Source organism: Oncorhynchus kisutch, linkage group LG1, assembly GCF_002021735.2.
Source record: "Oncorhynchus kisutch isolate 150728-3 linkage group LG1, Okis_V2, whole genome shotgun sequence".
In the NCBI taxonomy this organism is placed as follows: Eukaryota; Metazoa; Chordata; class Actinopteri; order Salmoniformes; family Salmonidae; genus Oncorhynchus; species Oncorhynchus kisutch.
In genome coordinates this window covers 53596328-53668416 of record NC_034174.2, presented here as the reverse complement: position 1 = coordinate 53668416, position 72089 = coordinate 53596328, and positions in this window count along the sequence as shown.

Sequence of the window (72089 nt, the reverse complement as noted above, 5' to 3'; positions counted from 1 at the left end):
ATCTTGTTTTGTTACAGTATGCATTTAAAATGTATTACATTTAATGTTGTGTCAGTGGAATTATGTTTTAGAATGTTTTTATAAAAGCTGAAATGTCTTGTGTCAATAAGTATTCAACCCCTTTGTTATGGAGAGGCTAATTAAGTCCAGGAGTAAATGTTGCTGAAAAAGTCTGGACTCACACTTTGTGCAATCATAGTGCTTAATTTTTTTTTTTAGGACTACATCATCTCTGTAAAACACACAGATAATTATCTGGAAGGTCTCTCAGTCGAGCAGTGAATTTCAAACACCAGGGAGGTTTTCCAATAAAAAAAGACATTGAATATCCCCTTGAGCATGGTCAAGTTATTAATTACACTTTGGATGGTGTATCAATACACCCCGTCACTACAAAGATACAGGTGTCCTTCCTAACATGAGGCCAATGGTGACTTTAAAACAGTTAATGGCTGTGATGGGAGAAAACTGAGGATGGAACATTGCTGTTACTCCACAATACTAACCTAAATGACAGACCGAAAAGAAGGAAGCCTGTACAGATAATTAATCCTGTTCTCAACAAGTCACAAAAGTAAAACTACAAAAAATGTGACTCACTCGTTTCAGGAATCTATGCATATGTCACGCGTCACTACTTCACAGGAGAGTCATGTGAACTTTCATGTGCCCAAATAACAAACTTGTATGCCAAATTGTTAAATTAGAAGCCTAGTTGGTTTAGCAATGGGAAAAGACAGGGACTTTCCCACTAGTTATGATTGGCTGAGATAATGTGTGGGCTGGACATGCCGAGAGAGGATTTCGGATTGCTCAGCTTTTTAAAAAAGATATCACGTAGTAGAACCGCAAAAGTGTTTCTCTCCATTTCCTGGAAGACCGAGTTTTATTAACTTCTCATGGCTACAGGGGCAGTGTTGAGTAGCTTGGATGAAAGGTACCAAGAGTAAACGGCCTGCTTCTCAGTCCCAGTTGCTAATACATGCATATTATTATTAGTATTGGATAGAAAACACATGTGAGTATAACAGAACTCATATGACAGGCAAAAACCTAAGATGAAATCCAAATAGGAAGTGGGAAATCTGAGGTTGGTCGATTTTCAACCCAGCCCCTATTGAATACACAGTGGGATATGGATAAAGTCGCACTTCCTAGGGCTTCCACTAGATGTCAAACGTCTTTAGAAACTTGAATGAGGCTTCTACTGTGTTGTGGAGCCGGATGGGAGCTGTTTGAGTCAGTGGTCTGGGAGAGAGCCAGGTGCTGGTCACGCGCATTTCACATGATAGTGACCTGCGTTCCATGGCTTCTCTACAGGAATAGGAATTCTCCGGTTGGAACGTTATTGAAGATTTATGATAACAACATGGCAATTGTATTTATAATGAGTATTTCTCTAAAATGATGTGGCTCTGCAATATCACCGGAAGTTTTTGGAACTAGTGAAGGTAACGCGCCAATGTATACTGATATTTTTTTATATAAATATGAACTTTATCAAACAAAACATACATGTATTGTGTAACATGAAGTCATATGAGTGTCATCTGATGAAGATCATCAAAGGTTAGTGATTCATTTTATCTCTATTTGTGCTTTTTGTGACTCTGGATGGAAAAATGGCTCAATGGTGAGTTGGTGGTGACCAAACATAATTGTTTGTGGTGCTTTCGCTGTAAAGCCTATTTGAAATCGGACACCATGGTGGGATTAACAACAAGATTACCTTTAAAACAGTATAAATACATGTATGTTTAAGGAATTTTAATTATGAGATTTCTGTTGTTTTGAATTTGGCACCCTGCCCTTTCACTGGCTGTTGTCATATCAATCCCGTTAACGGGATTGCAGCCCTAATCAGTGGAATTAGAGTATGATAGCTAAGGAGATGGAGAAAATTCTGGTGTTTGATTGCAAATATGCAGAGGGAGTCAAAGAGAACACACAGAAGGCTATTGTATAAAACACCTGTCTCCAGATTACATCTTCAAACTAAGGAAATCTGTCGTTCTGCCCCTGAACAGGCAGTTAACCCACTGTTCCTAGGCCGTCATTGAAAATAAGAATTTGTTCTTAACTGACTTGCCTGTTTAAATAAACGTAACATAAAAATAAATAAAAAATAAGCGTCCATCCATGTATAAGGTTAAGATAGGCTAGCTACATTTTAATTTTAATTTCAAGTTAAAGCGCACTGTTAGCTCGCTAGCCAATGTTACATGTATGATCTGTGTAGTAAAAGTATTCATATATCAGTGCCGTTTGCATTTAACCTGGTTAGTTAGCTACCTACAGATTCATGCAGGTAGTAACGTTATGAGTTGGGATTATGGTTTAGCTGGCTACATGTCTAAACAAAAGGCTCCTATCTATGCAAGTAACCATTTCAATATAATGTTAACCCTGTCACACGTACCATCACATGGGTGTGATCATTCTACAGTGGTCCCTGTCATCTACCATCGTTCATATCCCACCATTAATTTCCGGAAGTCTTACTCACCTCATTTTGCTATAACAACTTTGGTCCAACAGACAATCAAGTGAAACCCAGAAAGCATTGTGTGTCAACAAACATGGCTCCCCACACATAGATGGAATTATCTTAGCTCATCATAATCAGTACAACCTTCAAAAAAGTATTTTACACACATGTGCCCATTACAATCTCTGCAAGAATCGGAATGCATGATTTGTCACCGGTAATTGAAAACGTGAATAAAACAGTAAATATATAAATTACCACACACAACATTTTCTGATAGAAGTGGCGTGTGCCGGCAGTAAAACACGTAACCTTTCACTCCCACTCTGAGCCATTCAGTGTTGTTGTTTAAGTATGTAGCTAGTGAGCTAAGCTGTAGCATTAGCAATGCCCCTACGCCTCACTGCACGGAATTTTCCCTGCAAAGTCCCTCAAACTGCTGCTCAAAGTAGTCACACACGGAGGCACTGCAAAGTCTGCCTGTCTGGCACCAGGAGTAGTAAGTAGAGGAAGTTGTCAAAATACATGTGTTTAGCTTGTGATACACCTCTGTGTTTCACCAAGCTTTGGGGGGTATCATATGCTCAAGCACTATTGAGCACATCTGCAGCAATTACTGACCAGGTGACCTGCCATGATACTATGCCTTTAGAGGTGAGGGGTGGAAATGCAGTTGTTGTTCAGTCACTGCATGAATATTAAATATGTGTTATGCATATTCCGTTTTTTTCCCCCTCTAGTTAAACAAGTTGTTTTCAACCAACCACCACCACCAATACTGGAATAAAATAGATGAGTATTACATATTGTCCTAAGTGTTTTCTTGCTGTGTTACATCCAGGTAGACTGTTAAGGAGCGTACGTTAGCATACAAAAGCTGGCCTCAATCTCCAGGTCCAGTTATGATACTGTTTGTGGTTTCTGAAAGTACAGAATAAAGAGAAATCATTCATTAGAATACAATATAAGGATATAGCAATAAAACAATATCACAAAGAATTAACATAATAAATACTGCTATAAAAAATAGTATATTGCATTGACAAAATCACATTTGAGTTGTAAACAGTAAGAAACTAACTTTTGAGCTCCACAAGGAGGCAAGGCAGGGCAGAACACAGCTATGCTAAATAGACCAAATAAATAAACTTGTCATATTTTTTATTTATTTAACTAGGCAAGTCATTTAACAACAAATTATTATTTACAATGACAGCCTACACCGGCCAAACTCAGCCAGTTGTGCGCCACCCTATGGGACTCTCAATCATAGCCGGTTGTGATTCAGCCTGGATTCGAACCACTGAGGTGCAGTGCCATAGACCGCTGCGCCACTTGGGAGTCATAAGGCCAGGGAGCTTCCAAATACAAGGCACGCTAATACTTCTCTGACACAATTAGTAGTTTTACAGAGCTAATAGAAGAATGTAGCTAGCTACATTAGCACGATTGAATATAACACCAGAAATGAATAATGTTACCTCACGTGTCCAAGGTTATAAGGAATATATTATGCTCTATACATACAGTAAGCTACAATAGAAACGACATACAGAAACTATTATAACGTAATAAGGCACTTACTTTGATAGAAACGCACACATTTCCAAAGTTATTATTAATAACGAAAACAACAATGACTGCGATGCAGGCAACGGATGGAAAATGTGAACACGTGTGTGTGGAGATTGGGAAGTGCTTGGGGAATTTTGTCCGGGTCAGAAATGTACAAAAAAATATTATTATCCGCAAAAGTAAAAAGGACTATTTTTATGGGAATGAATGAGGTGGAACAAACCTCAATTCAAACTGTTCTTAGAAAATATAAAACTTGTTAGAAAATCATTTGAAGTTGAAACAGCCTATACATAAAAACAGGCTGAGGGCAGCACGGATTAAATGTACTGTTGTGTAAGAATCACATTCTGGAACGGAGAGAACGTTCTAACATCACGTGCATAAAAAGAACTCACGCTGGGGCGACCGTTAGAGATATTTGGAACTCATGCATAAAAGGGTTAATGATGTAGCTGGTAAATTCTCTCTGGTTATCTACTCCGATTTCAGAGCCCTCTCGTCTGAGTGTGCCAGAGTGCAGAATAACTGACAAACACTCAACACTGGTTGAATATGGCCGGGGTCAGTAAACGTTGGCAAAAAAGCACAATTGAATTGTTGCAGAGCAGCACAGTTAGTCACCAACACTCTGGATAACATAAAAGAAGCCTAACCGGCTCTGCTAGGGGAGTAAAATTGTCAGAGTGAGCTGTTCTCTCATTTGTGTCTGGAAGTATCTAGCAAGTTAGCCAATTTTAGCCAGTTAGCTTGGGTGCTTGACCTCTGTTATTAGGTCAGAACGCTTGGATCAACACTACACCTCAGCCAGAGCGACCAGTGTGCGCTCTGAACTCTCCAAGAGTGAAACATTCTGTGCGCACCCTGGCACTACAGATTGAATTTATGTTGTGACGCGTAGTATGAACCAGCTTTTAGTCTTGAAATCTTTGGTTGTTTAGTACATGGCCTCACATGTAGATCCTTAATAAAGAGATGGGTGGGGCTATGGTTTAAGAGGGTGTGAAAGATACTGAATGGTTGTAGACAAAGAGCTCTCCAGTAGGTTTACCAAAACATTCAAGGGCCATTTTCTCAGGAGTGAGGTTACAAGTTTATCAACTTTCAAAGCAGAATTACTTCCCCATTGTTCCTCAACTGTTGTGTATGATATACCATTTTGTAGCTCTTAGTCTCTACTTTTATCCACTGTAAAAAAAAACACAATTTCAAATGTTACTACATAAGACCGAATTGAGCCGGTCGGTCACAAATATGTTATGTTTGGGGAAAATCAAACACATCACAGTGGTGTGGTGGCAACTTCATGTTAGTGATGCCTCAAGCGATGCTGCGCCACTCGGGAGGTAAACTTGAAGATTTTTTAAAAATAATATTGTGCAAATATTGCACAATCCAGGTGTGCAAAGCTCTTAGGCTCACAGCTGTAATCGCTGCCAAAGTTGATTCGAACATGTATTGACTCAGGGGTGTGAATGCTTATGTAAATTAGATCTTTCTGTATTTAATTTTCAATAAATTTGCTAACATTTCTAAAAACACGTTTTCACTTTTTCACGAGGTAAAAACATACATTTAATAAATGTTGAATTCAGGCTGTAAAAATAAATCGTGGAAAAAGTAAAGGGGGAGGAATATTTTTTTGAATGCACTGTACGTATAGATTGCATTTGGGTTACAGTGCTACAGTACTTGGTTTGTTACACTTATTTGCTATGTTTCTTGATTTATTTTCATGTTTAAATATAGTGTACTTAACTTACATTTTAACGGCATTGTGAGGAGCTAGTAACATAAGCTTTTTACTGCGCCCACTACAGCATCTGTTAAACTGTGAACTGATACTAATAAAAGTTGAGGTCATCAAGTTGTTTCCATTTTGGTGGTCTTCCTCATGACTCAGTTGATAGGCAATAAGACACATCCCTGGCTCACTCCAGTCACTTTGTATTTTAGTTCATATATGGCCCCTACGTCAGTCTCATCTCAAGGCTTCTCCCTTATGGGGAGTTTTTCTACTTGCTCTTTGGGGGTATGGACTTCGTGACAGCTATTGTAAAATGGGCTTGATTGTTTGATCAGCTCTGTCTCAATGGATTGTTCTACTGTTTCAGTGTCCTTGACCAAATTTATGAATTCAAACCATAAAATCACCATGCATAATACAAATGAGAAAATAAAAAGAAAAGCTAATTGTGGTCAGTGAAATTATTGACTACTTGGTCCCATCTGTTTTTGTGGAGGTTATTTTTATTTTACATTATCACACTACATTTCTGCGACTTGGTCTTGAGGTGATATATTCTATTGTATGTATGACTATAATATATACAGTATTGTCTCACAGGCCTTATGGGGAAATGCATGCCTTTTGATTATAAATGCAAGTGTAGTAGCCCACAGTGCTTGCTAAATTCATGAGAGTTCGCTCTGCCCGTAGCAGAGCCAGAACAACTGGCATTCTGCTCGGAATAAAATGTTAATGCGTGCCGCAGGCGATTCAAGACTGGGCGAGTGTCTCGTATTCATGTGATAGTTCTTTTTTTAAACTCCTGTCTCTGCCTCATAATATATAACTTGTTTTCATTTTCTCGCTTATTCTTCCTCCATTTAAGTCCATACAAGCATCTTAGTGACCCTTTCACTCACTATTCTGACCATGAACCATTCCCCCTAGGGCAGCTGTCTAGATCTGCAAAATCCATATAATGTACAGTCTGTATAGACTACACTAGTGAGCATCTTCTCCACGAACACTGCTGGCAATGAGTGTCATGAAACATTATTTTTTTCTGGGAAACATATCCTAATTACAGTTTGCATTTAGCAGATGTGGAAATGTAGAGTTTCCATAAACCTCGCACGCAATGTAGATATCAAAGAACGCTGCAGTTTGTGGGTAGAGTAGTGGGGGAAACCATTCACTTCAGGAAAAGGTGTGACATAAAAAAAAGTTTCCTTTCATTGTGTTGTTGAATTCATAAGAAGATCTGCTGCCAATGTAAGGTTGGCAATATGAGAGGTCTTTAGACTCAACATTATTGTATTATTTTCTTTGAAAGAACAACTAGTGGGTTTTGAGTGTTTCTCCCCTATTTGGGAAGTTGGTCTACCTGCTCCTCAGTCTGAGAGCAGGTTTGTGTCTCCTTCCTCTGAATATAAAAAACTGTATAACACAGTACTGTCTTTGGAAAACGGGTTCATATATCCTAAAGTCACTGTGTAAACTCAGCAACAACAAAAACACGCCAACCCAGTTTATTTTCAGCAAATTTAACATAAGATTCAAGAACTGAGACGTAAACTGAACAAGTTCCACAGACATGTGACTAACATAAATGGATTAATGTCTCCCTGACAAAGGGGGGGGGGTCAAAATCAAAAGTAACAGTCAGTATCTGGTGTGGCTACCAGCTGCATTAAGTACTGTAGTGCATCTCCTCTTCATGGACTGCACCAGATTTGCCAGTTCTTGCTGTGAGATGTTACCCCAATCTTCCACCAAGGCACCTGCAAGTTCCCGGACATTTCTGGGGGATTATGTGAAGTTGTTTGCACAGACACTTATCCAGAGCGACTTACAGTAGTGATTGCATACATTTTCATATTTGTTTGTACTGGTACCCTGTGGGAATCACGGCCATGCTCTACCAACTGAGCCACACGGAGGGAAGTTTTCATTTGGACTTTGTGAAGATTGTTATTACCATGGCGGAGAGCAGAACTCCTGCCCTGAGATCTTCCACGAGCGAGTGATACATTTTCTCATTGGCGGTGTAAATGGTACAGTATGTTGTCAATTGTCAAATCAAATACTGCAAAGGCATCCAATAAGGATCAAATTAGCATTTTGCTTCACAGGCTAGCATTTTTCAGCATGAATCTTGTTCCGGAGGCAGCTCTGCAGAGTGGTCACTAGCTGGCACAGCCACACAGTCCTAAAATCAGATTTAGAAACCTAACCTTAACTGTCATAGCTAACCCTAAACTTAAATTAAGACCAAAAATCTTTACTATGATGTAGTTTGGAGCTGGCACATCAAGCAGAAATTACTCAGTTCTGCCTCCAGGGCATGATTTTCTTCACCTACATGACAAATATGGTGAGCAGTTATGTAACACAAATGCATATTGGTGGGGAACTGTGTACAGTAGAAAATATAAATGTTGATCCATGGAGCTATGCTCAAATACTAGACATTGATGGCTCATGCTCAATGTTGTTGTGAGGGATTTGTGAGGAAAACAGAAGGAGAATGTTGTATGATTAAGCTCATAATAGTAATCATGTTAGAATACAATCCATACCCGAAATCTGGGTATTTAATTCCCATAGGAAGATAAGTGGTGTACATCCGTGCGTTTGAGAATGTTTTGGGGGGATTCACCCCAATCTCTCCGGCAAATTGCCTCCCTTTCAACATCACTGCAACTGAATTTGATGGTTAACTGCCAATCGTACACCCCTTCCTCCACGTCGCTGGAAATATGATTGATTGAATTCAGATAATCTGTGCTTTTCACTAGTTCCACAAATCATGAATGTAATTATGTTCTCTAGTTCAAGGTCATACAGTATGTGTCAATGATAAATGTACAAAAAACAATTGTGACAACAACAAAACACCATCTTCGCACAAATTGCCACAAATAAGAACACACTTTTAAAAAGGTTAAAAAAATACCGTAAAAGTGAATTGGAATTACTCTATGTACTGACCAGGGCCTGGTTTCCTGATAGCTATGGAATTTAGGCGTATGAAAGTTAACATGCTGAGAACTAAAATTATAGGTTACTTGAAGGTAATTAAATAACATTCTGGGAATATCTAAATGTTGTTGAGTTTTTGTTAATAACTTCCTTAAAACATTCCCTGACTTTTAATAATACTGCTAGCTTAGACTAACCATTTTGAACTCTAAGCACAGTTAGGACACATTAATTTAATTTGCTTACTTAGGCAGTAATCATACAAACACATTATTTGTTCATTGTGGCATGGTTTCAGAGATTTGAACCCATGATCTGTTATCCAACCATGGAATTTGTCCACTGCGCCACCAGGATTGAACTAGCATACCATGATTTTTTACTCATAATGCTGATAATTTATTGTCTATTCAAACAGACCCCGTTTCAAAGGAAACAAGCACTTGTTGGCCAATTAGTGGGCACAGCCGAAATAGTTTTGTTGATGCTGAGAACGGAATGTATCATTTAAAATAACATTTTCTGAACATTTAAAAAAGATTTATTGTGGTTTGCTTAATGTTCTGAGAACATTCATTTAAATAGAACCATGAGGAAACCTGCAGAAAAAGTGATGCTGGAGTACTGAAATTCCCACAGAAGAACATAGTTCCAAGAACATTCCCAATGTTAAACCAGTTGGAAAATGTTCCTAAAACATTACCAAAAATGTAAATGAAATGTAACCATGTTTGAACCTTTAGTAAAAGTTCTCACGTTTCTTAAATGTGCTGAGAGTATTCCAAAGCAACTATCCTGCACCATTCACAGAACGTTGAGGGAAGGTTGTATGCAAAATAACCATAGGACATCCACGCTCTCACCAAGCCCCATGACACATATGGTTATCCGAACATTATGTGCAAGCTGGGTAGATAATGTGCTGTATACTATGTACCCAGATATAACCCAGGCACAGTTGCAGAGTTGTAGTACAGTAATAGAGAAGGTGACAAATAGTTGAGTCTGCATTCCTCTGACAGGGATAATCAGCTTACTCTACCTCTGCAGGCCTACCACTGAGAGCAGGCACACTGCTGCAAAATAGCTAGTGAATATGTGTCTGTGGGTGCATGTTGCTGTACTGTTATATGATGAGGAACATGGTAAATGTTTTGAGTAGCTTATGATGAACATATACAGTTCCTAGTGGAAGTCTACACACGCCTTGCAGTCTTCACATTTAGCTGCCTTAAAATGAAATCTAAAAAGGCATTAAATTTTTCCTTACAGATATACACAACCTCCTCCACATTTTCAAAATAAAAAATGGATGCCTTGATTGCATATGTCTTTACACAGTTGTGTTTGAATAAAGGACTGTAATCTTGATGTTGCTGGTTCGAGGTGGGACTATCAGGGTGGCGTGTCCATTAAAACACAGATGCAGGTTGCAGTTTAAAGGGCTGTTGCCTGGTTTATTATTGCAGGATGATAACGTTGAGGATGATTTAAGGATGAGATGGTTAACGAGGAAGCAAAAAAAAAAAAATTCATATAAGGTCAAATAAATGCATACAAAGCCACTCAGGAACCTCAATAAAACAAACGAATAATACAGGCAGGAATCTTCGGCAGTGGATTCAAATACGAGTAAAACAAATGTGTAAGGCAAACAAATAGAATGTATCAAATGATACAAACAGTGTTCATGCACATCTTGACAGATGCCAAGAGTGTGCAAAGCTGTCACCAAGGCAAAGGGTGGCTACAGTGGTTCCTCCTTTAAAAATTGCCAACTTACGTCGCGGGACTTAGACGTAATTTATGGTTTACTACGGCACCCTGCGTCACCACTTCATTGCTCCAGACCAGCGCAAGGGGGACTAGACCACTGATTATGTTTTGGGTCCTACTGTGTCTCGAACTGACAATGAATGGGCGACATGAACCTAGATAGAAACTGATAATTGCGCATGACTTCAGTATTATTTACTAAAACTGTTGTTACATTAAATGTTTTTTATTTTATTTTGGTTTTACTGTAGGACACTCCCGACCAGTCACATTATACAGTGCCGCAATGGTGTCGCAACGGTCTAAGACACTGCATAACAGTGCAAACTGTGTTGCGACAGATGCTGGTTCAATACCTTTGCTGCCCTTGACTGGGAGACCCATGAGATTGTAGGTTCTAAATAAAACACTGACTTTATTTACAAACTAGTAACAATGTCTCACTCCATGTTCAAGAATGGCCTTTTTTCTCGCTCATTTTGTTGTTTTTAAGCAAAGTGATTATTATTTTAGAATTGTATAAAAGCCCGTTGGATATTCTCACAGATATACTATTAACCCTGTTATTAGCAGGATAATATGTATTGTTCATGGCTCCTAGTGGCGCACAAGGAATTGCCTTGCAGTTTTCCAGCTGTATCCACTGAAAGCGCGCAAGGTCCAAGGCACAAGGGCAGGGGATGGGCCGCAGAGCTGAGCTCCGAAGACCGCCAAACTGGCAACGTTTAAAGGGCATTGCACTAAGAATGGAGATGACAAGGGAAACGTTTCCTCTGTTCTTAGTGCCACTCTGCACGTTCAAACTAAAACAATGTAACTAGTAATGGCATCTTTAGTTAATAAAATAATGGTAAAAATACTTTTGTTTATTTATTTCACCTTTATCTCATTTACAACTGCGACCTGGCCAAGATAAAGCAAAGCAGTGCGACACAAACAACAGCACATTCAATAACACAGTCTATACACAGTGTGTGCAAATGGTGTGAGGAGGTATAGCAATAAATAGGCCATAGTAGCAAAGTAATTACAATTTAGCAGATTAACACTGGAGTGACACATGAGCAGATGATGATGTGCAAGTAGTGAAACTGGTGTGCAAAAGAGCAGAAAAGTAAATAAAAACAATATGGGGATGAGGTAGGTAGATTGGCTGGGCTATTTACAGCTGCAGCGATTGGTTGGCTGATGTTTAAAGTTAGTGGGGAAAATGTAAGTCTCCAGCTTGAGCGATTTTTTTCAATTTGTTCCAGTCACTGGCAGCAGAGAACTGGAAGGAAAGGCGGCCAAAGGAGGTGGTGGCTTTAGGGATGACCAGTGCGATATACCTGCTGGAGCACGTGCTAAAGGTGGGTGTTGTTATCGTGACCAGTGATCTGAGATAAGGCGGAGCTTTACCTAGCATAGACTTGTAGATGACCTGGAGCCAGTGGGTCTGGCGACGAATATGTAGCGAAGGCCAGCCGCCTAGAGCATACAGGTCGCAGTGGTGGGTGGTATAAGAGGCTTTCGTAACAAAACGGATGGCACTGTGATAGACTGCATCCAGTTTGCTGAGTAGAGTTTTGGAAGCTATTTTGTAGATGACGTCGCCAAAGTTAAGGATCGGTAGGATAGTCCGTTTTAATAGGGTAAGTTTGGCGGCGTGAGTGAAGGAGGCTTTGTTGCGAAATAGAAAGCCGATTCTAGATTTGATTTTGGATTGGAGATATTTGATATGAGTCTGGAAGGAGAGTTTACAGTCTAGACAGACTCCTAGGTATTTGTAGTTGTCCACGTATTCTAAGTCAGAACCGTCCAGAGTAGTGATGCTGGTCGGGCGGGCTGGTGGGGGCAGCGAACAGTTGAAAAGCATACATTTGGTTTTACTAGCGTTTAAGAGCAGTTGGGGGCCACGGAAGGAGTGTTGTATGGCATTGAAGCTCGTTTGGAGGTTAGTTAACACAGTGTATACAGAATGGTGTCGTCTGCGTAGAGGTGGATCAGGGAATCACCCGCAGGTAAGAGCGACATTGTGTATATATATACAGAGAAAAGAGTTGACCTGAGAATTGGACCCTGTGGTACCCCCATAGAGACTGCCAGAGGTCTGGACAACAGGCCCTCCGATTTGACACACTGCACTCTGTCTTAGAAGTAGTTGGTGAACCAGACGAGGCAGTCATTTGAGAAACCAAGGCTATTGAGTCTGCCGATAAGAATACGGTGATTGACAGAGTCGAAAGCCATTACCAGGTCGACGAAGATGGATGCACAGTACTGTGCCAATGTTTATTTAGTTATGGATACATATCACTGAATTACAGAAATATCCTCCAATCCTCTATATGTAATTACTGGAGGAGAGTCACATCATATTTTTCAATATACTGTAGGCCTATCGTAGGCAAGATGAGTCTCACTAGTGTTAAATAATGTGCTGTTAAAAGTGGTGTATGTCTTGTTTATTTAAAGAGCATAAGCGATTGGATTTGAAGCAAAAGCCTACAACTATTTTAGCACTGTTTCGCACTGCTCTGAGACAAGCATGGGGACTGGTCTTGGTAAATCAATGAGATTTTTATTTTCACTAAATCTGTTGTGCAAGGCACTTAACTCTCCCCAAAGTAGAATACCTGTGAGGCAACTGTTTAAAACACATGTGGTCAACCCTCAGTCTGGAGAGCTACTGAGTGTTTGTGCAGGCTTTTGATCAAGCCCTTCTCAAACACGTCAGAAACAGTTTATTAAGGTCCGGGCGAGCAGCTAATTTCTAAAATGTGGTGTGTTAGATGGATACTGGAATAAAAACCTGCACATCCATTAGTTCTCCTGGAGGATGGTTGACCACCCTTGATATAACATTTTGTGATGACTGCTATTTGTCGATTAATTACCTACTGTTTAATTATTACTCGATTAAATTAATAATGTAACAATTAACTCATTAGGAATTTGGGGCACCATGGGAAAAGTTGTTTACCGAGTTACTATCTCCCGACTTAAACTCAAGATTATCTAAATATCTCTTACATCAATAACAGTCAATTATTTCAAAAAAATGTGGGTTTTGAGTTGGTGTGGAGCTACAAATAGACTAAAATTATATTTAAAGACGTTAACGAACCATCAATACTGGATCTGTAATGTGGGACTTGGTTGGGAATGAATTGGCAAAAGCAAATTTAATTGATTAATCAATCATACCTGTATAGGCTATCAGGGAATTAAATGTCAAATAACCTGAAAGCGCTGCTATGGAAGGTTTAAAATATCACATTTTAAGAAACAAATCAATTTGGACCTTATCCAAATGATCCACCTGAAAAGGTAAGTTTGGCAATTTGAGCTTCCATGTAAAATTGATTGAGACAACGATATCCAATCAGTTGAGATTAGCTGGATATCAGGAAGAGAAACCACTTGTTCCAAATGTGAGATGATGTTGGGCCTCAATGGAATGTATTTTCCCCCCCAAATAAGATTGGCGAATCTTTACCACCAGGGGTCACTGATCGAAAACGGGAGTCCCGAGGAGGCGGAACTTCTGTCGCTCACTGATCCCAGAAAGCTGGGGTCAAAACGGGATTCCCGCACGGCGTGGGATTTCACCGTAAAGAAAGGAAAAATTGGTTGCACTTCCTTTTTTAGTTAGGCATCTAGTGCAAGCTAAACTTACTTGTACCGGAATTTTTTAATTTTTTTTAATTTTAACTTTATTTTACTAGGCAAGTCAGTTAAGAACAAATTCTTATTTTCAATGACGGCCTAGGAACAGTGGGTTAACTGCCTGTTCAGGGGCAGAACGACAGATTTGTACCTTGTCAGCTCGGGGATTCAAACTTGCAACCTTTCAGTTACTAGTCCAACGCTCTAACCACTAGGCTACCCTGCCGCACCATAGGGTCCCCTCTAACAAGGGAATGGGTTTACTAGTGACATCTCACCATCAAACCCTTTCGGCGCTATTTTTCACGATGTTTTACCGTTCCGGTAACGTGGTAACAAAGAATTACAGTTTTTCTCCCCACGTTACTGAAACGTGAGAGATGAAGAGAAAATTACTCGCTTCAGTCAAGCTAATGTATCTGGCCCATATGTGACCAAGACAAAAATGGTACTATATTTGGCCCAACTTGTCATTTCCTCTGAATGCCTACATTGGCTGGCCCATATAGTATGACCTGGCTCGTCGCATTCAGTAATTGACCCTACAAACTATGTCAGAGAAACAACACCGGAGGCAACCTCTATGCATCTTGTTCAAATGGAAAAACACACACCTCAACAATTCCTACCGACAGCTCTACCAGTGTATAACATAATCTGCTCCTCAATTACATGAAGGCCTCATTCTATCTTAGAATATTTGCACGGGGCTCACAATATGTCGTTAATATCATTAATGTGATGACTGCTACTTATCGAATAATTACCTACTACTTTTAATTATTAATCATGTAACCATTAACTCATTAGGAATTTGGGACACCACGGGAAAAGTTGTTTACCAAGTTACTATCTCCCGACAAACTCTAAAGATGATCTAAATATCTCTTACATCAATAATTATTTCCTCATATCAGTCTCATTCTGAACGCTGTTGAATTCATAAATCTGCGCAAAGTGATGAATCAATGATATACAGATACAAACGGTATGGGTTATTGATTACTAATATAATGCAATGAAACAGGTCCCTAGTGGACTACTGTGATGGTGCCAACAGAGATGGTGACATCGCTTTGCGTTCTTAGGATATTATACAGTATTTTGCTTTCTTATGTATTATTTCTTACACTGTTACCCCAGGAAATCTTAAGTCTTATCACATACAGCCGGGAGGAAATATTGGATATAAGAGCAATGTCAACTTACCCGACGCGGATACTCTGTTTGGACCACCACCCAGGACAATGGATCAGATCCCAGTAGGCACCCCAAAATAACGGCGCCGCAGAAGGGGCAGACGGAGGAGTCATCTGGTCAGACTCCGTAGATGGGTACATCGAATATACTACACGCCAATGTCCAGTCTCTTGACAAAAAGGTAGACAAAATTCGAGCAAGGGTTGCCTTCCAGAGAGACATCAGAGATTTTAACATTCTCTGTTTCACGTGAACATGGCTCACTCAGGATACGTTATAAGAGTCGGTACAGTCACCTGGTTTCTTCATGCATCGCGCAGACAGAAACAAGCATCTCTCTGGAAGGGTGCCTTATGATTAACGAATCGTGGTGTGATCGTAACAACATACAGGAACTCAAGTCCTTTGTTCACCTGACCTAGTATTCCTTACAATCAAATGCCGACCGCATTATCTACCAAGAGAATTCTCTTAGATTATAATCATAGCCGTGTATAGCACCCCATGCAGACACCTCGATGGCCCTGAAAGAACTTCATTGGACTCTATGTAAACTGGAGGTTGCATTTATTGTAGCTGACAGAGCAGGTGAATGTAGAACTGGAAAGCAAAAATGCACGGAATTTACTGGCCGACAAGATCCACTGGCCCGACACATGGTTTTACTAGACTCAGGACAATATTAATGTTGGACCCGGCATATAACAGTACTGTCAAACATGACAGCAGATTTTTTTATTTATTTATTTATTTTACCTTTATTTAACCAGGTAGGCAAGTTGAGAACAAGTTCTCATTTACAATTGCGACCTGGCCAAGATAAAGCAAAGCAGTTCGACAGATAAAACGACACAGAGTTACACATGGAGTAAAAACAAACATACAGTCAATAATGCAGTATAAACAAATCTATATACAATGTGAGCAAATGAGGTGAGAAGGGAGGTAAAGGCAAAAAAAGGCCATGATGGCAAAGTAAATACAGTATAGCAAGTAAAATACTGGAATGGTAGTTTTGCAATGGAAGAATGTGCAAAGTAGAAATAAAAAAATAATGGGGTGCAAAGGAGCAAAATAAATAAATAAATAAAAATTAAATACAGTTGGGAAAGAGGTAGTTGTTTGGGCTAAATTTTAGGTGGGCTATGTACAGGTGCAGTAATCTGTGAGCTGCTCTGACAGTTGGTGCTTAAAGCTAGTGAGGGAGATAAGTGTTTCCAGTTTCAGAGATTTTTGTAGTTCGTTCCAGTCATTGGCAGCAGAGAACTGGAAGGAGAGGCGGCCAAAGAAAGAATTGGTCTTGGGGGTGACTAGAGAGATATACCTGCTGGAGCGTGTGCTACAGGTGGGAGATGCTATGGTGACCAGCGAGCTGAGATAAGGGGGGACTTTACCTAGCAGGGTCTTGTAGATGACATGGAGCCAGTGGGTTTGGCGACGAGTATGAAGCGAGGGCCAGCCAACGAGAGCGTACAGGTCGCAATGGTGGGTAGTATATGGGGCTTTGGTGATAAAACGGATTGCACTGTGATAGACTGCATCCAATTTGTTGAGTAGGGTATTGGAGGCTATTTTGTAAATGACATCGCCAAAGTCGAGGATTGGTAGGATGGTCAGTTTTACAAGGGTATGTTTGGCAGCATGAGTGAAGGATGCTTTGTTGCGAAATAGGAAGCCAATTCTAGATTTAACTTTGGATTGGAGATGTTTGATATGGGTCTGGAAGGAGAGTTTACAGTCTAACCAGACACCTAAGTATTTGTAGTTGTCCACGTATTCTAAGTCAGAGCCGTCCAGAGTAGTGATGTTGGACAGGCGGGTAGGTGCAGGTAGCGATCGGTTGAAGAGCATGCATTTAGTTTTACTTGTATTTAAGAGCAATTGGAGGCCACGGAAGGAGAGTTGTATGGCATTGAAGCTTGCCTGGAGGGTTGTTAACACAGTGTCCAAAGAAGGGCCGGAAGTATACAGAATGGTGTCGTCTGCGTAGAGGTGGATCAGGGACTCACCAGCAGCAAGAGCGACCTCATTGATGTATACAGAGAAGAGAGTCGGTCCAAGAATTGAACCCTGTGGCACCCCCATAGAGACTGCCAGAGGTCCGGACAGCAGACCCTCCGACTTGACACACTGAACTCTATCAGAGAAGTAGTTGGTGAACCAGGCGAGGCAATCATTTGAGAAACCAAGGCTGTCGAGTCTGCCGATGAGGATATGGTGATTGACAGAGTCGAAAGCCTTGGCCAGATCAATGAATACGGCTGCACAGTAATGTTTCTTATCGATGGCGGTTAAGATATCGTTTAGGACCTTGAGCGTGGCTGAGGTGCACCCATGACCAGCTCTGAAACCAGATTGCATAGCAGAGAAGGTATGGTGAGATTCGAAATGGTCGGTAATCTGTTTGTTGACTTGGCTTTCGAAGACCTTAGAAAGGCACGGTAGGATAGATATAGGTCTGTAGCAGTTTGGGTCAAGAGTGTCCCCCCCTTTGAAGAGGGGGATGACCGCAGCTGCTTTCCAATCTTTGGGAATCTCAGACGACACGAAAGAGAGGTTGAACAGGCTAGTAATAGGGGTGGCAACAATTTCGGCAGATAATTTTAGAAAGAAAGGGTCCAGATTGTCTAGCCCGGCTGATTTGTAGGGGTCCAGATTTTGCAGCTCTTTCAGAACATCAGCTGAATGGATTTGGGAGAAGGAGAAATGGGGAAGGCTTGGGCGAGTTGCTGTTGGGGGTGCAGTGCTGTTGTCCGGGGTAGGAGTAGCCAGGTGGAAAGCATGGCCAGCCGTAGAAAAATGCTTATTGAAATTCTCAATTATGGTGGATTTATCAGTGGTGACAGTGTTTCCTATCTTCAGTGCAGTGGGCAGCTGGGAGGAGGTGTTCTTATTCTCCATGGACTTTACAGTGTCCCAGAACTTTTTTGAGTTAGTGTTGCAGGAAGCAAATTTCTGCTTGAAAAAGCTAGCCTTGGCTTTTCTAACTGCCTGTGTATAATGATTTCTAGCTTCCCTGAACAGCTGCATATCACGGGGGCTGTTCGATGCTAATGCAGAACGCCATAGGATGTTTTTGTGTTGGTTAAGGGCAGTCAGGTCTGGGGAGAACCAAGGGCTGTATCTGTTCCTGGTTCTAAATTTCTTGAATGGGGCATGTTTATTTAAGATGGTTAGGAAGGCATTTTAAAAAAATATCCAGGCATCCTCTACTGACGGGATGAGATCAATATCCTTCCAGGATACCCCGGCCAGGTCGATTAGAAAGGCCTGCTCGCAGAAGTGTTTCAGGGAGCGTTTTACAGTGATGAGTGGAGGTCGTTTGACCGCTGACCCATTACGGATGCAGGCAATGAGGCAGTGATCGCTGAGATCTTGGTTGAAGACAGCAGAGGTGTATTTAGAGGGGAAGTTGGTTAGGATGATATCTATGAGGGTGCCCGTGTTTAAGGTTTTGGGGAGGTACCTGGTAGGTTCATTGATTATTTGTGTGAGATTGAGGGCATCAAGTTTAGATTGTAGGATGGCTGGGGTGTTAAGCATGTTCCAGTTTAGGTCGCCTAGCAGCACGAACTCTGAAGATAGATGGGGGGCAATCAGTTCACATATGGTGTCCAGAGCACAGCTGGGGGCAGAGGGTGGTCTATAGCAGGCGGCAACGGTGAGAGACTTGTTTTTAGAGAGGTGGATTTTTAAAAGTAGAAGTTCAAATTGTTTGGGTACAGACCTGGATAGTAGGACAGAACTCTGCAGGCTATCTTTGCAGTAGATTGCAACACCGCCCCCTTTGGCAGTTCTATCTTGTCTGAAGATGGCTTGATGTAGCCAGAAATCCTTTAGAGCAGATATTTTTCAGTGGACAAATTCATTTGTTGGGGAAAGCAATTTTACACATTTTACCATGGAGAAAAACAGTTTCAATATTATAGGTAATCTCATGCTATTCTACACATTTTTCCATGAGTCTGAGAGGAAATATAGTATTTTTATAGCTAATTAAAGCTCAAATATACAGTTGAAGTCGGATGTTTACATACACCTTAGCCAAATACACGTAAACTCAGTTTTTCACAATTCCTGACATTTAATCCTAGTACAAATTCCCTGTCTTAGGTCAGTTAGGATCACCACTTTATTTTAAGAATGTGAAATGTCAGAGTAATAGTATAATGTTTAATTTCAGCTTTTACTTCTTTCATCACATTCCCAGAGGGTCAGAAGTTGACATACGTACACTCATTTAGGATTTGGTAGCATTGCCTTTTAAATTGTTTATCTTGGGTCAAACTTTTCGGGTAGCCTTCTACAAGCTTCCCACAATAAGTTGAGTGAATTTTGGTCCATTCCTCTTGACAGAGCTGGTGTATCTGAGTCAGGTTTGTAGGCCTCCTTGCTTTTTCAGTTCTCCCCACAAATTTTATATAGGATTGAGGTCAGGGCTTTGTGATGGCCACTCCAACACCTTGACTTTGTTGTCCTTAAGTCATTTTGCCACAACTTTGGAAGTATGCTTGGGGTCATTGTCCATTTGGAAGACCCATTTGCGACCAAGCTTTAACTTCCTGACTGATGTCTTGAGATGTTGCTTCAATATATCCACATAATTTTCCTGCCTCATGATGCCATCTATATTGTGAAGTGCACCAGTCCCTCCTGCAGCAATGCACCTCACAACATGATGCTGTTGTGTGCTTCACGGTTGGGACCGTAGTCTGGCTTTTTTATGGCGGTTTTTGGAGCAGTGGCTTCTTCCATGCTGAGCGGCCTTTCAGGTTTTGTCGATATAGTACTCGTTTTACTGTGGATATAGATACTTTTGTACCGGTTTCCTCCAGCATCATCACAAGGTACTTTGCTGTTGTTCTGGGATTGATTTGCGCTTTTCGCACCAAAGTACGTTAATCTCCAGGAGACAGATCCCATGGAGTTTATACTTGCATACTATTGTTTGTACAGATGAACGTGGTACCTTCAGGCATTTGGAAATTGCTCCCAAGAATGAACCAGACTTGTGGAGGTCTACAATTTTTTTCTGAGGTCTTGGCTGATTTATTTTGAATTTTTCCCATGTTGTCAAGTAAAGAGGCACTGAGTTTGAAGGTTGGCCTCCGATTGACTCAAATTATGTCAATTAGCCTATCAGAAGCTTCTAATGCCACATCATTTTCTCAAATTTTCCAAGCTGTTTAAAGGCACAGTCAACTTAGTGTATGTAAACTTCTGACCCACGGGAATTGTGATGCAGTGAATTAAAAGTGAAATAATCTGTCTGTCAAACATGACTTGTGTCATGCACAAAGAAGATGTCCTACTTGCCGAAACTATAGTTTAACAAGAAATTTGTGGAGTGGTTGAAAAATTTGTTTTAATGAATTCAACTGTAAATGTTATAAAGGCACAGGATTATGAGCTGTCTTGTTTGCTAAATGAACAAATTAAATAGGCAGTGGCATGGTGCAGAAAGCCATAGAAGCACAATGACGTATGCCTCAATGCAGTCATATTCATGGTTTATTGGGGGTGCGGCTTTTAGTTAGTTATTTTTGGCAACACATCCCATGAGTCTCATTCCAGTTCATCTGTTCTGTTATACTTCATCAAATCTGACGAAATCAGGGCCCTGCTTGCTATGAATGATATCTGATGGCGTTTGCATGTTTAGGGAAAAATACATATCATGTCTCATTTGGAACACTGACAAGTAAAGAGCATTTAAATCTGATTTAGTGGGCCGGGCTCCCCAATAGATTGTAAGGGATTTCCTCCTCTTCTTCCGAAGAGGAGAGGCGAAAAGGATCAGAGGACCAATATGCGGCGTGGTAAGTGTCCATGGTTTTTTAAATACGTAAATGCACACATGAACAACTGAATACAAAAACAAGAAACATGAAAACCCTAAACAGTCCTATCTGCTGCAAACACAGAGACAGGAACAATCACCCACAAACACACAGTGAAACCCAGGCTACCTAAGTATGATTCTCAGAGACAACTAATGACACCATACTAGGCCGAAACATAGAAATACCCAAATCATAGAAAAACAAACGGACTGCCCACCCCAACTCACGCCCTGACCATACTAAATAATGACAAAACAAAGGAAATAAAGGTCAGAACGTGACATAGATGGGCCCATTTATGCCCCTGACCAGAAGGTCAGAGGTCAAATTTGAACAAAAAGACCAATAACACAGGTTGAGAACATCGACACAGAAATAAACAAAGTGAAATAAATCCCGGGCGACCCTCCCACAAACATGCTACAACCTCCCTACTATATTACTTCTCAACCACGTTGACATTACCGGAAAAGTAAAACAAGTCAATACATTCCATACCATCACTCAATTTAAAATGCCTCTTCAGTAACTAACAAATGTCTTTTCAGTTATTAAGAATAATCAAAGTTAATGGGGAAATTGGTTCTGTTTGGCGCTCAGCAATGTTCTGGGGAATGCGTATAACACCACCTTTCTTGCTATTGGATTTCAAACACACATACACATAGGCATACTTAAATCTAAACATAACCTTGCATAATATAAAATTATGCTGGATACATTAAATTTGCAATAATTATTTTGAGGAGTATCTAATTACTAGAGCTGTGCAAATGAGGCGCTTGGTCAAATATTCTGTTTTGAACTTAATGAGCTGAACCAGCCTCTCATTTACCTCTCTTCTACTCCCTAATCATGTTGGGAACAACCAGTCTCTAGAGTACAGTACGTGCCAGGGATACGTTTAATTTAGCCATTATCTATCTCCAACATAGTGGGCTATGGAGACCAAAAAAGGAGAGTAATTCTCTTCAGCTTCATTCACAAGTAACATCCCTTTTGCCTTCTCCCGCCTTGCTTTCTGTCCTCTATTGTCAACTTCCCCAAGCGAAAACGTCGTCGCTTTTCCTTAGTCTCGCCGGCCACAGAGCCTGTGCAGCTGTAATAACTTTTGATTCCAGACAAACCCTTGGTGAACAGCACCCAGGGAGGGAGGTCCCAGTAATGCACATTGGCCATTAATAACTTTTGATTCCAGACAAACCCTTGGTGAACAGCACCCAGGGAACTTTGACGACAAACCTCTGTCTTTTGTCTTTGACACTGGGTGATTTTGTTAGTTCTTTTTTTCTTCAGCTTGGTCTTGAGGGGAAGTAAAGTGATTGTGTGGCTTTGAAATATGTCTATTTTATTTTTTAAGAATCTGATTACAAATGACTGACATTTGTATATGTTTTATTCCGACTGATATTTTCTAGGCCACAGAGTTCACAATACTCTTCTTATATGCGCATTGTATGCTTGAGATGTAGCCAAGCCTGAGTCATCAGTTTGAGTACAAACCCTGGTTGCCTTGTAAAGGTCGTGGGTGAGTGATGACTGTAGAAAACAGCAGAGCTCCATCTAAGTCTATTGACATTTGACAGTCTGACCGGCTCTCTTCACAATTAATCAGCCATATTTAATGAGCTTCTGATACAGGCCGGCAAACTCCAAGATAAATGGACACTCTAAGGCCCCATACACACTCAAGTTGTACAACTGATTTACAACACATTTGGCACAATGGTTGTCATATAACTGATGTTTTTGTAATAGAATGGAGAGTTTCTCTACCCAAAAATGTTTACACCACCATGGCACAGTGTGCCCACATTGCTTGTTTATTTAATTCTGTGCAGAAATGCTTTCAGTTGTATCACAACCATTGTGCCAAATGTGTATGGGGCCCTAAACAGGTTACTGGGCGTGTACAGTGGTCCCTAGTGGCGCAGTGGTCTAAGGCACTGTATGCGTCTGCTTCTGCACCTGCATTGCTTACTGTTTGGGGTTTTTAGGCTGGGTTTCTATACAGCACGTTGTGACATCAACTGATGTAAGAAGGGCTTTATAAATACATTTGATTGACTGCATCTCAGTGCTCGAGGCATCACTACAGACACCCTGGTTCGAATCCAGGCTGTATCACAACCGGGTGGCGCACAATCGGCCCAGGGTTTGGCCGTCAATGTACATAAGAATTTGTTCTTAACTGACTTGCCTCGTTAAATAAAGGTTAAATGAAAAAAAAATTATGTTATGGCTGACACACCTCTGAAGCTGCTTCCTATAATTTCTATGAGTGCTCAAAGACTGACATCCCATTGACATTTTCATTGGATACACTAAACCACATCCATCCACACACCCATAAAAAAAAGTATGTGGAACATCCCTTCAAATTTGTGGATTCGGCCATTTCACCCACACCGTTGCTGACGGGTGTATTGTGTTGTTATTAGTGTTGTTATTATAAAGTGGAAACAACGACTCAGCTGTGAAGATCTGGGGCTGTTTTTCATGGTTTGGGCTAGGGCCCATAGTTCCAGTGACGAGAAACCTTAATGCTACAGCAACATTCTAGACAATTCTGTGCTTCCAACTTTCACATCAGCTTTTTATTTATTTTTTAGTAATTTAAGAACTAATTCTGATTTCCAATGACGGCCGACGCTGGGCTAATTGTGCACCACCCTATGAGACTCCCAATCATGGCCGGATGCGATGTAGCCTGGATTCGAACCAGGTACTGCAGTGACGCCTCGTGCACTGAGATGCAGTCTTAGACCACTGCGCCACTCGGGAACCCAGTCTGGGGAAGGCCCGTTCCTGTTTCAGCATGACAATTCCCCCACGCAGAAAGTGAGGTCCATACAGAAATGGTTTGTCGAGATGTGTGTAAGAACTTGACTTGCCCCTCAACCCCATCAAACACCTTTGGGACGAATTGAAACGGCGACTGCGAGCCAAGCCTAATCGCCCAACACTAATGCTCTTGTGGCTAAGTGGAAGCAAGTCTCCACAGCAATGTTCCAACATCTAGTGAAAAACCTTCTCAGAAGAGCGGAGGCTGTTTTAGCAGCAAAGGGGGGGACCAACTCCTTATTAATGCCCTGGATTTTGGAATGAGATCTTCGACAAGCAGGTGTCCACATACTTTCTTGTCATGTAGTGTGTATATATCGATCCCGACACAGGATTTTTCTTTCTTCAGACACTTGATGACCAAGCCAGGTCTAGGAGTGAAAAAGCACAGACAAAGTTCACCAATATACTGTTTTACTCATTGTGTCCTAAAAATGACATGACAGCTTCTAACCTCTCCTGACATTCATTATTACTTTTCAGATTGAGACATTTTTAAATTCAAATGGCGTGGCTACAAAACATGGTTGTGTCCAGTATTACATTTTGCTGTTACTCAGCGTCAATGTCAGGGGACCTTAACAATACATGAATGTGTAATTCTATATACTGACATAGTAAAGATGTTCTGTTTATTTCTAGGTAGTGATATTCTAAAGAAAAAAAACGGCTCATGTCAGTGATATTTGGTGCAGCTTAATAACACAAGGATATAAAATAAGTAACATGGGGATTTTTTGTCCCATAATCTCTCTGCTTTTGGAAAGGTTTGGAACTTCGCTAAACCTATAATCTCTCCCTCCCAGTATTTAACTAAAGTCAATATGAAACTCCAATTACCAGCATAAATATATTTTCTTTCCTATCCTGGATGGGCCTACACTTTCTTAAAGATTCAAAATATTTGACTTAAATTGATTGATGAGTGGGTGGGTTGTATTCAAAACCATTTAGTAACTTGTATAACTTGTATAAAATGTAATGAAAGTGAAAAGCAGTACTGTAATGCTTGTCATTTTTATTGGCTCTTATTGTCGGGTCTCAATGGAATCCCTGACCCTGGTTGTTTAATTAGCGATGTTAGCTTGAAAACCCCAATTGGGCATCTTCATTAAGTTTCCCTGTTAAACCATTTTTACATCACTTAAAACGAAAGCTACATCAGCACTGTATAAGCAGTGGGAGAACCCAGAGGTAAATTAAATCAATACCTTGAGGCTAGGGTGTAACTGCTGTCGTTGGTGGAAGAAGGAGTAGACCAAAATGCAGCGTGGTACGTATCCATAATACCTTTTAATCAAGAATGAATACAGAAATACAAAAGAACAAGAGAATAAAGGAAAACTGAAACGGAAAATAACCACCCACAACCAAAAGTGGGAAAACAGGCTACCAAAGTATGGTTCAGTATGATTGACAGCTGCCTCTAATTGGGAACCATACCAGGCCAAACACATAGAACTACAAAACATAGAATGCCCACCCCAACTCACGCCCTGACCAACCTAAAACAGAGACATAAAAAAGGAACTAAGGTCAGGGCGTGACATAGGGAAGCTAACAAGGTTTGTGTACTGTCTTGTTCTTTCTCCTGAGTAATACCTGGGGATTGCTGCACTGGTTCTCAAAGTCCCATGCACCAGATGTCTTCCAGTTGATTATTGAATAGGGTTGTCATGTCTTGACACGCTTCATGCAGTCTCTGAAGCAGGAGTTGGAACCGGTTCAGGGAACAGAACCGGACACTGGAAAATACCACATTTCTATTCGAAGAATAGAACCAGAAGCGAGAACAAATTAATCTATACTGTTCTGGAACAGAACCGTTATTTTAAAAACATGGAAACAGGTTAATAACGTCCTTTTACGTTCTGGGCATTTTTTCCCAGTCCCACAAAAAGCGCAATAAAACGCCTGTGCAAAGCCCTCACTGTCACTCAGAAACTTATTCCACTGTCTGCCAGCTGAAAATCTTTGCCCAATATGTGTGTAGGCTACCTGCCCTCCCCCTCCCTCCGAAGCATGCATTAACTACTAACGTTACAGGTGTGATTCAGAAATTAGGAGAGAGATTTTTTAAATGAGAGAACAATGGATTCACTTTTTCAATGCTAGTTAAGGATACTATAGTTATCATGTTTGATATTGGATTTATTAACTACAATTCTGGTGCCGCTTCGCATGCACAAGCTTGTTAGCTAGCTCTGGTCTAGCTCCTAAAAACTCTAGGCGGCATTACAGTATATGTAAAACTACCATTCCAGTATTTTACTTGCTATATTGTATTTACTTTGCCATCATGGCCTTTTTTGCCTTTACCTCCCTTCTCACCTCATTTGCTCACATTGTATATAGACTTGTTTATACTGCATTATTGACTGTATGTTTGTTTTTACTCCATGTGTAACTCTGTGTCGTTTTATCTGTCGAACTGCTTTGCTTTATCTTGGCCAGGTCGCAATTGTAAATGAGAACTTGTTCTCAACTTGCCTACCTGGTTAAATAAAGGTAAAATAAAAAAATAAAAAAATAAAATGTAATGTAATGGAACTGAGATCGTGATCAAGGGCTAGCTCTGGTCCAACATTAGTTAAGCCAAGTTCAGACATTCAAAGTTCCTTCCATTCTGTGGGCCTAAATCTGATAATGCATGTCATAATAACAAGATGACGAGTGCTTCATGCCCAGTGCTCTCCTCACCAGCAAAACTTCAGTCACATTACAATGATCTGCCCAATGCATGTACTGTACATACAGTGCCTTCAGAAAGTATTCACACCCGTTGACTTTTTCTACATTTTGTTGTTACAACCTGAATAAAAAAAGTATCAAATTGACATTATGGGTTACTGACCTACACTCAATACCCAATAATGTCAAAGTGGAATGTTTTTAGATTTTTTTTAGTTTTTTACAAATGAATTAAAAATAAAAAGCTGAAATGTCTTGAGTCAATAAGTATTCAACCCATTTGTTATGGCAAGCCTAAATAAGTTCAGGAGTATACATTTGCTTAACAAGTAATATAATAAGTTGCATGGACTCTGTGTGCGATAACAATGTTCAACGTGATTTTGTAATGACTACCTCATCTCTGTACCCCACACATACAATTATCTGTAAGGTCCCTTAGTCGAGCAGTGAATTTCAAACACAAAGACCAGGGAGGTTTTCCAATGCCTTTCAAAAAAGGGCATCTATTAGTAGACAAAACACAGACATTGAATATCCCTTTGAGCATGGTTGTAGTAATTAATTAGACATTGGAAGGTGTATCAATACAGCCAGTCACTACAAAGATTCAGGTGTCCTTCCAAACTCAGTGAAAATATTCCAAAACATCCATCTTGTTTGCAATAAGACTAAAGTAAAACTGCAAAAAATGTGGCAAAGAAATTAACTTTGTCCTGAATACAAAGTATTATATTTGGGGAAAATTCAGCACAACACATCACTGAGTACCACTCTTCATATTTTCAAGCATGATGGTGACTACATCATGTTATGCTTGTCATTGGCATGGATTAGGGATTTGTTTTGGATAAAAATAAGTGGAATAGAGCTAAGCACAGGGAAAATCCTAGAGAAAAATCGGGTTCAGTCTGCTTTCCAACATACCTTGGGATACAAATTCACCTTTGCTTACCAAGACAATATTGAATGTGCCAGAGTGGCCTAGTTACAGTTTTGACTTACATTGGCTTGAAAATCTGAGGCAAGATATCAAAATGGCTGTCTAGCAATGATCAACAACCAACTTGACAGAACTTGAAGAACTTTAAACAGAAGAATGTGCAAATGTTGTACGATCCTGGTGTGCAAAGCTCTTAGAATCTCCTTTGCCAGTCTTTAACATGTATTGACTCATGGGTGTGGATACTTAGGTAAATGTGATGTTTCTGTATTTCATTTTCAATAAATTTGCAGCAATTTCTAAAAACATGTTTTCCACTTTGTAATTATGGGGTATTGTGTGTAGGTAGGTAAGAAAAAAAAATATTTTATCCATTTAGAATTCAGGCTGTAACAACAAAATGTCTGAAGGTACTGTAGCTTGCCAGCTACATAGCAAGCTGCTCTATCCATTGGTGAATTAATTTAATGTTGAGCTAAATATAAACAATTTAGCTATTTCAGAGTTTTAAAAGGAACAGAAGGGAACGATATAATCCGTTACTTTTTATGTGTTCGAACCAGTTCAGAACTTTATTTTACCGGTCGGAACAGAACAAAAAGAATAATGGTTATGTTCAGGAAAATAATTGCAGTTCCAACCCCTGCTTTGAAGGTGATTTTTCTAAAGACGTACAGCACCAATCATTTACAGTAATCAACTAGGCAGTGTGCATGTTGCTTATATGACACATTCTTCTAGTATTTCTCACTCTTATGCAAATCAATAAAATAATATAATTACATCTATGGAATTCTTCATTCAAAATGTTTGCTCATACAATGTATCCATAAACAAATACCTCCGCCAGGGTAGCTTATTGTATTTATTTTCTTAATTGTTCGTGTATAATGGGTTCCATGTCAGTTGTGCACTTGGCTCTTTACTGGATTACACGGTCTTACGTTCTGTATGGTACTATGCAGATATTTAACGAGGTGGAAACGCATTGGAAATCAGGCTCGTTAGCTCAACTATTGCCTCGATTGCAAGCCCAAGACTGATGCATTAGTTCTCCTTGAAAGAGCAGCTAAACATACACCATGGCTCATGTACGTCGATGTACATCCACTCTGGTTAAGTGAAAAGATAGCAGGTGGTAGGCATGTCTTTTGTACTTTGCACGCACACTGACATAATAAGTCATTTGTAGAGTGAAATGGAATGTTGTTATGTGAATGGTGAATGTGCTCTGCTCACAGGAGTTGATTCGGGGGCAAGCAAAGCCTCATTAGTTTGGTTGCCTTCTCCTGATTGAGGGGCCTGCCAGGTGTTTGTATACTCTAATTACGTGCCCTGTGTAGAGATTGTGGTTAATAAAAGTAGAAAGGTGAAATTGGTACAATTTGGCGAGCTGCTGTTCACTACTCTATTCCTTAATTCGCTGGGTCAATTATTTATCTGCACTTTGTGGTTTGAAGGAGATTAAGGGACAAGAGACATTCTGATAACATGTCTGGCCAGTTTGGTTAAGAGATGTTTGATCTTCCAAAGAATGTAATTTTCTTTTTTTACTAGGCAAGTCAGTTAAGAAAAAAATTCTTCTTTACAATGAAAACCCACTGTTCCTAGGTTAATTGCCTTGTTCACAGGCAGAACAACAGATTTCTACCTGTCAGCTCAGGGTTTCAATCTAGCAACCTTTCGGTTACTGGCCCAACTCTCTAACCACTAGGCTACCTGCCGCCCCTACAATGTACCATCTTGTGATAACGAATGTGGCCGTGAACTTTGAGCCCATAGCCATTGATATGCGATTGAGTCAATGGCTCACTATTACACATTTTGGAACCTTGTTTAATGAATTATCTGTCACAATAGACCACGTGGCTCTGTTGGTTTTAACAACACTATATAAACTGAAGTATATGGACACGCCTTCAAATGAGTGGATATGGATATTTCAGCCATCCCGGTTGCTGACAGCTGTATAAATTGAGCACACAGCCATGCAATCTCCAGAGACAAACATTGGGGCGGCAGCGTAGCCTAGTAGTTAGAGCATTGGACTAGTAACCAAAACGTTGAAAGATCGAATCCCCGAGCTGACAAGGTACAAATCTGTCGTTCTGCCCCTGAACAAGGCATTTAACCCACTGTTCCTAGGCCGTCATTGAAAATAAGAATTTGTTCTTTAACTGACTTGCCTAGTAAAATTAAAATAAATAAAATTGGCAGTAGAATAGCCTTACTGAAGAGCTCAGTGACTTTCAATGTGGCACTGTCTTAGGTCCAGTGGTCCAGTGAAGGGAAATATTAACATTACAGCACACAATGACATTCTGGACAATTCCGAGCTCCCAACCTTTTGGCAACGGCCCTTCCTGTTTCAGCATGACTAAGCTTCTGTGCATAAAGAGAGGTCCATACAGAGATCAGTGTGGAAGAACTTGAAGCCCTGACTTCAACCGCATTGAAAACCTTTGGGATGAATGCCGACTGCGGGCCAGGACTAATCGACCAACATCAGTGCCCGACCTCACTAATGTTCTTGTGGCTGAATGGAAGCAAGTCCCTGCAGCAATGTTCCAACATCTAGTGGAAAATCTTCCTAGAGGAGTGGATGCTTTTATAGCAGCAATGGGGGACCAATGCCTATGATTCTGGAATGAGACAAGCAGGTGTCCACATACTTTTGGTCATGTAGCGTACCAGTAGGTCCATGACCTCGTCAACATCTTTTGCTTGCAGCACAATTGTCACATCTTTTATTGTAAAGACACTGTTCATCCAAAAATACTGCCTACTCATCCCTGAGTAGTCTGATGATGCATTCTCCTTTCATTATAGTGTAAAAGCACTCATGCTTACACCATCCATTTTAATTAGTAATGCATTTTAGGTCTTTCTCCATGGGTTAGTGTAATTTAAGACAGCACAGATTCTCTCCATTGCAAAAACAACTCCTCGACGCTTTGCCAGCGTCCCACATGGCATCCTATTCCCTACTGTATGTAGTGCAATACTTTTGACCAGACGCCTATGGGCAATGGTCAAAAGTAGTTCACTACATAGGGAATAGGGTGCCATTTGAGATACAGCCTCTGACTTAATTACTTTAACAAAGTAGCAATTAATCACACCATGCACTAGTCACCAGTCATACTTCTCAGCCGTGTAATAGATGAGAAGGACACAATTTCAGGATTTTCCCCCCCATCATAGCATTTTTCTCCCTCTATAATTTTGAAGATGGAAAACTGTTGAGCAATTTGCATTCTGTCGATCTTCATCTTGCCCCGTTCAATCGTTCAGTTTCAAAAGTAATTGTTGACTCGCGTTGTGAATGGCAGGTACAGTAACAGCGAATAATCAATGAGTGTTTTCATCATTAAACAAACCTGTATGCATATTAGGGTGATCCATATTAGTCTAAATATATCCAAAGAGTTCCATCCAACACACATACTGTTCATATTACTGTAGCGAGTTCATTTTCCCCACAAAAGTCAAATGTTTGTATTTTGACTGCATGCTATTTGTGCAGAGCTCTGTCCGTCTATCAGCTTTATCAGGTCACTCCAATGGAAAGTAGACCCTCTAAGATAGTCCCATTAAAATGAGCTGGGAAGGTGGAGGGGCTTTGGTGTCGGTTTGGGACTTTATCATTTTATTAATGGAGCATTGATATGCATGGCTTATGAAATGAGAGCCTGGAAATTGCTTTCCTTTCTTGATGGACCTGATCATTTGAAAGCGGAGAGACTTCCTGATCTGAGTCAACACTACCTGTCATTATACCTTTTTGGACTCAATCGGCCCAGTGATCTGTCTTATCTTTCCCGGTTTAGGGTAATCGGCAATAGCAATTAAGACTGGTTTCCCACTGTATTTAAATGGTAATTTTTACCTTCTGCTTCAGCTATGGAGCACCATTGTCTTCATTCTAATGTGCGAGACAGAGTTCTATGGAGAAATAAGGATATATGTGTCATTAGCTTACCATCTAGCATCTATGGCTCACAACCGGACTCAACCGTACATAGTGCACAAAATAAAGTTTTAATTTAATTTATGGTATATGGATGGCCCAATGGGAAAACACTGGCTCTGCCTGTACAGCTGCTGCAAACATGTGCTGCTACTTACATTGTCTTTAGGTAGTTTAATCTTAGAACAGTAACATATAAACCACTGGAAATGTAAACAGGCTAAATGTGTGAGCTCCACTGCTTGGACAGTTGCAGCTCTGGAATCAAGCAACATTCACTCGGGTGGTCTGTACAAAAGTTAATGTTGGCTTGTTCAGTTAATAGAATGTCCAATATGCATTTAGGTGATACCTAATAGTGTATTATTGATTGAAACCAATGATACTAACAGTGGGTAAGGAAAGACTCCCAAATTCCCACAGTTTAGTGTTGTCGAGGATGCTACTTTGCTGGAATCCTTCAGTGAAGCAAGAGCCTTAGCACGGTTGCCCCGCTCAGAAACATAATTATCTAGCCTCTTAACAAAAATGAAGGTTTGGCGATTGGAAATATATCTTGTCAATACTGCCGGGTGGAACGAAGAAGGCTGTACTGTAATAATAGCATTAATCCTTACGGAAGGTATCTGTGAGCCTGCAGATTGCTTTGTGCGAAGTACATTCATTCTCAGTCACTTCATCCAATTACATTTTACTGACATGCTAAGGATAACCAAAAATATAATTTAGGTGGAGTAATCAGAAAGTGCCTTGTTTTTCTCTATTATATTCTCTGAGAAGCAGCAGGCGTGCCCAGAGCTGTTATCCTGTTACCATGCCTTGGCTTTGTACTGATACAAGTTTTCCCTCTCTCAGTGCCCCCGATTCTGGGTGAGAAGTCCCCTAATGCTTTAGAACAGCAGTCTTTTCAAAGAGCTTAAAGGGGCAATTAGTCCATTCAAATTAATGATATATACAGTACCTGTTGACCACTTTTGTTGTACTGTTGTTTCTGCAGATGCCCCCTTAAACTGTGCTATGCCGTATACATGGTTCTGTGGGTTAGAGGCATTTGGTAGGTAATGACTGTTTTTCTTTCAATCGTATGGACCATAACATTCAATATCACATGCTATTTGCTGAGTTATTAGTGCTTTTCGAGGTCGATGCGGTTTTGGTTAGATTATTAATAAAAAATAATCACCGTTTTCAAAAATGTACGCTAACTTTTTTCAACATTAAATGTATTATGCATCATGTGGGTTGAATGTAGTTACAATTAAGAATAAAACAATTAATAAAAGTCCCATGATGGTAGTGACTGCCCATACAGCGTATCACTTATTAACTATAATTTATTCACATTACTTTACTTTATTAGGCTGTATCACATCTGGCCATGATTGGGAGTCCCATAGGGAGGCTCACAATTGGCCCAGCGTCGTCTGGGTTTGTCCGGGGTAGGCCATCATTGTAAATAAGAATTTGTTCTTAACTGACTTGCCTCGTTAAATAAAAAGATTTCATTTGTTGTATATATAACATTTGTTTTCATTTGATGACTTTATTATTTAATTCCAAGTCATCTCGCTATTTTAGTAGCTCTTCAAAGTAAATAATGCATACTTTGACTTCTGAATACCAACTTGTTCTCAAGTGGCCTACCTGGATAAATAAAAGGTGGAAAAAAACCACTTCAATACCCAGATTATTTGCATTGACCCCAACCCTCCCCCATCCCCGTTTATACCACTGCTACTCTCTGTTATCATCTCTGCATAGTCACTTTAATAACTCTACTTACATGTACATATTACCTCGACGTATCGGTACCCCCTTGTATATAGATTCGCAATTGCTATTTTACTGCTACTCTTTAATGACTTGTTACCTTTATTTCTTATTTTTTTAAACTGCGTTGTTGGTTAGGGGCTCGTAAGTAAGCATTTTCACTGTAATACCGGTTGTAATTCAGCGCATGTGACAGGTTGAGATACCTCGAAGAAACTGCTCTCTATCCCTGTCGATCGAGCATTCTTCTCTCTTCTTTCTCTCTCCATGTCTGCCCACACTAATTTAACGTAGCACGCATAAAATAACACACAGACTATACAAGTAGGTGCACAATGGATTATCATCATTGTAGCTAATTACCACATTTTCTGCGATGAACTATGTAGAATATTGTCATGTGGGAAACTACAACTCACTACCACGGGTTTCTTCTGTTGAAGGAGAGGCGGACCAAAATGCAGGGTGGTTATTTTTGATACATCTTTAATAAAGATGAAAATAGAACAATATACAAAAACAAGAAACGTGAAAAACCAAAAACAGCCCTATCTGGTGTAACAAACACAAAGACAGGAACAATCACCCACCAACCCCAACACCAAACAGGCTACCTAAATATGGTTCCCAATCAGAGACAATGACTAACACCTGCCTCTGATTGAGAACCATATCAGGCCAAACACAGAAACAGACAAACTAGACACACAACATAGAATGCCCACTCAGATCACACCCTGACCAAACAAAACATACAAGGCAAACTATGGTCAGGGTGTGACAACCACATTGCACAGTTCGGGCTTGATCTGATTTATCTCTAGAGAAACTGCACAATGTGTGCATTGAGCTCACAGAAAAAAAGGAATGAAATGGAATTCAATAATTGAACTGATGTTGGTCAATTACACAGAACAAAAAATATAAACGTAAACTGTTGGTCCCATGTTTCATGAGCTGAAATAAAAGATTACAGAAATGTTCCATATGCACAAAAAGCTTATTCTATAAAATGTTCTGCACAAATTTGTTTACATTACTGTTAGTGAGCATTTTTCCTGTGCCAAAATAATCCATCCACCTGACAGGTGTGGCATATAAAAAAGCAGATTAAACAGCATTATCGTTACACTCCAACGTCATTTTAGAGAATTTGGCAGTACATCCAACCTGACTCACAACTGCAGACCACATGTATGGCGTTGTGTAGACAAGCGGTTTGCTGATGTCAATGTTGTGAACAGAGTGCCCCATGGTGGCGGTGGGGTTATGGCCATTGAAGAGGAGTGGGACAACATTCCAACATTCCACTTGCTTTATTATATTTATATCTAATCTTCTCATCACAACCTGCAGAAGTATTGTCACATTATGTTATACCACCTTGTACTCCTGGCTACATTTACATTGCACAATTTGATTAGTGAAAATGTTGAGTTTGGACAACCTGTACAGAAGCCTCAACACTATCAGCTACTTTATTTGGAGGTGTAAACGAACACATTTGCCTTCTTCTTCAACACTTCAAAACAAAAGCTGTAAATTACCACACTTGTAATATCCCCTGTTACTTTGGCGCAATGTGTTTATGGATCATGATGTGATAGTATTGCTTGTTTAAAAGGTCTTGTAATTTCATGAGAAAACATTTCATTTGAAGAGAATAGGAATGACTTGCTGAAAACTAAACACACAAACATGTCCTCTCACAGTGCTATACGTTGTCAACTAGTATTTCAGCTGAATTAAATTACTTTGGACATTTACTTTGAAAAATGTACCTATTCTCCCATGTATCACCTACTACATGTGAAATTTCAACCTTTGTGTTTTATAGCCTGATCCAAGTCACATTATAATGTATTCATAAGATATCCAATTTCACTCCTGAAAAATTATAAAGCAATGACATCCTAGAGGGACAAAGACCTGCATTACCCTGAAAGCATTTTCAACAAAATCAGAATTTGATTGCTTCAGCGCCCATTTGAATGGAGAAATTATGAAGGGAGAAAGTTATTTGACTCTCTCAACCTTGCCTGTCTCACTGCCATCAAACCATTTATCTTCCTCTTTTATTGTCCATTGCTCATTAGTCTTGATTTAATTTTCATTTCCAGTGCCCACTTGCAAAGGAAGTACAATTAAGTGGCAGATACGGTTCCCCTCACTGTCTGGCTGCGTCTGAGTATTCACTGACTGGTAAAAGAACGGATGGAGTGGAAAAATACGGGTTAAATTAAGGGCTTGCAGGGGAACTATGCCAATACATTGTCTTACAGACTGAATCTAAAATGATATATGTTTTCTTTAGTCCTGCTGAGATTGAGGCTGTCCTAATATGGACATCATAAATGTACAATTTTGAATCTAAAAGCTGTGTTGCAGTGTCAACTCTATTAGATCATATACATGGACTAACACTAAAGATATTAACAAGCAACTGTTTTCAAAGGATATATTATAATATTAAGTATAATCGTTTTTTATTATCAATTGGATTTCTTTAGAGACAAAGTTTTGTTTATCGAATGTACAGACTGTCACGGACGTCGTCTTGAAAATGACCGGACCAAGGTGCAGCGTGGTGAGCGTACATTTTCTCTTTATTTTTAAATGTCGCCAACAAAACAACAAAAACGAACGAGAAGCTCCGCTCCGTAAGGCTATACATGCATTAAACGAAGACAACAACCCACAAATTAGAAAAAGAAAAAAGGCTGCCTAAGTATGATTCCCAATCAGAAACAATGATAGACAGCTGTCCCAGATTGAGAATCATACCCGGCCAAAAACAAAGAACCAGAAAGCATAGACTTTCCCACCCGAGTCACACACTGACCAAACAAACATAGAGAATAAAAGGATCTCTATGGTCAGGGCGTGACACAGACAGTAGATAATAACAATGCATTCAGCATTGACCTTTAACTGCACATGTACAGTATCAGTGGTTCTTTTCAAGTCACGTCTCAAAACACGACAGGGAGAATTTTTTTAGACATTTTATAGAGATCTCAAGGATGTTTTTTGTTCATCCTGTTTCATTTTCTTCAGCCTTGTAACACCACACAATCATGTGAAAACCTTGCGTTCAATTAAAATGCAGTATAATGTGATACCATATCACTCCCTAAACATTTGAGTCATCAGGGCCTGTATTCAAAATTGTCTCTGGTTATGCTGATCCAAGATCAGGTCCCCCCTGTCCATTCACTATAATCTAAAAGGCTAAACTGATCGTAAATCAGCACTCCTATTCTGAAATGCTTTATAAATATGGGCCGACACTGTGAATAATTTAGAGTAGCCTAACATCGGGAATTCTGTAGATTATGGAGCAAACACATACAGTACAGCAATCTCTCCCAAGAACTGGCGAAGAAGCTTGTCCTGGCAGTACATTAATCACTGTCAAATGCCCAAAGTTAGATATCTCCCGTCTGCGGTTGCTCTCATACACAGCAGAGGTGCTCTTACACAAGTAAACATGACTAACCACCCTCAGAAGTCTTGCTGATCCTACAGAGTTATCTGGAACAAGGGTTCTATGCAGACTGCATGTCAATTGTTTCAAGCCATCGTATACAGTGCATTTGGTAAAGTATTTAGACAAGTTAACTTTTTGTTATTTTGGCACATTCCTCCTGACAGAGCTGGTGTAACTGAGTCAGGTTTGTAGGCCTCCTTGTTCGCACACACTTATTCAGTTCTGCCCACAAATATTCTATAGGATTGAGGTCAGGGCTTTGTGATGGCCATTCCAATACCTGGACTTTGTTGTCCTTAATCCACTTTGCCACAACTTTGGAAGTATGCTTGGGGTCATTGTCCATTTGGGACCCAGGTCTAACTTCCTGACTGATTTCTTAAGATGTTGCTTCAATATATCCACATCACTTTCCAAAATCATGATGCCATCTATTTTGTGAAGTGCACCAGTCTCTCCTGTTCTTTAGCTTGCAAGCCTCCCCCTTTTTCCTTCAAACATAACGATGGTCATTATGGCCAAACAGTTATATTTTTGTTTCATCAGACCAGAGGACATTTCTCCACAAAGTACGATCTTTGTCTTCATGTGCAGTTGCTAACGGTAGTCTTTTTTGTGGTGGTTTTGGAAATATAGGACTCGTTTTACTGTGGATAGAGATACTTTTATACCTGTTTCCTCCAGCATCATCACAAGGTCCTTGTTGTTCTGGGATTGATTTGCACTTTTCGCACCAAAGTACGTTAATCTCTAGGAGACAGAACGCGTCTCCTTCCCGAGCGGTATGACGTCTTCGTGGTCCCATGGTGTTCGTACAGATGAACGTGGGACCTTCAGGCATTTGGAATTGCACCCAAGGATGAACCAGACTTGTGGAGGTCTACAATTTTTTTCTGAGGTCTTGGCTGGTTTCTTTTGATTTTCCCATGATGTCAAGCAAAGAGGCACTGAGTTTGAAGATAGGCCTCGAAATACATCCACAGGTACACCTCCAATTGACTCAAATGATGTCAATTAGTTGATCAGAAGCTTCTAAAGCCATGACAATTTTCTGGAATTTTCCAAGCTGTTTAAAGGCACAGTCAACTTAGTGTATGTAAACTTCTGACCCACTGGAATTGTGATACAGTGAATTATAAGTGAAAAAATCTGTCTGTAAACAATTGTTGGAAAAATTACTTGTGTCATGCACTAACGGACTTGCCAAAACTGTAGTTTGTTTACAAGAAATTTGTGGAGTGGTTGATTAAAAAAATATATAACTCTAACCTAAGTGTATGAAAACTTCCAACTTCAACTGTACATAAGTATTCAGACCCTTATTAACGCAGTACTATGTTGAAACACCTTTGACAGCGATTACAGCCTTTTAGTCTTCTTGGGTATGATGTTACAAGCTTTGCACAACTGTATATGGGGAGTTTCTCACATTATTTTCTGCAGATCCTCTGAAGCTCTGTCAGGTTGGTATGGGAGTGTCACTGCATAGCTATTTTCAGGTCACTCCAGCGATGTTTGATCGGGCTCTGTCTGGGCCATTCAAAGACATCCTGCATTGTCTTGGCTGTGTGCTTAGGGTTGTTGACCTGTTGGAAGGTGAACCTTTGCCCCCAGTCTGAGGTCCTGAGCGCTCTGGAGCAGATTTTCATCAAGGATCTCTATGTATGTTTTGGTATCCTTCCCCAGATCTTTGTCTTAACACAATCCTGTCTCGGAGCTCTACGGACAATTCCTTCGACCTCATGGCTTGGTTTTTGCTCGGACATGCCCTGTCAACCGTGAGACCATATATTGACAGGTGTGTGCCTTTTTTAAATCTTGTCCAATTTAATTTCCCACAGGTGGACTCCAATCAAGTTGTAAAAACATCTTAAGGATTATCAATAGTAACAGGATGCACCCAAGCTTGAGTCTCATAGCAAAGGAACTGAATACTTGTGTAAATAAGGTAATTCTTTTTTTGTGATTTCTCTTTGTCATTATGGGGTTTTGTGTGTAAATTGAAGAGAAATGTTGTATTTAATCAATTTTATAATAAGGCTGTAACGTAACAAAATGTGGGAAATGTCAAGGGGTCTGAATACTTTTCCAAATACACTGTGTAGACTGAGTTTACTGTGGTGACAGGCAACCATTTTGGACATTGTTGACTTTGACAGTCTTGTTGTTCATGTGATTTAGGGTGAACTGGAAATATATGCAATTAAGACAAACATGGAGTATGGTTGTGTTAAAAACATTTTTTTAAATAACATAAATTGACAGATATGCCAATCGGGGACATACATTAAATTCCATGAGACTCCAAGTCTCTGACATAGGGAGTTATATAATCATAAACACTACAGTATACACAGAGGTATTATGCTTTCAACTTAGCTTACCAAGCTAGTGGTAGTGATGACAACTGTGGCTTACATAATATGCATGTTTATGTTATGTCAAAACCCAAGGTTCTTTAGGATCTCATAACCACAGACAGACAGGAGGCAGAAAGAGTAGATTAAGATCACTTTATTCTTCCAATTCTACACAAGGTCCAACGGAAATTTGACTTCCGCTTTATCCAAACCCCTCTGAAATACACATACAGGTTGGCGAGGTTGGAGCAAGGGGCTGCCGTACTACAGCGTCAATCTTCCCTTTTGCATGAGCTACAGAGTGGAGATTGACCACCATTAGGCTCTCCCGAGCAGGGTCTCGGTCTCTCCTCAGGTAACGGTGGCGGCACAGTTGAGCGAAGCCTGTCTTCTTCTTTGTGGCTGGTCTCTGTTGCGGTGTTGAATTTCCCTCACCATGGTTTACAAGCTATACCTTTACCCAGGTGGCAGCTTGTTAGCTCAATGCTCTTCAGGCACGTCTGCCCTGAAGTCTGGTTCCTAACCAGAAAGCTAGTAGACACACTTATTCCCTCATTCATTTGACAAGACAGACACTCAAAAGGGGTTATCAAGTTGAAAGCAAAATAAAGTTACCCAAATAGTGAGAAATGGGAAATAAGTCAAGCACATAGTGTATAACAATTGTAACGCAAAACCACTTGTAAGGAAAAACAAATAAGACACTTCTAATATGCAAATAAAGATAAAACATGAGGGAAAGGGGAACTGGACTATGGTACATGTGACACTTACACTACCTTTCAAAAGTTTGGGATCACTTAGAAATGTCCTTGTTTTTGAAAGAAAAGCCATTTTTTGTCCATTCAAATAACATCAAATTGATCAGAAACACAGTGTAGACGTTTAATGTTGTAAATGACTATTGTAGCTTAGAAACATCTGTTTTTTTAATGGAATATCTACATAGGCGTACAGAGGCCCATTATAAGCAACCATGACTCATGTGTTCCAATGGCACTTTGTGGTTGCTAATCCAATTTTAACATTTTAAAAGGCTGTTAGCACAGCTGAATGCTGTTGTTCTCATTAAAGAATCACTAGAACTGGATTTTAGACTAGTTGAGTATCTGGAGCATCAGCATTTGTGGGTTCGATTACTTGCTCAAAATTGCCAGAAACAAAGATCTTTCTTCTGAAACTCGTCAGTCTATTCTTGTTCTGAGAAATGAAGGCTATTCCATGTAAGAAATTGCCAAGAAACTGAAGATCTCGTACAACGCTGTGTATGGCTCCCTTCACAGAACAGCACAAACGGTCTCTAACCAGAATAGAAAGAGGAGTGGGAGAGTACATTAGAGTGTCTAGTTTAAGAAACAGATGCATCGCAAGTCCTCAAATGGCAGCTTCATTAAATAGTACCCACAAAATACCAGTCTCAATGTCAACAGTGAAGAGGCGACTCCGGGATGCTGACCTTCTAGGCAGAGTTCCTCTGTCCAGTGTCTGTGTTCTTTTGCCCATCTTCATCTTTTATTTTTATTGGCCAGTCTGAGATATGGCTTTTTCTTTGCAACTCTGCCTAGAAGGCCAGCTATAATAGTAATTTACAACATTAACAATGTCTACACTGTATTTCTGATCAAGTTGGTGTTATTTGAATGGACAAAAACATGTGCTTTTCTTTCAAAACCAAGGACATTTCTAAGTGACCCAAAACTTTTGAACTGTAGTGTATGTCTAGGGAGGCTTAGCGGTTGTTTAAACGTTTAAAAGCTTGGGTCTCTGTCGAAGAGATTAAAAGGGCAATATTTAAAATCACTTACTAGTTGTGACATTACTAGTTGTTTTTCTCCTAAATGCAATTTTTGGCCACTTATCTGCCAATACACCACAGAACTCACTCTCTGATCACCATGTGTTAAAAAACATACAGGTATGCTCTGTGTACTCTGTGTGAGTCACCTATTTCTAAAGTGTCCTGGTCAACTCATCTACATGTGCAAGCTATGGAAAAGATGGTATCTTTCCCATGAAATGAAAGTCGTTCTCACCTCTCACTAGCGTTTTGAATAACGACAGTGGGACATCATCATTCATAATGACACTGATCATCTATTATGGACTCAGATATGATAAAAAAGTGCCCTTCCTATGTGAAAACGCACTCGTTTACAATTCTGATTTCGATGTATCTTTCCCTTTAACCTTGCCCAGTGACAGCTAATACGTTTGTCATTGGAAAGCTCACTCCTCCTCACATGAAGGACCTTTAAAAGAGATATATTGCTCGCTCCTCTGTGATGAAGTCTTTGCCGTTGAAGATTATATCTCCATTCATTCGAAATTCTTTGGCCGAGGCCCTAATTTGAATGACTCAATGAAATCGTTAAAGCGAAGGTTATCAACGCCACCAACAAAGACGTGTCCTTGCGAGTTGGTCACCCTTTCTACTCTTTTAAGTCACCTGGATCTGTCAGTGTCTGAGACACAAAGGTAGGTTTGAAAGATTCCGGTAACATAAAAAAATCCCAGGTTTTCCAGAAATCTTTTTATCCGCAAGAAATGTACTGATTTGACTATTACTGAAACAGGACCCAGGTGGTAAATATACTGAACAAAAATATAAACGCAACAATTTCAATGATTTTACTGAGATTCAGCTCATATAGAAAAATCTGTCATAAATGCATCATCTATGGATTTCACATGACTGGGCAGGGCCGCAGCCATGGGTGGGCCTGGGAGGCCTGGGGAGCCAGGCCCAGCCAATCAGAATGAGTTTTTCCCCACAAAAGGCCTTTATTAAAGACAGCAATACTCCTCAGTTTCATCAGCTGTCTGGATGGCTTGTCTCAGACGATCTCAGACAAAGAAGACGGATGTGAAGGTCTTGGGCTGGCGTGGTTAAATGTGATCTGCGGTTGTGAGGCCAGTTGGACATACTGCCAAATTCTCTAAAACAACATTGGCAACAGCTATGGTGGACATGCCTGCAGTCAGCATGCCAATTGCACGCTCCCTCAAAACTTGAAACGTCTTTGGAATTGTGTTGTGACAAACCTACACATTTTAGAGTGGCCTTTTATTGTCCCCAGCACAAGGTGCACCTGTGTAATGACAATGCTGTTTAATCAGCTTATTGATATTCCACACCAGTCAGGTGGATAGATTATTTTAGCAAGGGTGACATTTTTCGCTCACTAAATAAATGTGTGCACAACATTTGAGAGAAATATGCTTTTTGTGCATCTGGAACATTTGAGGGATTTTTTATTTCATGATTGCGAACAATACTTAACATTTTGCGTTCAGATTTTTATTCAGTATATGAAGATCCTGTCCACTGAAACCGGGCCGACACTTCAGTGTTGTGGTGTAAAAATTATTCCAACATGCATAGAATTTTAAAGTATTTTCGGATATTATTCAACCTAATCAGACAGGTTTTTTACATGGACGATACATTGGTGATAATATAGCACAAGTACTGGAAACAATAGAACAGCACGAAACAGCTGGGAAACCGGGCATAGTATTCATAGCTGATTTTGATAAAGTGCGACAAGAATTTATAACTAAATGCCTGGACAATTTTAATTTAGGAGAATATCTTATAGGCTAGGGGACAGTATTTTGATGTTTGGATGAAAACCGTGCCCATAGTAATCTGCCTATTTTCTGAGGCCCAGAAGCTAGAATATGCATATAATTGGCAGATTAGGATAGACAACACTCTAAAGTTTCCAAAAATGTCAAAATAGTCTGAGTATAACAGAACTGATATTGCAGGCGAAAACCTGAGTACAATCCATCCAGGAAGTGCTGTTTTTCTGAAACTACTCTTTTCCATTGCAATCCTCCATTTAAAGGGATATCAACCAGATTCCTTTCCCCATGGCTTCCACAAGGTGTGAACAGTCTTCAAATCAAATCAAATTTTATTTGTCACATACACATGGTTAGCAGATGTTAATGCGAGCGTAGCGAAATGCTTGTGCTTCTAGTTCCGACAATGCAGTAATAACCAACGAGTAATCTAGCTAACAATTCCAAAACTACTACCTTATACACACAAGTGTAAAGGGATAAAGAATATGTACATAAAGATATATGCATGAGTGATGGTACAGAGCGGCATAGGCAAGATGCAGTAGATGGTATCGAGTGCAGTATATACATATGAGATGAGTATGTAAACAAAGTGGCATAGTTTAAAGTGGCTAGTGATACATGTATTACATAAAGATGCAGTAGATTATATAGAGTACAGCATATACGTATACATATGAGATAAATAATGTAGGGTATGTAAACATTATATTAAGTAGCATTGTTTAAAGTGGCTAGAGATATATTTTACATCAATTCCCATCAATTCCCATTATTAAAGTGGCTGGAGTTGAGTCAGTGTGTTGGCAGCAGCCACTCAATGTTAGTGGTGGCTGTTTAACAGTCTGATGGCCTTGAGATAGAAGCTGTTTTTCAGTCTCTCGGTCCCAGCTTTGATGCACCTGTACTGACCTCGCCTTCTGGATGATAGCGGGGTGAACAGGCAGTGGCTCGGGTGGTTGTTGTCCTTGATTTTTATGGCCTTCCTGTGACATCGGGTGGTGTAGGTGTCCTGGAGGGCAGGTAGTTTGCCCCCGGTGATGCGTTGTGCAGACCTCACTACCCTCTGGAGAGCCTTACGGTTGTGGGCGGAGCAGTTGCCGTACCAGGCGGTGATACAGCCCGACAGGATGCTCTCGATTGTGCATCTGTAGAAGTTTGTGAGTGCTTTTGGTGACAAGCCAAATTTCTTCAGCCTCCTGAGGTTGAAGAGACGCTGCTGCGCCTTCTTCACGATGCTGTCTGTGTGGGTGGACCAATTCCGTTTGTCTGTGATGTGTACGCCGAGGACCTTAAAACTTACTACCCTCTCCACTACTGTTCCATCGATGTGGATAGGGGGGTGTTCCCTCTGCTATTTCCTGAAGTCCACAATCATCTCCTTAGTTTTGTTGACGTTGAGTGTGAGGTTATTTTCCTGACGCCACACTCCGAGGGCCCTCACCTCCTCCCTGTAGGCCGTCTCGTCGTAGTTGGTAATCAAGCCTACCACTATTGTGTCGTCCGCAAACTTGATGATTGAGTTGGAGGTGTGGGTGAACAGGGAGTACAGGAGAGGGCTCAGAACGCACCCTTGTGAGCCCCAGTGTTGAGGATCAGAGGGTGGAGATGTTGTTACCTACCCTCACCACCTGGGGGCGGCCCTTCAGGAAGTCCAGTACCCAGTTGCACAGGGCGGGGTCGAGACCCAGCTTGATGACGAGCTGTAGTCGATGAACAGCATTGTCACTTAGGTATTCCTCTTGTCCAGATGGGTTAGGGCAGTGTGCAGTGTGGTTGAGATTGCATCGTCTGTGGACCTATTTGGGCGATAAGCAAATTTGAGTGGGTCTAGGGTGTCAGGTAGGGTGGAGGTGATATGGTCCTTGACTAGTCTCTCAAAGCACTTCATGATGACTGAAGTGAGTGCTGCGGGGCGGTAGTCGTTTAGCTCAGTTACCTTAGCTTTCTTGGGAACAGGAACAATGGTGGCCCTCTTGAAGCATGTGGGAACAGCAGACTGGGATAAGGGTTGATTGAATATGTCCGTAAACACACCAGCCAGCTGGTCTGCGCATGCTCTGAGGGCACGGCTGGGGATGCCTTCTGGGCCTGCAGCCTTGCGAGGGTTAACACGTTTAAATGTTTTACTCACCTCGGCTGCAGTGAAGGAGAGTCCGCATGTTTTGGTTGCGGGCCGTGTCAGTGGCACTGTATTGTCCTCAAAGCGGGCAAAAAAGTTATTTAGTCTGCCTGGGAGCAAGGCATCCTGGTCCGTGACTGGGCTGGTTTTCTTTTTGTAATCCGTGATTGACTGTAGACCCTGCCACATACCTCTTGTGTCTGAGCCGTTGAATTGCGATTCTACTTTGTCTCTGTACTGACGCTTAGCTTGTTTGATTGCCTTGCGGAGGGAATAGTTACACTGTTTGTATTCGGTCATGTTTCCGGTCACCTTGCCCTGATTAAAAGCAGTGCTTCGCGCTTTCAGTTTCACGCGAATGCTGCCATCAATCCACGGTTTCTGGGTTGGGAATGTTTTAATCGTTGCTATGGGAACGACATCTTCAATACACATTCTAATGAACTTTAGACATAGTTTCATGCTTTTATTCTGAAAAAAAGAGCGAGAATGATCACATCGCATCAGTGGATAGCCAGATGTCCTCAGATTTGTGCATGCGCCTGCAGCGAGACCTTTTCTTTCTCTCTTCTACTGAAAAGGCTACTGTCTGGTTGAAGTATTATCGATTATTTATTGTAAAAACAACCTGAGGAACAACCTGAGAACTCGTCTGCCTGTCGTGACCTGCACGAGCCTGTGGATTTCCGAACAGAACGTGCCAACCAAATGGAGGTTTTTGGATATAAAGAGAATCTTTATCAAATAAAACAAACATTTATTGTGTAACTGTGAGTCTCGTGAATGCAAACATACGAAGATCATCAAAGGTAAGTGATTAATTTGATTGCTTTTCTGATGACAAGTTTGCCTGCTGCTAGCAAGGCATAATACTATGCTAGGCTATTATATTATTATTGGCTGTAAAAATCTGAGATGACAGGGTGATTAACAAAAGGCTAAGCTGTGTCTCAATGTATTTCCTTTGTGATTTTCATGAATAGGAATATTTTCTAGGGATATTTATGTCCGCTGCGTTATGCTAATTCGTTTCAGGCGATGATTACGCTCCCGCATGCGGGTTTGGGAGTCACTAGAGTTTAACCAACACAAAAACATCCTATGGCTTTCTGCATTAGCATCGAACAGCCCCCATGATATGCAACTTTTCAGGGAAGCTAGGAAACCAATATACACAGGCAGTTAGAAAAGCCAAGGCTAGCTTTTTCAAGCAGAAATCTGCTTCCTGCAACATAAACTCAAAAAAGTTCCGGGACACTGTAAAGTCCATGGAGAATAAGAATACCTTCCTCCCAGCTGCCCACTGCACTGAGAATAGGAAACACTGTCACCACCGATAAATCCACTATAATTGAGAATTTCAATAAGCATTTTTCTACGGCTGGCCATGCTTGATTCACCAACTACTTCTCTGAAATAGTTCAGTGTGTCAAATCGGAGGGCCTGTTGTCCGGGCCTCTGGCAGTCTCTATGGGGGTGCCACAGGGTTCAAATCTTGGACCGACTCTCTTCTCTGTATACATTAATGATGTCGCTCTTGCTGCTGGTGACCTCTACACAGACGACACCATTCTGTATACTTCTGGCCCTTCTTTGGACACTGTGTTAACAACCCTCCAGACGAGCTTCAATGCCATACAACTCTCCTTCCGTGGCCTCCAATTGCTCTTAAATACAAGTAAAACTAAATGCATGCTCTTCAACCGATCACTGCCTGCACCTGCCCGCCCGTCCAACATCACTACTTTGGACGGTTCTGACATAGAATATGTGGACAACTACAAATACCTAGGTGTCTGGTTAGACTGTAAACTCTCCTTCCAGACTCACATCAAACATCTCCAAAGTTAAATCTAGAATTGGCTTCCTATTTCGCAACAAAGCATCCTTCAAACATACCCTTGTACATCGGCGATGTCATTTACAAAATAGCCTCCAATACCCTACTCAACAAATTGGATGCAGTCTATCACAGTGCCATCCGTTTTGTTACCAAAGCCCCATATACTACCCACCACTGCAACCTATACGCTCTCATTGGCTGGCCCTCGCGTCATACTCATCGACAAATCCGCTGGCTCCAGGTCATCTACAAGACCCTGCTAGGTAAAGTCCCCCCTTATCTCAGCTCGCTGGTCACCGTAGCAGCACCCACCTGTAGCACTCGCTCCAGCAGGTATATCTCTCTGGTCACCCCCAAAACCAATTCTTCCTTTGGCCGCCTCTCCTTCCAGTTCTCTGCTGCCAATGGAACAAACTACAAAAGTCTCTGAAACTGGAAACACATCTCCCTCGCTAGCTTTAAGCAGCAGCTGTCAAAGCAGCTCACAGATTACTGCACCTGTACATAGCCCATCTATAATTTTCCCAAACAGCTACCTCTTCCCCTACTGTATTTATTTATGTTGCTCCTTTGCTCCCCATTATTTCTATCTCTACTTTGCACATTGTTCCACTGCAAATCTGCCTTTCCAGTGTTTTTACTTGCTATATTGTATTTACTTCACCACCATGGCCTTTTTTGCCTTTACCTCCCTTATCTCACCTCATTTGCTCACATCGTATATAGACTTATTTTTCTACTGTATTATTGACTGTATGTTTGTATGTATTGAACTGCTTTGCTTTATCTTGGCCAGGTCGCAATTGTAAATGAGAACTTGTTCTCAACTTGCCTACCTGGTTGAATAAAGGTGAAATAAAAAATAAATAAACAAATAAATAACTGGTCATTTAGGATGGCAGTAGTGTTGTTGATGAAATGCAGTCATAACAACAGAACTAGAAAGCAGTCTTGGGAAAAGAGGATGGCAAAGAAGGGAGTGGCAAACATAGGATATCTGCTCCAGTATTCTCTTAGGTAGTTCTTCTTTACTATCCCCATGAGAAGGACTGTCACCAGGACAGTATACATTTCACTAATTGTGGTTGTCCCCCCCACTCCTGGCTCTCTCTTCTCCTGTAGCTCCAAGGCATAGCGATTGGTCTCTACTATGTCTCCCACCAGCTCCTCTGTCAGAAACAACTGCCTCAGATGGAAATGGTAAGGGTCGTTGCACTCCAGACTGGGACTCATCAACACAAACAGCATGGACAGGAGGGGTGAAATGGCTGGCAGCTTTCCAGCTACCACAGAACTCCTGTACTTCATCCACTATCGGTCTGCATCCATCACCACCAGCATCTTCAAAGGAAACTGGGACTTTGTCAGTGGACAAGGGGTCCTCAGACAAGAGGTCCTCTGTCACTGTCAGAATCTGATTCCTGGCTTTCAGACTGACTCATTGTCCGAATTTTTTTAAATCTCCAGAAATTCTGCATTTCTGAGTTGTCTCCCTTTGAAAGACATTGCTAATGCTACAGGTTAGCTCCTTAGCTACATACATAAACAACAACACTGAATGGCTCAGAGTGGGAGTGAGAGGTTACGTGATTGACTGCCTGCATGTACCATTTGTATCAATAAATCACTCAAATGTTTTGTGTGGTATTATTGATATATTTACTATTTTATTCACGTTTTTCAATTACTGGTGATAAATCATGCATTCTGATTTTTGCATAGATTGTAATGAGCACATAGTATGTGTGTAAAATAATGTACTGAGTACTGATTATGATGAGCTAAGCTAATTCCAGCTATGTGTGTGGAGCCATGTCTGTTGACATGGGTTTCACTTGATTGTCTGTCCGACCAAAGATTCTAATAACAAAATGAGGTGAGTAAGGGTTCACTCATTTTTTGAGAACTTCAGGAAGTGAATGTGGGATGTGGACGATGGTAGACGACTCACCCCTTCAACATGCATACTATAAACAGACCAAACTCATCTTGTCTTCTCTTATCTTTGGTTTCTGAGAGGAAAAAAAGCCTGGCTGCGCGCTGAAACTAATCGTCGGATTACGTTCAATTACTGGTGAGCTCACCCGTGATGTGATTAATTATACATAGTAATTGCTATTAGCTAATTCATATTGTAGTTTGTCAGCCGAGAGTTAGAAATTATGACCGCTTGTGTTGCGTCAATCTTTCCTCAGTTAGCGCTAAGACAAATATACCCTACATTTTTTCCGGTTAGGATGATTGTGTTATGCTATAGATACTTCTGTGAATATCTGAACATTGCATCCAAAAATAAACTGCTCACATTGTGGACATAACTTTTTAAGGACTGTATTTGTGTAAATAGTTTCTGGAAAAAAGTGTGGCCAGCTCAAATGCTGATTGTTGCGTCATTTGAAACTGGCCGTTCTAAATGAGCATTCTCAATGAGTGTTCTAATCACACGGGTGTGATCGTTCTACAGTGGTCCCTGAAGCATACGATCACACCCGTGTGATTAGAACACTCATGTTCGCGTGATGGTACGTGTGAAAGGGTTAATGGACAAAAAAAATGCTTTTTATTTTACCCCTTTTTCATGGTATCCAATTGTTTGGTAGCTACTATCTTGTCTCATCGCTACAACTCCCGTACGGGCTCGGGAGAGACGAAGGTTGAAAGTCATGTGTCCTCCGATACACAACCCAACCAAGCCACACTGCTTCTTATCACAGCGCCATCCAACCCGGAAGCCAGCCGCACCAATGTGTCGGAGGAAACGCTGTGCACCTGGCAACCTTGGTTAGCGCGCACTGCGCCCGGCCCACCACAGGAGTCGCTAGTGCGCGATGAGACAAGGATTTCCCTACCGGCCAAACCCTCCCTAACAACACTAGGCCAATTGTGCGTCGCCCCACGGACCTCGCGGTCACGGCCGGTTATGACAGAGCCTGGGCGCAAACCCTGAGTCTCTGGTGGAACAGGTGGCGCTGCAGTACAGCGCCCTTAACCACTGCGCCACCCGGGAGACCTGACCCCAAACTTTTGAATCGTAGTGTAGCTACTGGTTCAAAATTTACTGCATTAGTGTGTGACCTATGTGAGGCCATTGGAGATGTTTAAGGGAGTTACGTGAGGGACTCGAGATAGTGAAGTGTGAGGGCCTGCTTCCCAAAGGAAAGGGTACACTGTAGCGCCCTTAGCACAAACCAAAATACCTCATATTCCAAATACAGGTACATGGATGATGTTATACGGCCCACATTTCTCCTACTGCATAGGTTAAACCTTTGCAATATTATACCTCCATTAGTAACCTTGGTGGAAAAATACAAAGAGCTGTCACAGTTTCAACAAAGACTAACAGAGAAGTATCTTACTGCGAAGCACATAGTTTATGAAATGATGGTGCTAATCCACATTGCAATTATTAGCTGAGTATTGAAAACTTGTGTTAAAGCAAATTCCCATGACAAGTGATAACACACTGCCTATTACATTTTTATTGAGACTTGTGAAGCAAAAGTCCCAACTTTAAATCTTGTAAGATTTATTTCTGATGCAATTTTTCATAAACCGTTCAAACTACAGTCGTGGCCAAAAGTTTTGAATGACACAAAAATGTATTTCCACAAAGTTTGCTGCTTCAGTGTCAGATGTTACTATGGAATACTGAAGTATAATTACAAGCATTTCATAAGTGTGTCAAAGGCTTTTATTGACAATTACATGAAGTTTATGCAAAGAGTCAATATTTGCAGTGTTGACTCTTCTTTTTAAGACCTCTGCTCTGCCCTGGCATGCTGTCAATAAACTTCTTGGCCACATGATGGAAGCCCGTTCTTGCATAATCAGTGCTTGGAATTTGTGGGTTTGTCACAATCGTTGTTAGAATAACTGGACCAAGGCGCAGCGTTCCACATGTTTTAATAAATTAAACTCACCCAAAAACAATACCGAACAAACGAAACGTGAATTAAATGCAGTGTTCACAGGCACTACACAAAAACAAGATCCCACAAAAACCCAGTGGGAAAAGGCTGCCTAAATATGATCCCCAATCAGAGACAACGATAGACAGCTGCCTCTGATTGGGAACCATACCAGGCCAACCTAGTCTCACACCCTGACATAACCAAAATAGAGAATAAAAAGGATCTCTAAGGTCAGGGTGTGACAGGGTTTTTGTTTTTCCCCCCGCCTCTTGAGGATTGACCACAAGTTCTCAATGCGATTAAGGTCTGGGGAGTTTCCTGTCCATGGACCCAAAATATTGATGTTTTGTTCCCAGAGCCACTTAGTTATTACTTTTGCCTTATGGCAAGGTGCTCCATCATGCTGGAAAAGGTATTGTTTGTCACCAAACTGTTCCTGGATGGTTGGGAGAAGTTGCTCTCGGAGGATGTGTTGGTACCATTCTTTATTCATGGCTGTGTTCTTAGACAAAATTGTGAGTGAGCCCACTCCCTTGGCTGAGAAGCAACCCCACACATGAATGGTCTCAGGATGCTTTACTGTTGGCATGTCACAGGACTGATGGTAGCGCTCACCTTGTTTTCTCTTGACAAGCTTTTATCCGGATGCCCCAAACAATCGGAAAGGGGATTCATCAGAGAAAATGGCTTTACCCCTGTACCTTTTGCAGAGCATCAGTCTGCCCCATGTCTGGGCTTCTCTGCTGCCCTTCTTGACACCAGGCCATCCTCCAAAAGTATTCGCCTCACTGTGCATGCAGATGCACTCACCTGCCTGCTGCCATACCTGAGCAAGCTCAGATCCCGCAGCTGAATCAACTTTAGGAGACGGTCCTGGAACTTGCTGGATTTTCTTTGGTGCCCTGAAGCCTTCTTCACAACAATTTAACCACTCTCCTTGAAGTTCTTGATGATCTGATAAATGGTTGATTTAGGTGCAATCTTATTGGCAGCAATATCCTTGCCTGTGAAGCCCTTTTTGTTCAAAGCAATGATGACGGCACGTGTTTCCTTGCATGTAACCATGGTTGATAGAGGAAGAACAATGATTCCAAAGCTCCTTTTGAAGCTTCAAGTCTGTTATCCGAACTCAATCAGCACGACAGAGTGATCTCCAGCCTTGTCCACGTCAACACTCACACCTGTGTTAATGAGAGAATCACAGACATGATGTCAGCTGGTTCTTTTGTGGCAGGGCTGAAATGCAGTGGAAATATTTTGGGGGTATTCAGTTCATTTGCAATTAATTGCAATTCATCTGATCACTCTTCATAACATTCTGGAGTATATGCAAATTGCCATCATACAAACTGAGGCAGCAGACTGTGAAAATTAATATTTGTGTCATTCTCAAAACTTTTATTTACTTTTAAAACTATAGTACAAATGTTATTCAAACTGTCAAATGTGCAGACCGATCAGGAATTGTGTGCTTGTATATATCTTTTTGATAACATTTATACTTTTAAACTATTAAAGTTTTTGACCTTTTTAAAAAACCTCATTCACTTTCATGGGATTTCTTCAACATTCTAAAGGGCCCATACTCGGTATTTGATAGAACGTTGTGGTACTGCCCGCTTGTGGGAAAAACAACCTGTATTTACTTGGGTTACCCCATTGTCTCACAGCAAAAAATGTGACCTTTTTCAAACACAATTTTCTTGTAGTCTCCTTGTTTTAGTCAAATACAAAACTACATTTAAGAAAAGTACATGTCTAAAGATTCCTTTTCAACATTGCCTGCTCCCGAGTGCTCTCACTACTTACAAAAACGTAATATTGTAGTGCTTCCCTCATGCAACTTTTTATGATGGTGCTAGTAGGCACATGTCCAATTATAGCACTGGGTGAGCACATTCTAAACATGACAATGAGTAAGAATTTGTTCTTAACTGACTTGCCCAGTTAAATAAAGGTAAAATAAAAAAATAAAATGAGTAAACATATACCTTTTACACAAATCAGCTTTTTTGATCACTTTACCGACATCTTGGTCTACTTCTCTGCTTTTCAAATCTAACAACAGAACATAAATGTCTTCTACCATTAAAACGTTACAGGTGTTTTAGTAAAGTGAATTACATCTTCTGTCAACTTCTACAAACAACATTTTCTCCACTTTAGCAATAAATTGACAATAACTTAGAGAAAATGAAGAACACCATGTTGAATACACATTTTTTCCAGAGGCCCATCTCTACACATTATAGGGAAGGGAACTCGAGACATTTTTGAGGGATCCGTTTTGAGATAATTTAATCTGGATGCATCTCAAATGGCACCCGATTCCCTAAAACTCTTCCCTACATAGCTACGTAATGGACTCTGGTCAAAATGTTGCAACATTTAGGGAATAGGGTGCCATTCCGGGTGCGACCTCTTTCTGTGCCTCACAAGATATTCAAGATGCCAATCATCCCTATTGCCAGTGACCAAGAACATGTTAATTATTGTCAAAGGTAGTAACTCGGCTTGTTTTTGTAACTCGTTTTGTCTGCAGCGTGTAAATGTTCACCCACTCTTAGGGCTGTTGCGGTTGACCGTATTATTGCCACACTGGCAGTCACGAGTTATGAAGGCAGTCAAATTCCATGTGACCGTTTAGTCACGGTAATTAGGCTTCTCTAAGCTCTGATGCTGCTACAGGTTATTAGTAGCCTACCAAACTTGCTAACTGCCTGGTACTCAACACTCTATTGTCCCTCTATTCACTCTGACATCAATGCAAATTTTATCGAAAATAATCGAAAACACTGAGCTCAACATTTTATAGCCCCATGTTTGTAGAACAACTAAAGTTACATGAATAACTCTAAATGAAGCATATAGGAGTACCTATTTAATTGTTAACTGCTCAACACAGAATTGCCGAATGTGCCCATTCCCTCAAACTGTTTGGAGAAAATATCCTTTCTATTTTATTGAGCTTTGTTCAATTGTATTCTTCATACTATAAAATAATATAACATAATGCCAAGATAATGAATTCTATGCAAATCTTGTCTGCTAAATTAACTAGTGTGTAGCCCACAGCCATTTGGCATAGCCAGATCATGACCTAACATAAGGACAACTCAGAGTATGTTATTCTGTTCTTCTAAAAATAGACTATATTTTCTTTATATCATGCATCTTTAGACCTGTCTAAAATATTGTGATGGTGTAGGCTATATTACATGGATTTTTTAAACTTTTATAAATGTAGATGTTCCAAAGGTCTGCATCAGTGGCTTGTAGGCCATATGGAAGCCAGGAGATAATAAATGTGTTTGTTAATTAACGGTCAATTACCGTGAGCCTGACAGTTATTTGCATGACAATCACCGGCTGACGAAATTTTGTGAAGACGACAAATATGTAGTCCAGGTGTTGTGGGTTGTTCTAATTGAAATAACAGTAGAAACTAAATCTATGATATCTTTGTTTATGTTTAGTTAGGTACAGATGTTGAACTTTACCAGTATGATGATGATGACATAAGCATTGCCATTTGAGCTGCAGGTGGGTTTGTTCGCTATAGTTAGCATTCTTTACTTTTGTACACTTGAAAGATTATTTTATATCCTTTCTGTGCCTTTACATATTTTCCTGCATTTTAACAGAAAGTTGTGACTATGAATAGTTAGGGATTAAGTACAGATGCCATTAGGTCAGGTAACAACAGAGCCAACTTGTGAATGTATTTATCCCTTTTTCCCAGGTTAATCTTATGAGGTCATCACTTCACATCACTTACGCAAACATTTTGTGTTATCAGCACACGTATGCAACATTTTTAACAGCCTCAACTCAAGTCGGAAATGCAATTGCTTAATTCAATTCCAGAAGATTATTGCCCATCTCTCTGCCCTATTGATTGACAGGCACATTTCCGTGCCTCTTCGTTTCAGTGTCAAATTTCACCCCTGCTAACCACACGAGACCCACTTGAATTAAAACCAGATGATGGCTCTGTTTTTTTTCCGACTGAGGAGATCTTAATGTGGACTCTGGGTCAATTTCAATCAGCACAAGTCGCAGAGTAGTTGAGCCCTCAGATATCTCCTCTTCACACTGTATTTTACATTATTCACCCTATTTTGACAGTAGCTCTTGGAATGTGAGTTTTTATAGCAAGTCGAGGAAGACCTCCCTCACAGTCTCATTAATGCCAGTCATCAATCACAGAGAGAGTATTCAGACACTTGTGATTAAAGAGAGAGATATCTGATTGATTTCATTTTAATTACTCAATCATCCCATATTAAACAGTCGTCTCAGCTCAACTTTATATCTGCACCAGATCGGCATTGACTGATCTTTGAGCTGCACATAAAAAAAATGGAACTGTCGATACCTCGTGCCATCAATGCCAACATTTGCCATTGAAATATGTAATACCTCATAAATATGGCTATACATGCTCATAATCAACTATATTTAAGGGGAAAAACGGTACATTTCGAAAATGTGTCTACACTCTAAAAATGAGGGGTTCAACTGGAGATCCTCAAAGATCCTCGAAGGACCTTAGGGTTCTTGGCAATGAAAAACAGCCCCGAAAGGTGCTTCAAAGAACTTCTTAGGAGGTGGGGTTCATCGAGGAACCCCCATTGTTGCTGGAGTTCTTCAGGGAACTTCACAATTGCAACTGAAAACATGCCAAGTTTGAATGCGAAAACAGTTAAAATGGTAAGTTGGGTTGATGTTTGGCTCTGAATATGTATCAAAATAATTGATATAATAATATAAAATACTAATGAATAACGAAGACAATTTTGGCATTCTGTGAAGAGCTTCCATAAAGTTAGCTGTCACGTTAGTTAGCTATAGTTCAGAAGAATTAACATAAATATTAGATAGGGGTTGTATGAGCTACAATATAGTAACGTTAGTTAACATTATGTCCTAACTAGGCCGAACTAGGTTTGTATTATTTCCTTAACTTTATTCTGTTCCATATATTGTATATCGTTTCCATAAAGCCTGGTTCCATACCCATTAACGTAAGTTTCCAATCTAGAGCAGTTCTCAGTTTTGTGAGAATGAACAAGCTAACGTTAGCTTTGTTGACGTTAATGTCACGTCTGCTCCCGCTCTTCCCTCCTCCTGGCGCTTGAGGTCGCCAGGTTGCCCTGCATCACGCACTCTGGCATCCATCACGCACACCTGCCTTCCCTCGTTACACGTATCAGCGTTATTGGACTCACCTGGACTCACTTATCACCTGTTCATTTCCTCCCCTTTATATCTCAGTTCCCCGCTGCTGCATTGTATAGTTTTTGTCTTTAGTATTTGCTGACGCTGTTCTTGTCGCATTCTATGTCCATCTTTATTAAATGTTTTACTCCCCGTACCTGCTTTGTCTCTCCTGCGTCATTCCATGTGACACGCTAGCTAACTAACTAAGGACGGTGACCTGTCCAGACGAGATGTTACAACGGACTGAAACAAGCAATGGAGGGCTTCCTCCAGCCAGCTACAGCATGCAATTCTATCGTGAACTCACAAGGGAGCATAACATTACATGTACAATACTATCCCATTTTAGAAACGTTACATGTATGCCCCCTTGTGCTTAGATAGTAGCTATAGATGGAATTCAACTGCATAATGGTATTAATAGTTAACTTTTGTATAAATGCATGCCCTTCAGAATCCTAACACAGTATTGCCACGCAGCAAAATGTTGCGTATAATATTTCAAGTCAGCCTGATCAAATATTGAACAATTTGTGCACAAATATAGCTTGACATTTTATATGCCTGTATGGAAGTACTTTTACTGTATGGCAGTAGTGCATTGGCTACTGCTTCTCCAAAATGTTCTTCTATTTTGCATTCAGTTGAATGTCGATGCCATTTATCTTTCAATATTTATTTAATATACAGTACCGGTCAAAAGTGTTAGAACACCTGCTTATTCAAGGGTTTTCTTTATTTTTTATCATTTTCTACATTGTAGAATAATGGTGAAGACATCACCACTGTGAAATAACACATATGGAATCATATAGTAACCAAAAAAGTGTTAAACAAATCAAAATATCATGGAATAGGCCATGTGAAAGTTTAAAAACCAAAGTTATTTGATTTGGTTGGAATTTAGTATGCAAGAAAGGTAGGTGGATATTTTCTTATTTAATATGTGGGTGAAACTTTGCTTCATCTTTACACATTTCTCGAGCTTGTTATGTATGTTGTTTAGCGCAGGGGACTTAAGCCTGGATTAACTTGTGCCTGGTAAAAACCTTATATTCTATTTTGTAATGTATTCCAAAATGTTAACAAAATACACCAGCTACATCATTTATGAGATAAAGGTTGTGAGCACAGTGTTTCTAAGCAGTTCGACAATTATCTTCTAATGTAATTGTGTGGCTACGATGCCATCCTTAGAGCACAGCATTTTCTGCTTGGTTTCCAGAGCATTGCAAGAGAATTCCGAGGTCTAATGATGCTTCTGACAATATAGTAATAAGCGCGTTGTGTCGGGTGATGATGTAGGCTATTTTGAAAACTGCCCCTGTGTTGTGTTTATGAGAAGCCCCCCTCCTGAGTGTGTTGTTGGATGATTTGGCTGCTGTTTTCTCCTTGCTTGGCAGATATTTCAGAAAAGGTCGAAATGTGAACCTGGAAACCAAATGTATCACATAGACCAGAGGAGAGATAAGAAGCAATAGTTTTTTTTAACAGCCAGCATTACTTTTGTTCAGGAAACCTCGCGGTCCAGGGGATTAAGTTTAACAACACATGACACCTTGTTTCAATACTTTTATGCCAGTTCAAATCTCAACACAACATCCATTTGGAAAAATACTAACTCAAAAATAAATCACAATTTCCACCTGAATTATTGAAGTTGAAACAATGAACACACAACAGCCCAGCACCTGAGTTGGGTATAACTGGGTAGGTTGATTTCCCATCAGTCACATCACATGGCTTTAATCTAGCATTAGTGAGCTGGGGTTCCAGATGCTTCCATGTGTCCTACCCCAGGCCAAGATTTTATCTGGAACAGACTCTGAGGAGTAGAGGTAGTGGTTGGGGGTTTGCAGTGTGACTAAAACGCAGTGCAGCTCACACTCATCCTGGGTGTGCTATCGAGTCACAGTGCCTCTCCCTGGGAAACCTGGATACCCTATTTTCATCTGGGTCTTATATACAGGGTTTGGTAGGGGACTGAGTGGCACAGATAAGAGTCCAAAGTCCATCAAACCTGCTGGAGCACACTGGCCAGCCAGGCTATGCCTGGTGATGGACTCACCTGGATGCTCCACCGAGCTGAGCCCCAGTACTCTCTAGCATCAGAGGGGATTTGAAGGGGAGGGAGTTGTTCACTCTCCTTTAGGAAGGTGCTGTCAGATCTGGGTTTAAATACTATTCTAAAGTCTTAGCATTTGAGTTAGTCTGCATGGAGTGCCAGGTGGGCGGGGTTTGTTGGCTTTGCTTTTCTGCGATTATTCCATTTGTTTCTCTGAGCCAGGCAAGCGTAATCAAGCCCAGCTGAAGTTTTTGAAATTATTTCAAATAGTTTTTGAAACCATGCTGTATATATTACCTGCATGGGGAGGTTTTCTTATCCACCACCACCACCGCTATCCCGAAGCACTCGGCTGGGCTAAGTGAGGTTATATCCAGGGATGGGGGTTTTGCTGCAGTGATCAACTTTAGTTTAGTAAATTTGTCTGTTTTGTTAAAACCGCCAGGAGATAATTTCAAAACCATAAAAAAATACATTATGTATTGTATACTTGTTAAGCTAAGGTTTTTCTTAAACCTACTGTACAATATATCCAAGTGCTTAACTATATGCTGTCGACACAATTAGATCTAATTGTCCCCACAATAGAACCCATCTCAGATCAGAGGTTACAATTATTTAAGATTTCTGTAGACATTTCTTCTAAAATTGGATCAAAAGAGGTATCCTAATTATGTACATTAAACATTTACATTTTAAAGATGACTGAAATCAAAAGTGATAAGGCACTGTGCCTTCCAATCTAGTCTACATTATAGGAATCTCCTGAGGAACACTGCAACTCAAAGGGTTATTTAAAATGATCTTTACATTGCTTTACCCTACAAACTGCAAGTGCAAACCTCACTGGAGGCTACTTCATAACACAGGCCAGCACTTTTGCATGGAGGGCAACATTTTATATCACAATTTCAAGAGCCAAAAAGCAAATCAGTAATGTTTTTGACAGGTGAGGTTTATGTTGACAGCTGTAGCTAACTGTTATATAAACAATAATTACAATATATATATATATATATATAATTACAATGTATTTCTGCATTTCAATGAGAGATATTCAATTACGCCCGAAACCTGCCCCTTGCTGTGTATTACATCAGGACTCCAGACTTGTCTCTTGGAAGACTAGTAGCATTTTTCACATGCCGCTAAAGCTAGGCTATTTGACCCCTGAAATCTGGACATTATCTAAAAATGCCTTTAGCAATACTGTTGGATGAGGACTTGCAGCAGTAAAGGTACTCAGTGTGACTAATTATTCTGTTCATTGTGGTAATTGGGTGCTTGGGGGAAGGTCCAAGAGAGTTGGTATAAGATCCAAGAGGAGGGTACACATAAAGTGGGGTCCCCAAAAGTTTTCCACAATAATCCGGGTGTGGAAGGCAAGACAGGAACTAAATCAAAGCATAGTGACAGACATACCTGTACTTGGCTTGACTATGAATGCACAGATTGGACTGGTTGTACATGGGCAATAGGAAGCTGAAGAAATCCATATTTTTGGAAAGACATGTTGATAAGTACGTTGACACGGTGTGTTGAGTTAGGAGAATCAAACTCGCTGATCTGAGTTGTGAGGTGACAGTTGGTTAGATTTTGATTGACTCTTTTGGATGATGGAAAAGTAGAGCTATTTGAACACCTAATCTAAAGTTGCGGGTGGAAAGGAGTGAATAAGAGCATGGCAATAGAGTAAGTTTCCTTCAATAAAAATAGATTTGCATTGTGACATTTACTACATTTTTCTTAACAAGCCCTCGTGTTTTCCAGTTGACTCAGAACAAGCATAATCTGCCAATGTTGTTCTTTAGGAGTTTATCTATTATAATCCCTCTAAATTGTTCAGAAAACAAATACACTGTAATGAAGCAGCAGGAATACATTCCTGCAAGAGTGCCCCTTCTACTGAAAGGGAAAGAAAGAGAAACATCAAAACCAAAAATAGGACATAAAAAGGGGCCCAAAAAAAAGGTGGAAAGACATTTGGTAGCCCTAGTTCGCTCTTTAGTCCTCGCATCAGAGCAGATGAATCTGGGTCATTGGTCTTGTTTCCTCCTGGATCGCCTGTCAAGTTGAATATGTATAAACTGGCCTTGCCTGGAGCTCCCGTTAAAATATATCAGTTTGCGGAGGGGGCAGCCGGGCCATGGGCAGGGGGTATTACTTCCCCCAGATTGAGCACACTCCCTCAGGTTCCAATCACAGCGGACATGCCTGTTGACTCATTTGGACCTTTTCCAGCTGCCTATCTGTAGTCCAGCACGGCAGCACACAATGACACGTGCACAGTGTTTGCAGTTCCCTGTGTGTCACAGTGACAGGGGGCCCCTCGCCTTAATCCTATTCTATCAAAGCGGTTTCAACTTTGACAGATTGGCGGAAATAGGATGAAGATAGCTACTGCACCATACCAGGGTGTGGGTAAGAGAGGCAAAACGTGAGCCCATAATCTGGTGAGCCACTCAGATCACAGGATACACTAACGAAGAAAATGCCCCTTAAACTACATTTGGTAACACTTTATAATTATAATTCAGTTAATTGCATGAATAAAGTGTTATGTACATTAAGATTTTATGCTAAATAAATGAACTAGATTTTTATAAACAGACTAATCAATACTTTACTAACACTTGCCATTTTCACATTCAAATAGAAATGTATTCTACACAAACCTCTACAGACTGATGTGACTAGTGGTGGTGCTATTAGAGCCGGAGAGAGTCAACATCACGGTAACCTCCAACGGTTTATGAAGTTGCACTTCATGTTGCTGGATGCGTGGTTGAACCTTTGACCCCGTCAGCTCAAGTGCTGCTCTCTTTCAGGCCGACTATTCCAGTTCCCTAATTACAGCTGTCATTTCTGACAGGAATCGTGTCAAAATACTGGGTCCAAAATGGCACTCATTGTTTGTCACCTCGATCTCAGAAAGTGTGAAAACGTAAGAGGTGACATATCTCAGTGGATCATTCTCTTCTTTTTTCCTTCCTGTTTTTTTTCTCACTGTCTGTTTATGTGTGAAGAGGGGTATGCATGGAATTCTGCTTGACTACATTTCCGTTTTGACATTTGGTGAAATTTCTGACAAAACGCAACAGTATATGTTTGCGAACACTTTCCTTTAGAATTGAAGTTTTTGATAACATGACAACTTTTAATGTGATTTTCCTGTAAAATATTTGATATTGAGATAAAACAGATGCATAAGTAACTATTCTAATAACATTGTAAGTTACTGCAAATCATTTGACATGTCCATCAATCAATCCCAAGATTATCTGGTCTGATGAAACCAAGATTGAACTCTTTGGCCTGAATGCTAAGCGTCAGGTCTGGAGGAAACCTTTCACCAGCCCTACGGTGAAGCATGGTGATGGCAGCATCATGCTGTGGGGATGTTTTTCATCGGCAGGGACTGGGAGACTAGTCAGGATCGAGGGAAAGATTAACAGAGCAATGTACAGAGAGGTCCTTGATCTAAACCTGCTCCTGAGCGCTCAGGACCTCGACTGGGGCGAATGTTCATCTTCCAACAGGACCACAACCCTAAGAACAGAGCCAAGACAACGCAGGAGTGGCTTCGGGGATAAGTCTCTGAATGTCCTTGAGTGTCCCAGTCAGATCACAGACTTGTACCCGATCGAACATCTCTGGAGAGACCTGAAAATAGCTGTGCAGAAACGCGCCCCATCCAACCTAACAGAGCTTGAGAAGATCTGCAGAGAAGAATGGGAGAAACTCCACAAATACAGGTGTGCCAAGCTTGTGGTGTCATACCCAAGAAGACTCAAGGTAGTAATCGTTGCTAAATGTGCTTCAACAAAGTACTGAGTAAAGGGTCTGAATAGTTCTAAAAAAATATATAAATATCACATTTACATGTCTAAAAACCTGTTTTTGCTTAGTCATTATGGAGTATTGTGTGTAGATTAAGGGGAAAAAACTCTTTAACCTGTCTAGGACTGATGTTATTTGAACCTGTCTGGGAATGATGATCTGCTAGCGGACAGCCAATGAAATTCAATCAACAGGCACCAAATTCAATCAACAGAAATCTCATAATTTTCTCAAACATACAAGTATTAGGCACCATTTTAATGTTAAAATTCTCGTTAATCCAACCACAGTGTCCGATTTCAAAAAAGCTTTTCAGTGAATGCAGAACATATCATTATGTTAGGTCAGCAACTGGTCACAGAAAGCATACAGCGATTTTCCAAGCAAAGAGAGGAGTCGCAAAAAGCAGAAATATTGATAAAATGAATCACTAACCTTTGATATTCTTCATCAGATGACACTCCCGGGACAACACGTTACACAATACATGTATGTTTTGTTCATATTTATATCCAAAAACCTCGTTTACATTTGGCTTTGCCTCCCAAACATCCTGTGAATTTGCACAGAGCCACATCAAATCACAGAAATACTCATAATAAACATTAATAAAAGATACAAGAGTTATTCACAGATTTAAAGGTATACTTCTCCTTAATGCAACCGCTGTCAGATTTCGGAAAAAGTAAACCATGCAATAATCTGAGTACGGCGCTCAGACGACATACACAACCCAAGAATATATCCGCCATGTTGGAGCCAACATAAGTCAGAAATAGCATTATAAATATTCACTTACCTTTGATCTTAGTCAGAATGCACTCCCAGGAATCATAGTTCCACAATAAATGTTTGATTTGTTCCATAAAGTCCATCATTTATGTCCAAATTCCTCCTTTTGTTAGAGCGTTTAGTAAACAAATCGAAACTCACGAGGCGCGGACAAGTCCAGCAGAAATTTCGTAAGAAAATTCAAAAAAGTTATATTACTGGTCGTAGAAACAAATCAAACGATGTATAGAATAAATCTTTATCATAAATGTTCAATACTTTCCCAACCGGAGAATTAATTTGTCTGTAGAAAAGCAATGGAACGAGAGGTAACATTCGCATGACCGCACATCACGAGACCGAGGCTGCTGGCAGACCTCTGACTCATTCCCCTCTCATTCAGCCCCCCTTCACAGTAGAAGCCTGAGACAACGTTCTAAAGACTGCAGACATCTAGTGGAAGCCTTAGGAAGTGCAAGATGACCCATATCCCACTGTATTTTTAATAGGGGCTGAGTTGAAAACCTACAAGCCTCAGATTTCCCAATTCCTGGTTGGGTTTTTTCTCAGGTTTGTGCCTGCCATATGAGTTATGTTATACCCACAGACATCATTCAAACAGTTTTAGCAACTTAAGAGTGTTTTCTATGCATATATTAGCATCTGGTACTGAGTAGGAGGCAATTTACTCTGGGCACGCTTTTCATCCAAATGTGAAAATGCTGCCCCCTATCCTTAATCAATTTTAGAATATGGCTGTAACGTAACAAAATGTGGAAAAGGTCAAGGGGTCTGAATACTTTCCAGATGCAAAAACAGACTCTTATTATTTCACTTGAACACATATTTAAGAATAGGATGAAATACCAAAGGGGAATGACACCCCAAAGTATATTTTCTGAGGTATGTCTTTCCCCAACATTACACCAACGCGATGTCTCTGTCATGCCGTCACGGCAACGGCACGCTCCGCAGGAGACTGAGACAAAGACACCAGTGAGACGAGAGGAAGCAGACACAGGTAGATAAACATGGCCATACATGCCCAAACACATCTCTGTATTACAGGGATACCAATTTTAGATCATGTTGGCAAACTCTCAGGGATAGCAGATTGTCTACAACATATTTCCTGTATCCTTGTCCGGGCAGAAAATCAGTATATCCCCATTCCTCTTAACAGAATCCAGAACATTTGAGACAAGTTGAAAACAGGAGAATAGAATACAAACTTCAAATGACACTGCTATGCACATTGAGTTTATTGTTGTCTTCATCATTTTAATTGGGAGCCATTATTTTGAGAATACCTGTCTAAAGTGTTCCTGTCCCGTGTAACTATACCATTCAATTTAACTCAAGTTCTTGTCTTTCTTTCAATATATTGAATTTGATTTAATATCCCTTAAGATGGCAGTAATGTATATGGCTCAAACTGATCATGTGCTATTCATTATTCCGTCACTCTCTTAGTGGAGCACACAACAGAATTTCTACATCAACATTCAAACTTAATATGAAACCGAATGTACAATCCTAAAGGCGGGTAGAGTAGGGGGAGTAGCACTGTACAGTATTAACTTAACCCATCGCTGTACCCTACCCAGCGCTTACTGCTTTTTTCCAAAAATCATACAATGGGATTTTCTGGATTTTTGTTTTAGATTCCGTCTCTCACAGTTGAAGTGTATACAGTATATGATAAAAAATTACAGATCACTACATGCTTTGTAAGTAGGAAAACCTGCAAAATCGGCAGTGTATCAAATACTTGTTCTCCCCACTGTATATGAAATCTGTATGTGTATTTTTGTTGGTAACATAATGGAAAATCGTTTTAGAAAATCGTCCTTCATGCATTTGACATTTTCTTACCTCTGCCCATTGATTTTGATTGTGCCAGTATAGCACAGAAGGAGTGTATGTGCAGTTTTCACGTACTCCACAGAATATACTCCACTGTGTTCAGATACAGCACCTCAGAGCCTACAGTCTAGCATCCTAGGCAAAGCCCTAAGGGCCCTAACATTGGCATAGTCTTCAAGGCTCAAAGCTCACCTCATTTCCATGCTCTGGTGAGTGTGAAAGTATATTTTCCTCAAATCTGAGTTTCGGTATCAACATACCCCGTAGAGGACCATTAGGCAAATCCACATTTTAAATGTCAGCTCAAATCTCAGGGTAGTGCTACCATGACCTGTGACCTCTAAGCCATGGATCCTATCATCTGGCAGGCCTCTTTGGAACTCGAAGCAACAGTTGTATTCCCTTCTCCAGGCAACGATGATAGGGGATTCAAAACGTAACATTTTTCAATTAAAATTTTTATACAAAATTCTTGCAACCAATAGAATGTTATATATATGGGGGATACAATCTTCCCAGCTCTGCAGATTTTTCTGCGAGGAGGCAGAGTCATTAGATCATTTATTTTTGAACTGTCCATATGTAGCTCGTTTTTGGACACAGATCCAGGAATAGCTGAAGAATTGTAACATTTACCTAGAACTAATGCTACAGATAGCAATACTGGGTGATTTGAAAAGTCATAGTCAATCGAGCAATAATGTTTATCTTTAATTAACAATATGTTGAAACTATGAGAATAGAAAGGTTCAGTACTTTTGTGAAGCATCACAGCACAGATGAAAATATATATGGCAAATGGATGGTGTTAAGAGATCAATGGAGGGGTTGAATGGAGCTGAAGGGTGGAACTAATAACAACAAGATAACAAATGTAAAACACACGGGATCTGTAAAATGTGTTTAGATTTGGAGCTTTTGTGAAATAGCACAGTTACAAGTGGAAATCAAACTGGATGGGCATCAGAAATAGAGGAAGGCCAGGACAAAAAAACAAACAAAATATAACTATTGTGAAATAGATTGTGTCTGTAAACTGTGTATAGTATGTATAAACTGAAGGTAGAAACCTAAGTGTTATTGTTTATTAGTTTACTCCAATTGGGGGATGGCTGGTAGGGTTTGCGGGGAAAAATTAAGGTATATTCTAAAAATAAAAATAAATTGATCTAATGATCTAATGACCGTGCAAAGGTTTGGGGTCACTTAGAAAGGTCCTTGTTTTTGAAAGAAAAGCAACATTTTTTGTCCATTAAAATGACATCAAATTGATCAGAAATACAGTTATAAATTACTTTTGTATATGAAAAAGGCAGATTGTTTATGGAATATCTACAGAGGCCCATTATCAGAAACCATTACTCCTGTGTTCCAATGGCACGTTGTGTTAGCTAATCCAAGTTTATCATTGTAAAAGGCTAATTGATCATAAGTAAACCCTTTTGCAATTATGTTAGCACAGCTGAAAACTGTTGTTCTAATTAAAGAAGCAATAAAACTGGCCTTCATTAGACTAGTTGAGCATCAGCATGTGTGGTATAGAGTACAGGCTCAAAATGGCCAGAAACAAATAACTTTCTTCTGAAACTTGTCAGTCTATTCTAGTTCTGAGAAATTAAGACTATTCCATGCAAGAAGCAAAATGGCGCCGGAGGAGATCGCCACCGTTTTACGGCCTCCTAACCAATTGTGCTATTATGTGGGGTTTTTTCGCGATATTTGTAAATTATTTTGTACATAATGTTTCTGCAACTGTATCTTAGGGAAGAAAAGCGCTTCTGGATATCAGGACAGCGATCCCTCACCTCGGATTAGACAAAGATTTCTTCAACAACAGCAGCAAGCCGGACTCACACGATATTCTCCAAACACCCCACAGGGCAGACATCCCAATTATTCGCAAAAGGAAGTGATGCAGAGGACGAAGAGCCGGATACCTCATATGGACCCACAGAAGACAACTAGGAAAGCTGCCGTTACCGTCAATATTACTCGCCAACGTGCAATCACTGGACAATAAACTAGATGAGGTAAGATCACGAATATCCTACCAACGGGACATCAAAACCTGTAATATCCTATGCTTCACGGAATCGTGGCTGAATGATGACATGGATATTCAGCTAGCGGGACACACGCTGCACCGGCAGGATAGTACAGCACACTCCGGTAAGACAAGGGGGGGCGGTCTGTGCATATTTGTAAACAACAGCTGGTGCACGAAATCTAAGGAAGTCTCTAGATTTTGCTTGCCTGAAGTTGAGTATATTGTGATAAACTGCAGGCCATACTACTTGCCTAGAGAGTTCTCAGCTGTACTTGTCGTGGCTGTTTATTTACCACCACAGACAGATGCTGGCACTAAGACCGCACTCAGTCAGCTGTATAAGGAAATAAGCAAACAGGAAACCACTCACCCAGAGGCGGCGCTCCTAGTGGCCGGAGACTTTAATGCAGGGAAACTTAAATCAGTTCTACCAAATCTCTATCAACATGTTAAATGTGCAACCAGAGGGAAAACAATTCTAGATCACCTGTAATCCACACATAGAGACGCGTACAAAGCTCCCCCTCGCCCTCCATTTGGTAAATTCGACCACAACTCTATCCTCCTGGATAGAAGCACCAGTGACTTGGTCTATAAAAAAAATGGTCAGATGAAGCAGATGCTAAACTATAGGACTGCTTTGCTATCACAGACTGGAACATGTTCCGGGATTCTTCCGATGACATTGAGGCATAAACCACATCAGTCACTGGCTTTATCAATAAGTGCATCGAGGACGTCGTTCCCACAGTGACTGTACGTACATACACCAACCAGAAGCCATGGATTACAGGCAACATTCGCACTGAGCTAAAGGGTAGAGCTGCCGCTTTCAAGATGCAGGACTCTAACCCGGAAGCTTACAAGAAATACCGCTATGCCCTGCGACGAACCATCAAACAGGCAAAGCGTCAATACAGGGCTAAGATTGAATCATACTACAACGGCTCCGACGCTTGTCGGATGTGGCAGGGCTTGCAAACTATTACAGACTACAAAGGGAAGCACAGCCGCGAGCTGCCCAGTGACACAAGCCTACCAGACGAGCTAAATCACTTGCTTTGAGGCAAGCAACACTGAGACATGCATGAGAGCATCAGCTGTTCCGGGTGACTGCGTGATCATGCTCTCCATAGCCGACGTGAGTAAGACCTTAAAACAGGTCAACATACACAAGGCTGCGGGGCCAGAGGGATTTCCCTGGACGTGTGCTCCGGTCATGTGCTGACCAACTGGCAGGTGTCTTCACTGACATTTTCAACATGTCCCTGATTGGGTCTGTAATACCAACATGCTTCAAGCAGACCACCATAGTCACTGTGCCCAAGAACACAAAGGCAACCTGCCTAAATGACTACAGACCCGTAGCACTCATGTCCGTAGCCATAAAGTGCTTTGAAAGGCTGGTAATGATCCACAGATGATGCAATCTCTATTGCACTCCACACTGCCCTTTTCCACCTGGACAAAAGGAACACCTATGTGAGAATGCTGTTCATTGACTACAACTCAGTGTTCAACACCATAGTATCCTCAAAGCTCATCACCAAGCTAAGGATCCTGGGACTAAACACCTCCCTCTGCAACTGGATCCTGGACTTCCTCACGGCCACTCCCAGGTGGTGAGGGTAGGTAGCAACACATCAGCCACGCTGATCCTCAACACCTGAGCTCTCCAGGGGTGCGTGCTCAGTCCCCTCCTATACTCCCTGTTCACCCACGACTGCATGGCCAGGCACGACTCCAACACCATCATTAAGATTGCTGACGACATAACCAAGACTAAGGAGATGATTGTGGACTACAGGAAAATGAGCACCGAGCACGTCCTCATTCTCATCGATGGGGCTGTAGTGGAGCAGGTTTAGAGCTTCAAATTCCTTGGTGTCCACATCAACCTAGATTGGTCCAAACACACCAAGACAGTCGTGAAGAAGGCACGACAAAGCCTATTCACCCTCAGGAAACTAAAAAGATTTGGCATAGGTCTTGAGATCCTCAAAAGGTTCTACAGCTGCAATATCGAGAGCATCCTGACCGGTTGCATCACTGCCTGGTACGGCAATTGCTCGGCCTCCGACCGCAAGGCACTTCAGAGAGTAGTGCGTACAGCCCAGTACATCACTGGGGTAAAGCTCCCAGCCATCCAGGACCTCTACACCAGGCGGTGTCAGAGGAAGGCCCTAAAAATTGTCAAAGACCCCAGCCACAGACTGTTCTCTCTACTATCGCATGGCAAGCAGTACCGGAGTGCCAAATCTAGGACAAAAAGTATTCTCAACAGTTTTTACCCCCAAGCCATAAGACTCCTGAACAGGTAACCAAATGGTTACCTGGACTATTGTCATTGTGTACCCCCCCCCCCCCCCCAACCCCTCTTTTACGCTGCTGCTACTCTCTGTTCATCTTATATGCATAGTCACTTTAACTATACATCCATGTACATACTACCTAAATTGGCCCGACCAACCATTGCTCCGGCACATTGGCTAACTGGGCTATCTGCATTATGTCCCACCACCCGCCACCCGCCAACCCCTCTTTATATGCTTCTGCTACTCTCTGTCATATATGCATAGTCACTTTAACGATACCTGCATGTACATACTACCTCAATAAGCTTTTTTCAAATGTATTTTTACTGTTGTTTTATTTCTTTACTTACCTACACACACAACTTTTTTTCCGCACCATTGGTTAGAGCCTGTAAGTAAGCATTTCACTGTTGTATTCGGCGCATGTGACAAATAAACTTTGATTTGATATTGCCAAGAAACTAAAAATCTCATACAATGCTGTGTACTACTCCCTTCAGAGAACAGCGCAAACTGGTCTAACCAGAAAAGAAAGAGGAGTGGGAGGCCCCAGTGCACAACTGAGCAAGCAGACAAGTACATTAGAGTGCCTAGTTTGAGAAACAGATGCTGCACAAGTTCTCAACTGGCAGCTTTAAATAGTACCTGCAAAACAGCAGTCTCAATGTCAACAGTGAAGAGGCAACTCCGGGATGCTGGCCTTCTAGGCAGAGTTGCAAAGAAAAAGCCATATCTCAGACTGGCCAACAAAAAGAAAAGATTAAGAATGCCAAAAGAACACAGACACTGGACGGAGGAACTCTGCCTTATCAGCAACCCCTTTCCGCTAGCCGAACCCCTCGCCAACCGCCAATGAAATTGCAGGGCGCCAAATACAAAACAACAGAAATCTCAGAAATCAAATTTCTCAAACATACAAGTATTAGGCACCATTTTAATTGATAAAATTCTCATTAATCCAGCCACAGTATCTGATTCCAAAAATGCTTTATCGCAAAGCTCCACAAACGATGATGTTAAGTCAACACCAAGTGGCCATTTTTCCAGCCAAAGAGAGGAGTCACAAAAAGCACAAATAGAGATAAAATTAATCACTAACCTTTGATGATCTTCATCAGATGACACTCATAGGATTTCACGTTACACAATACATGTATGTTTTGTTCGATAAAGCGCATATTTATATCCAAAAATCTAATTTTATATCGGCACGTTACGTTCAGTAATGTTTTGCTTCCAAAACATGCTGGGATTTTGCAGAGAGCCACATCAATTCACAGAAATACTCATTATAAATGTTGATGAAATGTGATGCATGGAACTTTAGATAAACTTTTCCATAATGCGACCGCTGTGTCAAATTTCAAAAACACTTTACGCAAAAAAGCAAACCATGCAATAATCTGAGTACGGAGCTCAGAGCCCAAACCAGCCAAAATAAACATCCGTCATGTTGCGCAGTCAACATTAGTCAGAAATAGCAATAATAAATCATAAATATTCACTTACCTTTGATGATCGTCATCAGAATGCACTCCCAGGAATCCCAGTTCCACAATAAATGTTTGATTTGTTCGATAAAGTTCATCATTTATGTCCATATACCTCCTTTTGTTAGGGCGTTTGGTAAACAAATCGAAACGCGCGTGCAATTTCCAGCGGAAAGGTCAGATGAAAATTCCAAAAAGTTATATTACGGGTTGTAGAAACATATCAAACTATGTATAGAATCAGTCTTTAGGATGTTTTTATCATAAATGTTCAATAATGTTTGTTACGGATACAGGTATCCATATGGTGCCTATTGCTTCAGTGTAAATGAACTGGTAAAGCCCAAGAGGTTTTGTCAGCGCTACCTCTGTAGGACAGTTTGAATTATGAAGTGGTCAAAGCTACTGTTCTTTGCGCCTATGAGCTTGTGCCTGAGGCATACCAACAGAGATTTAGGTCTCATAGAAAGTCTTCTAGTAAGACTTATGTGGAATTTGCTAGAGACAAGGGAAATCTGTTTGATAAATGGCGTGCTGCTAGTAAGGTAACTGATTTCAACTCTCTCCGGGAGTTAGTCTTGTTGGAAGAATTAAAAAATTGCTTACCCGAACGCATTGTAGTTTACGTAAACGAACAGAAAGTATCCTCCCTGGTAGAAGCGTCTGTGTTGGCAGACGAGTTTGTGTTGACGCACAAGAGTGTGTTTTCGGCTCAAACTGAGAGTAGAACCACTGAGTTGCCTACTTTTAGCCCTAGTCGGCCAGGAGTATATCAAGCACGCCAGAAAAATGAGCGTCCCTGTTTCTATTGCCATGAAGTGGGACATATGATTAATGATTGCTTCCTGCTTAAACGCAAACAAGGGATGCCTCTTCGTGCCAAGCCTCCAACAGGTGTTGGTCTAATTCGTAGGGTTGTGAGGTCTGAAACTAAACAGGTGCCTCAGGGTAACTGTAGTTTGAAAGACCCAGTCTCCGACCGCAGTTATGAACCGTTCATTTTCGAGGGGTTTGTGTCCCTAACGAATGACGAAGCGTCTCAGCGTCCGGTTAAAATCCTTAGAGATACTGGTGCAGCGCAGTCGTTTATAATGTCTGATGTGTTGCCCTTGTCCGACGATACATACTGTGGTTCCAGTGCAGGGTATTGAAATGGGTTTTGTCCAAGTGCCATTGCACTTTGTGAAAGTACATTCTGAGTTAATCAGTGGAATATTCAGAGTCGGGGTACGTCCTATGTTGCCAGAGAAAGGTGTGACCTTTATAATGGGTAACGATATTGCTGGAGGAAAGGTAGTACCTGTATTGGAAGTATTGGATAAAAGTGACCACTCTCTCTCGAATGAGCTGGCACAGTTATCCACGTGTTCCCCGCTTGTGCTGTCTCTCGTGCTCAGGCACGACAAGAGGGTGACGTGATAGATTTGTCGAACACTGTTCTGTTCAAAGAGGTTGATCAAGAGGATGGGTTGTGTGCTATGGGAAGCTGATCACCTCTGACAAACAGCCCAGGAAAGAATTGAAGGATGTTCAACTTATTGCTGATGCAATACAGTTACCAGTCACTTGTGAGCAGCTGATTGCTAACCAAAAGGTTGACAACAAGCTTGCTAAATGTTTTTCTGGTGTTGTCTCATTGGAAGATGTGAAGAAGAAGAACGTGGCTTACTTCATTGATGGTAATCTCCTCATG